This window comes from Acinonyx jubatus, chromosome E1 (genome assembly GCF_027475565.1).
Source record: "Acinonyx jubatus isolate Ajub_Pintada_27869175 chromosome E1, VMU_Ajub_asm_v1.0, whole genome shotgun sequence".
Lineage (NCBI taxonomy): Eukaryota > Metazoa > Chordata > Mammalia > Carnivora > Felidae > Acinonyx > Acinonyx jubatus.
In genome coordinates, this window is record NC_069397.1 from 28936652 (window position 1) to 29007654 (window position 71003).

General features: G+C 48.9%; 1 protein-coding gene and 1 long non-coding RNA gene across 11 annotated transcripts; one reads left to right on the top strand and one right to left on the bottom strand.

The window, feature by feature from the left end:
* Positions 1-9074: 9074 nt before the first annotated feature.
* AKAP1 (A-kinase anchoring protein 1) lies at positions 9075-43786 on the bottom strand. Of its 10 annotated transcripts, none has more exons than XM_027034190.2 (13): positions 31292-31840; positions 29857-29923; positions 24082-24204; positions 21915-23553; positions 19232-19407; positions 17519-17645; positions 16847-16974; positions 14574-14751; positions 13015-13165; positions 12493-12560; positions 11006-11079; positions 10727-10789; positions 9075-10173 (listed from the first exon to the last, which is right to left on the bottom strand). In XM_027034190.2, exons 4-13 carry the CDS (start codon positions 23527-23529, stop codon positions 10099-10101), a joined length of 2655 nt encoding a protein of 884 aa, XP_026889991.1. In that variant the 5' UTR covers positions 23530-23553; positions 24082-24204; positions 29857-29923; positions 31292-31840; the 3' UTR covers positions 9075-10098. The 10 variants fall into 10 exon arrangements, 9 of the variants coding, with proteins under 9 accessions (XP_026889991.1, XP_026889990.1, XP_026889995.1 ...); XM_027034189.2 differs by having other exon boundaries at positions 29857-29926; XM_027034194.2 differs by lacking the exons at positions 24082-24204; positions 29857-29923; positions 31292-31840 and adding exons at positions 32917-33059; positions 43657-43777.
* Positions 31581-34418, top strand: LOC128313554 (uncharacterized). The gene is made up of 3 exons (XR_008294454.1): positions 31581-31802; positions 33310-33555; positions 34222-34418. It is a non-coding gene; the product is annotated as an uncharacterized LOC128313554 (long non-coding RNA).
* Positions 43787-71003: the final 27217 nt, after the last annotated feature.

Consider the following 71003-nt stretch of genomic DNA (forward strand, 5'->3'; position numbering starts at 1 on the left):
CCCCACACACCCCCAGCTTCACGGCTCGAGTAGAGTGTTATCTCTACATTTTTGTTAAGCTTTTTTTTTATTGAAATAAAATTATCTCTTTTCATCCTCTGAACAAACACAGAGCAGCACTGAGGCTGGAGTCTTTTGAGACCAGAAACATCATGGTGCAAACAGACCTTGGTGGGTGTCCTCCAAATACTGCTAACCAAAGCATGACAGTTCTAAACACAGTGGCAGACGACACAACAGCCACTGACGTCACACAACACTTCAACTCTAATTTAACCCAAAACTTGGTCCTGAACACTCCTGGCAGCCAAGTCAAGAAGGTAGGAAATTAGAGTTTCAGCTCTTCCCAATTTGAAGCAAAACAGCATACTTTTAAGAGGAAATTCAGGGACGTCCGCGGCTCAGTCGGTTAAGCGTCCGACTCTCGATTTCGGCTCAGGTCATGATCTCATGCTTCCTGAGTTCAGGCAGGCCCTGCGTTGGACTTCGTGCTGACAGCACAGAGCCTACTTGGGATTTTTGTTCTCTCTCCCTCTCTCTGCCCCTCCCCCTGCTCTCTCTTAAAATAAATAAACTTTAAAAAAACATTTTTTAGAAAAATTTTTAATGTTTATTTTTGAGAGACAGAGAGAGCGAGCAAGAGTGGGGGTGGGGCAGAGAGAGAGGGAGACACAATCTAAAGCAGGCTCCAGGCTCTGACCCGACAGAGCCCAATGCAGAGTTTGAACCCATGAACTGTGAGATCATGACCTGAGCTGAAGTCAGACGCTTAACCCACTGAGCCACCCAGGCGCCCTGCAATATGCGTTTTTAACAAGCACTCCAGGTAAACTCTGAAGCAAATAGCCTGAGCCCCAACTTGAGAAACATTATCTGAAAGAGTGAGACTTCCTCTAACAGCATTCCTCCACCTAGTGCTGTCCCCACAAACGACAGGAGCCACAAGTGATGTGCACATGCCCACCAGCCACCCTTTATAAAGCAGAAACACTGGGGCGCCTGGGTGGCTCAGTGGGTTAAGCGGCTGACTTCAGCTCAGGTCATGATATTACGGTTGGTGAGTTCGAGCCCCCCGTCAGGCTCTGTGCTGACAGCTCAGAGCCTGGAGCCTGCTTCAGATTCTGTGTCTCCCTCTCTCTCTGCCCCTCCCCTGCTCACACTCTGCCTCTCTCTCTCTCAAAAATAAACGTTAAAAAAATTTTTTTAAGCAGAAACATGTGTGACCGATCATATTTAACCCACTGTAACCACAATATTTCATTCTTTTCCTCTAATCATGCTTTTTCTCACAGAGCGTATAGCTAACGTTTACAACATATCTCCATGCTTCAAGTGCTCAAGAGCCACATGTGGCCGTGGCTACCATGTTGGACAGCACAGCTCTGGACGCAAGGAAACTGTGAGCAGAGACGTTCTATTCTCTGCATTCAGGCATCAGCGACTTGAACACTTTCCACCAGGCCCTTGCTAAGTGCTTCCCATGCTCCATGCCAGTTGTCCCATGCCAACCCTCTGTTAGTGCTCTTGAGATCAGAGGGGATGCTGGGGATCGCCCACTACCGCCACCACGGCCATGGGCCCAGAGGGTGCAGAAGGAGGAGTGAGATGAGGGGTCTGGGGAGAGACCCTAGGGCGAGGCTGGAATCCGATCGACAGGAATGAAGCGGATTCTGGGGTGGGGTGAGATTGGCCTGGAACCACACATCTGGTTACATAGGGCTCAAGCAACAGAAACAGATTAGGGATTTCTAGCAAGGCCACTGGGAAAAGCAACAGGAAGCACTTGGAAGGGCAGCTCCACAGTAAGAGCTCAGAGCTATCCCTCTGGAGCAGGATTCTCAGCCCCAGCAGCATACTGGAGTCACCTGGTGAGGTTTTTTTTTTTGTTTGTTTTGTTTTTTAAGATTTTATTTTTTTAATTGCTTATTTATTTTTATTTATTTTTAATTTTTTTTCAACGTTTATTTATTTTTGAGATAGAGAGAGACAGAGCATGAACAGGGGAGGGGCAGAGAGAGAGGGAGACACAGAATCTGAAGCAGGCTGCAGGCTCTGAGCGGTCAGCACAGAGCCCGATGCGGGGCTCGAACTCAGGGGCCGTGAGATCATGACCTGAGCCGAAGTCAGACGCTTAACCGACCAAGCCACCCAGGCGCCCCTTTAATTGCTTATTTAAGTAATCTCTACACCCAACACGGGGCTCGAACTCACGACCCTGAGATGAAGAGTCACATCTCTACTGATGAGCCGGTCAGGTACCCCCTGGTGAGCTTTTGAAAATCTCAATGTGCAAATAACTACTGACTGAAGCTAAACATATTCCGACCCTCACCCCGCTGCTGGTCAGGCCCAAGAGAAATGAATATATACATCCACCAAAACCCTAAGAATGAATCACAGCAGCTTTGTTCATTACAGTCCCAAAGGGAAACCTACATGAACACTAATCAAAGAATGGGTAAAAAAAAGTCATGGTATATTCATGCAGGAGAAGAGACACCCTCTCAGGACTCACAGCGAGTGGAAGCATGATGCAAGATTCATACTAAGTTCCAGAACAGACAAAACCAATCTTACGGTGGTCAAAGAATAATGGTTACCTGGGGAGAGGTCACTGGCCAGAAAAGGGCATGAGGGAACCTCCTAGAATCCTGGAAATGTTCCCCTATCTTCACCTGACTACAGTTACCCAGGTGTGTCTACATAAGAACACATCATGTTCTGCGCTCGAGAACTGTGCACTTTATGTACTTTAATGTACGTGTCGTACTCCCAAAGTAGTAATTAAAAAAAAAAAACAAACCGTATCTCAGGGCCCGGGCTGCGGTCCAAACCAATTAAATCTGCACCTCTGAGAATGGGGTCCCGGGCACTAGCAGTTTTAGAAGCGATTCCAATACGCAGCCAGGGCTGGGTAGTGCCCTGGGTATGCCCTGGAGCAGTGCTTCTCAAACCCGCGTGGGCACAGAAGCCACCTGGGAGTCTTACTACAAGGAAGACGTGGGTTCAGTAGGGTGTGGCTTGAGGCTCTGCTCCCAGGACCTCCCAGGGGCTGCCACACTCAGGGACTGTGGACCACACGTCGCTACCCAGGCAGGGTCTTCCTGATCTATCCTGGGTCCTGTGCTGGATCACCCTACGGGGAACAGGGCTTCTTTCTACCAGGAGAGAGTCTACAAGACACAGAGCTGCCAAACAGAACCTCAGGGATCTGAAGATTCTGTAATTCTCCAAGTCTAAAGAATTCATGGTTGGAAAAGAGGCAGGAAATACTAAGGCTGCATTTAAGTTTGAGTAAATGGGGGAGGAGTGTTTGCAGTGGGGAGGTTGGCAAACTCTTTCTGCGAAGGACTAGGCATTTTTGACCTCATAGGGCACACTGTCTCCACGCAGGTACTCAAGTTCGTGGCTGTTGCACAATAGACAATATGTAAGCAAATGCATGTGGCAGGTGCCAATAAAACTGCACTTATAAACACAGGTCTGGTCTGTGACGTGAAGCTGACACTATGCTACCATTCGTGTGTGTGAGGGATGGACCCGCTGGTAGAAAACATGAGAAATTAAGAATCATCTCCCCTGGAGAGGAAATATGGGTGCCTGGGGAACATGGCAAGAAGACATCCTTTCACTGGTTATCCTTAGCAATCTCTGGAATCGTGTATTGTGTGTCTCACCTATTTAGAAAAAAATGAAAACACAAGAAGATAGGACTTCTACGCATGACATATTTGCAGACAGCCTCCTGTGTAGACGCACTTTCTCTTTTACCACGTCTTTCTCCAAGCATCCATGAGCCAGACCTACAGGACAGCCCCTGTCTCAGCGGGAGGATGGCCTCGCTATGCCACCTCCTGCAAGGAGCCCTCCCAGAAACACGGGAATGTCAGCCTCACTCATCATTCCTTTCACCAGGAAGACAAGCAGAGGCATCGCATGCAGGTACGAGCAGAGTCTGGAAGGTCCGGGTCCCAGTCCTGGCTCTGCTGATTTTAGGCCCATTTCCCACCTCCCTGGAGGCTGCCAGGGTCCCATAAGGAGGTGAGGGAAGGCACCTCCACAAGAAAGCACTGTCTGTGTAGAGGTCGCTGAGCCTACCTTCCCACAGAGACACTTCCTAACGGGTCAGTGTGGGACTCACCCTTGTGGCCCCTAGCAGGAAGCTCAGCATACAGCAGGCACTCAATGGAGGCCCCTAGCAGGATACAGGTATACAGCAGACACTCCATGGAGACCCCTAGCAGGAAGCTCAGCATACAGCAGGCACTCAATGGAGGTCCCTAGCAGGATACAGGTATACAGCAGACACTCCATGGAGACCCCTAGCAGGATGCTTAGCATACAGCAGGCACTCCATGGAGGCCCCTAGCAGGATACTGGGTATACAGCAGACACTCCATGGAGACCCCTAGCAGGATGCTCAGCATACAGCAGGCACTCAATGGAGGCCCCTAGCAGGATACAGGTATACAGCAGACACTCCATGGAGACCCCTAGCAGGATGCTCAGCATACAGCAGACACTCAATGGAGGCCCCTAATAGGATGCAGGGTATACAGCAGACACTCCGTGGAGACAGAGGGATCAGTGAGAGCAGACAGAGCTCCTGCCTGTCACGAAGCCAAGGAAGCTGGAGAAAGGCAAGAAATCCATCCTGGGCCGAGGTAGGGGGTGTCTGCCTTCCGGTGCCTTCCGGTGCCTTCCAGGGCTTCTCAAATGGTGTCTGTCCCACCAGATGTCACCTGGGCCTATTTCTAGCAACCAACAGCCAAGATCTCGCCTAGGTGATTTGCTTTGTAAAAATGCAAAGTAAGCCAGCCTCATTAACAGGAATCTTCAGGAAGGCTCTTATTTACAGAGATCAGTCTAAAGGCAAAGCTGGCAAGTGCCTCTGTGTTCAATCTAATTTACCCCCTCTTTTCACAGATGGGGGGTTTGGGGGCAGAGAGGGCAAGGAGCTTGCCCCCAGTCCCAGGGCCAGAGCTCTGAGTCCTTAGAGGATAGGTCAGGGACCCAGAACGAGGGACCATCAATCAGGACAGGCTGGAACAGACTGAACATACAACCTTGACCTCAGTGACTTATGCCAGGCTTGCTTCACACACCAACATGCACTGGGAGGTCGGCTGCAAGTCTGTTCTACACACCTTCACGCCGGGACCCAGGGACATGGACTAGGCCAGAGGGAGAGAACACGTGAGTCTGCCTTGGGACACACACTGCCTCTACCCACCTTTCCCTGACCACGCCTGAGCTCAGGAGCACTAGGACATACAATCCTACTCCAGGGATGGAGGGTGGAATTTTTGGCAAGAAGACATTCACTCCAACAGGGATGCTCAGTCTAACAACGGCCGGTGTTGTCAGGACAAAAAGATAGAAATGTTCAGATATACAAGGTGTTCTGAAAACAAAACAAAACAAAACAAAAAAAGTCAAAGTACTACTCCAGACAAAAGTGAATCGAAATCAAGAACTCAGGAACAGGTGCATAAGAATGAGTAGTAAAGCTAGTGAAACAAAGTTGGGCCAACATGTTTCCTGATAACGTGACTGAACTTTAAGGTCACCATTTAAAACTCTTGAGACAGAGGCCTATGTGAAATTCTGACCTGGGTTCTAGAGGATTCTAACAAAACCCAGGAGGCAGGGAAAGGGTGTACACGCACACTTGTAGGAAGAAGGGCAGAAATCTCTCTGCTGAGTTTCTTCTTGTCTGAGGAGAAAGGAGGCCTTAACCGTGTGAGAGTCAGAGAAATAGAAGTTCAATGTTACTGGTGAATTACTCCTATCTGCTGATAACATAGGAACAAGGTGTTAAATGCTAATTTTACTACATGAAAAATTCGAGTCAAGCAAGGGAGGAAAGCAAAAACATATATAAATAAAAGTTAGAAAACATAACAGAAAAATGAACGAAATGGCAAGTCATAATGCAACAGTGACCACAATGAAGAAGTCAGATTCACCTAGTGACTTCGTAGATTTTGCTAAAAAAAAAAAAATTCCAGCAGTGTGCTGTTTCCAAGCCATCCACCCACCTGCTTAAATGACAGAAAAATATACAAAATTTAAAACAGAAAGCACCAAACAGAATACCAAAGATATTTTACACTGATGAGAAAATACCACCCATGAGCTTTCTCAAACTAAGTAACGTAATAGCTCCTTTTACAAGTTTCCAGTTAAGAAAAACAGGAAAACGTGACAATACCAGAAGCCTTTAATGTGCTTTTTTTTTCTTGGAAATGGAAAGTATAGACAAAACAAAACAAAACAAAAAAAACGTTGGAAGGAGAAGGTAAGAAAAACAACAGATACGAATAATTTACAAGCTTGATTTAATATATTATCACATAAAATTTTGTAACAAACCGGCAACATGCATTTTTTTCCCAAATGTCAGTAAAACGTTCGCCATGATTGCCCCAAAAAAATCATTCTGAAGTTCATCTGGAACAATAAATGTGCAAAAGAACCTAGAACGTTTTGCAAAGGACGAACATAAGGCTGTTAATAGTGGCGTGATGGTGATCGATGGGATGGTCCAGGACCTGACGCAGCAGCCTCCTGTGGCTACGGAGCACCTGAGTTGTGGTTAGTCCGAAAAGACAGGCCAGAAGTGTAAAATATACACATGGGATTCCAAACACTTAGTATGAAAATACTGTAAAATCGCAATGATATTTCTAATGTGCATTACATGTTGAAATGTGGGGTTAAACAAACTTAAAATTAATTTCACCTGGTTATTCACCCCCCCCCCCACCCCTTTTATCGAGCTCCTGGAAAACTTTAAATTACACGTGTGGCTCCCGTATTTCTTTCGGACACTGCTGGTCTACAAACAATCCAAATTTCCTATTCTCGGTCCATATATGACCTTTTCCAGAGTTCTTTCCTTCTTGGGTCATCAAAGATTCAAAATGTTCATTCCGGCCTAGAACGGCATGTAATTCCTGACTTTATTTATGTTTCTTAAATTTTAATTTCTCATATAAGCCAAATGATTGAGCACCTCCTGTCGTGGTGTTTTCCCATGCTAACTTGCAAAACTCTTCTGCGGGCCAAAGATGTAGCAAGTGCAGCCTTTAGGTGGGGATGTGGAACAAAGCGCGAGCCACCCTCGCGTTGCTTCAGAGGAGCTGTGGCTTGGGGCAACAGCCTGGCTTTGAGTCTCCCACTGCAAACCACTTTCTCAAGTCACCATCTATGTCCGGGCTCCATCCCCGCCTCACTGGGGTGTCACGAGGACCAAGTATTCCCTGCTGAACAGCACGATGTCTGAGCCAGTAAGCTCTCCATCACTCCTGTGGCAGCTAAGCAGGATGCGTGAGGGCGCGCAAGGTGTAGCGGCAACCCCAGAACCCATACTGACCCCCACTGGGACCAGCCACACCTAGCAGGGCCCTGAGGGCCAAAGGGCCAGCAGCTGGAATAAACACCCCTCGTGACAACTAGCCTCCCTCCCCCACACCCCATGGCGGGCTATCCAGTCTCCCTCCAGCACCATGAGCTTTCAAACTCCTACTTAAGCTGTCCCCTGGATAGCTCGGTTAACTCAAAGAACATGTCTAGGGGCCCCTGGGTGGCTCAGTCAGCTGAGCGTCTGACTTCGGCTCAGGTCATGATCTCACGGTTTTTTAGTTCGAGTCCCGCATCAGGCTCGCTGTCAGTGCAGAGCCCGCTTTGGATTATCTGTCTCCCTCTCTCTCTGCCCCTTCCCCGCTTGCACTCACTCTCTCAAAAATGAATCTTTACACAAAAACGGGTCTAAAGACCAAGAATGGGTCTAAAATACTCTGGTCTGGAGGGCCGATGCCCAGAATGAGGGAGCGAGGGCCTCCTTAAATCCTCTCCTCTGTAAGAGCAACAAGATTACCAGCAAAATGGCCAAAGTCACCTTTCTCAGAACTCGAATCTGAGAAGGGTCTATTCGAAGAGTATATACCCTTCCCCACCTTCCAAACGCACTTTTCCTCCCAATAAACCAAAACTTCCTTAAACGGACCCATTCCTGAAGGTTAAGGCTGTAAGACCTGAGCAGCCCACCCCCTCATCCCCGTTGCCCCACCTCCCCCCACCCCCGTCCTGGAGGCCTCGTTCAGGGGATCCTGCCACATCACTCGTCACCCCAACCCGTCCCCCCGGGAGCCCCCGTCTTGTCTGGACCACCCTGGCTTTGGTCTCTGTTCGTCCACCACCCTCTGCCCACCTCCAGGCACCACAACCGTGTGGTTCCCTCCAGTCAAAGCTGAAGGCCACATCTGCACACAGGCTTTGGGACTGTCCCCAAACTAGCTTGAAGGCTCCCCCACACCAGTTGCTGTTCCAGGAATGAAGAACTGCACAGAAAAAGGAAGACTGGGCGTGACCCAAGTTGGCCCACGTCACAGCCAACTACTGCTGGGACTTTGGACTAGCGGCAGCAGAGACCGCATGACAGCTGGCCTTGGGCCAAGCTCGGTACCAGCGGGGGACACTGCCATGATTTTACTTCATTTACTTCCCTGCCTTGAGGTGGGGTCCCAGGAGCTGATCCTCAGAGGAGGGGCGCAGGCCGCCAACCACTCACTACCCCCGGCCGGGGAGAGGGGCCGCAGCCTCTCGCTGGGAGGATCACTTCAGTGTGAAAGAGCTCTGGGCAGCCTCAGCTCTCCAGAGACCCCTGAAGGGCGGGAAAGCCCCGAGCCACGGGCCTGGCCTGGGCCTGCCTTTGCCCTAAGAGGAGGGGCTGGTAGATCAAAGCTCTCCCCACGTAGGGGGATATGGCTCCTACCACTGCAATGCATTAAATAACTGCAAAGATCTACTGAGAACACCCAAAGGCATCTGGAAACCGGTGCTTTAAAGTCAGGCCTGCTATCTGAGACACTCCTGAGGGGAAGCCAGAGGAAGCTTGGCTGCCACCTTGTGGGGCAAGGAGAGGAAAAAGCTGGATGGAAATCTCTGGCTAACCGGTGTCCTAAAAGCCCTAGGTGTCCTTTAGACGGGCCCCTCCAGGCCACCGCACACAATCACCACCTCACTCCCCACGCCAACCCTTCTCAGCACGGAAGAAATGGACTCAAAGCTACAGTGTATACGATTCAAGGTTTATAGAAGTTTAAGTTACTTTCTTAAATCGCACAATGCTAAAGCCAGTCTAAAAAAGAATCAAAACACACCACTGTAAGGTAATTCAATGTTTTTTTTTCTTTCTTTTTTTTTTTTAACAAATTTGTACAGGGAAGAAAAAAAAAAAAGAAAAAAAAAAGCCCCAATCACAATCTATAGCACACAGTCACCCTGTCCAGCCAGCACCCAGGAAGCCACCTGAGGAGCTGGCCCAGACAGGCGGCTGTAGTCCGCAGAAGGAACTTCTGCTCACAGATGATGTGGGTGTGGAAAAATCTTGAGTTCCCTTTGTTCTCCAGTGTATCTTATACAAAATATTACATTTTTTTAAACATATATTTACAGAGTTTGCACAAATAGAAAATGGTTACAAATTACAACCAGGCTTGGCGAGATAACAGCTTCCCTCCCCCAGGGACCAAGGCCAGAGGTATGACTGCTTCGTATTTACATATGCATTAAAAAGTCTGCCTTCTGAGAGACCTAGATGAAGTTTATAAAAACTGGTTAAACATCATAAATTCATTTACGACAGCTGTACAAGTAATCAATGCCGATTAGTGATTTCATGTCTTGCTCCCTGAAGAAAGATTCTGAATGAAGTAAAAGAAACCCTCTGAAGCAAGCAGCACAGCCCTCGGCCGGTGGCTGCGGTGGTTCGGTCTTGCGGGGGGGGGGGGGGGGGGGACGACGGCGGAGTGCAGGTGGTGGAAGACAGCCCGGCTGCCACCCTTTCTACTTCGGCTTTTTGTTTTGTTTGTAAAGGCTTGGAACCAGGTTAAGCCGACTGGCTCGTTCAACACCATCCTATGGCTTTGAAAGAACCCACGGTTCCCTCCTTGTCAACGTGACTACAGTACAAAAAAAAGACAACTTTCCGGGGAAGATAACGTTTGTTATTCTGATGTAAAGTCTTTGCCTTAGCGCCAAGCCCAGCGTCACCAGTGCAAGAGACTCCGACGAGGCCGTGGGGGGTGGGGGTCAGAGGCTTGCGTAGTAGCTGTCTACCCACTGAGCAAGTCCTCGCTCCACCAGCGACCGGTTTATCAACACCGCCTAGAAAACAAAGTTCCCTTGAGAGCTCTGCCCACTGCACCCCGGGGCCATTTCTCAAGCCAGCGTGGGTTCTCCCTCTCACAGTCCCAGACAACCACTGCACGCGACAGGTCCGAGAGAGACAGGGGGCGGGGGCAGGACCCCTCTAGGCCAACAAGGGGCATTTACTTAATGTTCTGTTGGCAGGACGACAGGCTTTTCAATACACTGAAGAAATCTGAGCTTTAATACCAAGAAACGCAATGGAAAACCCAATGGACAGAGGGTTCAGAAAGGTCTGGATAAGATCCAGGAAGGACCGCTGACATTTTGTCGTGGGGCCTGTCTGTGCACGGCAGGAAGCCAAGCAGCAGTCCCTGGCCTCCACCCGCTAGACGACACTGGCATCACCACCCCCAACTGTGGCGACCAAAAACGTCTCCCGCCATCGCTACAGGTGCAGGCTACAGGCCTATAGTTTTCTGATGGTCTCAAGCGGAGACAACAGCAGAACCAGCTCCAAATCAACCCATGACTGCCGGCCAGCAACTTAAAGGAAAAAAACAGAACTTACTTCATTTCCAACCACACTCCATAGCTGAATCAGAGGAAGGCCAGTCGGACTGTAACTTGTCACCTAGAAAAACAACAGAAAAAAAGCAAGCATGTTTAAAAGCTACCCACATGCACCCCTCCTCAGCCCAGGGCCCAAGCCACAAAGGAGAAAGGAATTCAAAGGTCAGTTCCCAGGAATCCAAGATCCTGGATAAGAGAGGCCAGGAGGCTGTGCCCACACCAGGCAGGAAGCTCCTCACACAGCCCCCGTGCGGCCTGGCCGCCCCCACGCACACACCTGAGCCAGCAGTGCCGTGTTTCCCGTCATCTCGCTCATAGCTGCATCGGCCTCAGGTGAGAAGTGGTCATCGTCTTTAGAAGGAAAAAGAAAAGCAGCAGGTAGGCTTTCACCAAGGCAAAGCATTGTCATGACTTACACAGCTTCCAGGGCTTTTCCAAGAAGATGCCTCAGGTGCTGCCAGGCACGTGACAACTTCCTTTGGAAGAGCCGCCTGTGACAGGGACACAGGCCAGGCCTCCACGGGGCTCCAAGTAGACACACTCACAGGGTCTCCGCTACAGGTCACCCACCCACCGCAGGTGGGGCCCAAAGGGACAGAAACCCTGCCTTCAATGGGAACACCGCTGCCACCACGACCACCACCTATTGGCGTGCTGACTGGGCTGAACACGTTGTAGATCTTCTTCCACTGAAGCAGCAACACCCTACGAATGCGATGTTATCCCCACTTTCCAGGTGGGAACAGAGAGACTAAGGTGGTGGCTGAAGTCGACCAGCCCCCAGAGTGGTGAAGGTGGGTTTCGAATCTGAGCAGCAAGCCATGGAGGCAGCCCTCGTTGTCGGATTATAAAGTTATGCACAAGGACACAGCCAAGGCAAGAGGTGGTAAGGATGGGAGAGGCAAGTTCGTGAAGGTCTGGGAGTGCCTGATGAGGGAGGGAGCATGTCAGCTGGGCGGGACTGTGGAGGTGGGACAGAAATGGAGAGGGATGCTGGACAGAGCAATAAGGAAAGGAGACAGGCCTTGCCCAGTGCTCTAGCTGACAGGACTCTGACCAGACTTGTAGTGCCTCTAATAAACTTCACTGCTTTAGACAAGAACAAGATTAAAGAGTGTGGGATGATCAGACTATTTATTACCTACAAATAGAAAACATTCTGGTCATCGACAGCTGCAACTTGACCACCATCCACATATCAGTTCCTAGGTTTATGTAATTTCCTCAGCTGCCCTGAAGGACAGGTACTATCCCATTTTCCACATGGTTTAAAAAAAAACAACAACAAAAAACAATGGCAAGGCTAACCAACTTGCCCAGAACCACTGTTAGTCCCCTACCCTCAGGGGATGCAGTTAGTCTAAGATACCACACGGCTCGGTGCTGGCATGGTCCCCACAGGGCCTAGCTGAGCAGTGCTGTGGCCTCAATGCCTGCCCTCAACCACACATGCCAGGACTCTGGGTCTCAACTATGTTCTGGAAGGTGTCTGTGTTTGCAACCTCTCAAGGTCGGAGGTCTAGGTAAAGTCCACAACGGTGATCCTGAAAGGTGGGTCCAGGGCCAGCAGCACTGGCATCACCGGAGTACTTGTCAGAGAGATGCACATCCTTGGGCCTTGGCCCAGACCTATTCAATCAAGAACTCTGTCAGACGCAGCAATCTGCATTTAGCATAAGCCCTCTGGGTGCAAAGGAAGGCGCTCAAAGAGAAAGACCCACTCTCAACAACTGTTCCCACAAAGCCAGAGGCCTCGACCATTACCTGACAAGGGCATCACGCTGTCCAGAAGGACCTCTGCTCCCTGGAACGGCAGGGTCACAAAGTCGGACCTAGAAAGGTAAGGAAGGAACCCTGTTTATGAACCTGAAGTCTGACTCTACTCCAATACCGATCTTCTGTTTCGGGCTGTGAGCCCCCCACGACCCAGGATGAAGCGAAGCAGGGGCCTCTACGATGGGCAAGGAGGCCGCGGCTCCCTGGATGCAGGCCACCTCCCTGCTGCAGCCTGACCTCAGAGGGACTGCTCACATCCAACTCCCAGAGGAGCTGCTTCACTTGTGCCCTACAATACCCGGGGACCTCCTCCCCAAGACAGGCCTTTCTAGCTCAGTTTGACTGAGGCAAGCAGTGCAGTAGGTTCCTATCAGACCCTGCCAAACCAGAGTAGGCAGCAGGAGAAAGGGTCAACCTACGTCCCAGGCTTGGTAGAACTGTGCCAGCTCTGCAGAGATCGCACAGCCCCAACACGCATGGCACGCGCTCGTCGGAGGAGTGTGGACCCACCGGATCTGCCGGAGCGCGTCCACTTTCACTCTCTTATATCCACCGTAGTCCACGTAGCGGATCTCCACTTCATTGCTTTCCTCATAGGAGGCCACCACTTGGGCTCTCCACCAGGCACCGTCCACGCCGGGGGCAGCACAGATGACCGTGACTGCAGGGCAGGAAGAGAGCGTGTGGACAGTCCTGGCATAGGACAGGGCACCAAGGGTCCCCGGTCAGTGCTACCCACCTCCCCACCTTACTTCTCAGAGTCCTGTGCCTCCACCGGGCAGGGGAATGGCAAGGAGCCCCCACAGCCTCCCTGGAGCCCGAGACTGGCCAAGGGAAGGACCTATATGTGGGAAATTTGGACTCTCACATGCCACCCAAAAAGCTCTGCAGACCAAAAAGCATTCTTCCAGATCCATCTACTCTGAAACCTACTAGAGCCTGAGATAGATAAGGATTGGCCAGAAGAAACCAAGTAAAATCTAAAACTCAGGGAAGGGGGATTTATATTCTTAAGGGAGAGTCCCAGAAAGAATCAAAAACCTCCAAATGTGGCAGATCTCACTGGCCTGGCGTCTAGGGCCTGTTCCGGCCCGTGACAACTCAAAAGTTGATCAGAAGGGGACTTGCAGGCTTAAGCCCGCTTCTTCTAGCCTTTGCTTCAGGAAGTTGCTCAGAGCACAGGTGTCCCTGGCAGCCAGCGGTCACCAACCCCTGCCTGTAGCAGCAGGGCCAGAACAAACAGAACTACAGGCTGAGGGCCTGCACACTCAGTTGACCACACTGTGTCCTGACCTTGACCCTTAAGGGGAACCCCTGGCATAGTCACTCAGACCCCAGTTTGGTCTTCACTGCTGGATTGAGGCAACAACAGAGACTCTGATGAAAATTAAATCCTTATTTCTGTGATCTCAGTAACTTCACAGATTTCTCGAATGCCTTGAAGCCCCCTAGGGTGCTCCAGGTTAGGAGTCCCTGATAGCAATGGGTGAAGAGATGTTCTGACCTTGGATTCTCGCCAACACGGGCAACAAAGAAAATTGTGACAAAGGACAAACTCAACACCACAAGTGAGTTTAGACCCCAGGACCCTGGTTCCTGCTCAAGTGTCACCTAGGCAACTCCCTCGACTTCAGAGGCTCAGTTTTCTCATCTGTCAAACGGAGATGAACCAACCCACCACAAAGGCCTCTTGCCCGTCAGGAGCTTCTACGAGAATCACCATCTGGATCAGGCTCTTTACATAGAATAATCCAACCCTAATTCCTGGAACAAGCTGGCATCAGCCCCATTCCACAGATACATGGCAGAGCTAGAATTCGTGTGTTAAAACTCTACTCCAACCCCACGGGACTCTGTCAGCCAGTGGGAAGACCATTTCCATTGGGCTCGCTGGGTAACCCAGCCCACAATAACTCCATCCTGCTGGCAAGCACTCAGGGATGCTGTTCCCATGAAGGATCCCAGAACAGCCTCCTCCTGGGTCAAGACCAAGGGCAGAACAGGCCACCCCCAAAACCTCTCCCCATGGCCTGGCCAGGGCTCCCCACTGACCCCAGGGCAGCACTTACTTTCCACTGGGGTGGGCAAGGTGGGGATCCCGGGCTGGGAATAGCACAGGTACATCTGCTGGTCCAGGCTCCGCAGTGCATGGAAGGTGGGGTGCGTGTGCTGCTGCACGAACAAGTGCCCAGCGTTGACCTGGTTGACCACGATCACCTCCACAGTGATGCCATCGGGGAGCATGAGCTGCAGAGGAGGAGAAGGGGCAGCAGGCGCTGCAACAATCCTTCTCGGGTTTGAAGTAAGCCCTGAGGCCGCAGGGCAAGTCTCTGAACTGGCACCTCTTTGAAAAGGGCATGACAACCCAATGCAACATGGCACCCAAATGGCAGAAGTTCAAGGAAAACTACTTCAGCCATGGAAAGTGTGACACCTCAGAGGCCCTGTCCTGCAATGCCAACAGTAACTTCCAGAGGTGGCCTCACCTCAGGGCTGGGCAGGGAGCAGGCAGCTGTGGAAACAGTGAGGGGCCCCGGGCAGGGTCCAGGAACCAGAGCCTCCATTCCCCCCACCGCTACTTGAGACTGTAGCACCAGGGAAGGCAAGGGAATGAGGGGCCACTGAGAACAAGCTACCAGGGGATAAGAGGTGGGCAGGCCCTCAGGCCCCCCAGCCAGCATCTGTGGCCCTGCAGCTGATCCCAGGAGCTTCAAGTTTGACAGGCTCTCTCTCCTCCGCTTTCCTGCCAACAAGGACCCAACTGTTAAAGTCCTACTGTCTCTTCCTCTCTACACTCCACAGACACCCTCCCAAGTCCTTCCCACTCTGCAATTCGGAATGTAGATTTGCTCAGTGGCCAGGCCCCACATTACAGGCCCTAGCAGAGGCTAAGCCTGGTCTCAAAACGACTTGTCCCTAGACACTAATTTCCCTTACAGGCAACATCTAGGTGGGCCTGGACACAGAAAGATGTCTAGTCCCCCATCCAGTCAGGTGGCCACACCTCTGGCTAAGAGTTCTGACTTCCCCACCTCCCCCGAGTGCTGCTGGTTGCAAGGTATCTGGGATCTCCTCTCCACACAGAGAACAATGGGAGGAAGCCCTAACAACTGCTCAATTGTGTATAATTTAAGAGTGGGTCTGGTCCAAGCCTGCTGGGAAAAATGCTATGATTCAGAAGTAAAGGACAGAGTGGGGTTCAGCCCACTCCCAAACATCCACAGAAGATAACAGGACCTCCCATCCCCTGCCTTCACCCACGGCACAGAGATCTTTGGAGGGGCAAGATACAGAACCGAGAAGTCAACCATCCCAAACAAAACCTAGGGAGGCAATTTTCTTGAAGGAGCACGTTCAGCCCATGTGTGAAATGCAACAGTCATCTTTGGCCTACAAAACCCTACAATTCCTCTACCAGTGAGATAAAGCTCAAACAGAGCTGGAGGCATGTTGCAGGATCTGAGTGACAGGCCGCAGAAACACCACGGCCCCCAGCACACAGAGGTCCCAAGAGGTCAGCTTTCCCTCCAAAGAGCCTCTGGGTTTCCGCAGCCTGGTGGGGAGAATTTTTTCTCCTTTAATAATCTAGGTATTTCCCATGAGAAGGGAAAGGGAAAGGGAATCTTTCACCAGGGCCACCACTAGGCCCGGCTCAACTAGGAGTAAGGAACACAAGGACCCATCACGAGCCCATCCAAGCCCACAATGGTGGGTCCCGCCCAGGCCTCAGAGGGGCTAGGCTGTGACTCTGCACACAGCACCAGCCTTAAGGAGACCCAAGCCAGCCAAGTGCACCTGGTCTCCTGGATAGACCATAATCCTTCCTAGGCAAATGCCTTAAAAACACAACAGGTGCCGGCCTGAGGAGAACCATCCCTCCAAGTGGGGACAGAGGCACGTCTGGCTTTGTACCAGCACTTCAGCCCTAAAGCCCAGCCCCAGAAAACAAAGACTAGAAGCATAACTGAGGGGCACATGGGTGGCTCATTCGGTTAAGCGTCCGACTTCCGCTCAGGTCGTGATCTCACAGTTAGTGGGTTTGAGCCGCATGATGGGCTCTGTGCTGACAGCTCAGAGCCTGGAGCCTGCTTCGGATTCTGTGTCCCCCTCTCTCTCCGCTCCTTCCCCTCTCTCTCTGCCCCTTCCCCACTTGCACTGTCTCTCTCAAAAATAAAAAAAAATAGAAGCATAATTGAACTGACCAGAGGAGGCCAGAGGTGACAGGTCAGAGATGTCAACGAGCTCTTGGCCTTGTGGGCCCACAGTCTTGGGAGTTTCTTATTTGGGGCAGGCTGGGGTGAAAGGAAGGCAAGAGGATCTGGTCCCCCAGGCGCATGCTCACCCAGGAAGTCATCGGAAGAGAAGGCAGTGCCAGTGACGGCAGTGGGGGAGCGTAGATATTGGTGAGGTTCAGTTCCTTGAACTTCTTTCCAATCAGGTTCAGCGCCTTGTCTACATGATGCTGAGAGCCTAGATGGGGGTAAAAGCAGGAGAGCCACAGTGGGTAGGACAAACCGCAAAACCAAACTCACACACAACCCCCACTCCACCAGACTTTTCCCAGAGCTCAAGTAAATCTTTAGAGTGCCAAACAGCTAAGTTCTGCCTTAAGAAGAAAAGCATCTACAGAGGCTTACACTGACCTTTCAAATGGTACCTCTGCCGCTGTGTCCATGCTTTGAATGCAATAGGAGGCTAGCAGATGGGAAAGGCCCAGCCCTCACCGACCGGAGGGGAATCCCGTTCTGCTCTGCGAGGGAGGCGTGTGAGGCAGCGGGCACTATAAGGCCAGGACCCCCAGCCTGCCTGAGTGCCCATGCCTCTCCTGGCCAGAAGATCTGGGCTCGGAGGGAGCAGAGGCCCCTTCAAGTACCTGAACTGGAGAGGAGGGCTGAAGATCACCTGGGATGATCAGCATTCTCTATTTGTAGACTGAGATCCCAAAAGGGGAAGAACTGGGACTCAAATGCTTTCAGGCAAGAAACCTAAACAAAGGGTGGCAGGTGCCACTGACCTTCTATGTGGCAGATCTGGATGTTCTGGGTATAAGGCAGGGTTGAGATGTAGATCTTGGCACCAGACGTTTGCTTCAAAAAACTCACATACCGCCCCTGCTTGCCAATTAGCCGACCAACTAAGTGCTGAGAGAGACAGAGAGACAATTGGGGGTGTTAATGGGAAACCAACTCCCTGCGTTCCCCAAGACCTACCTTTGTTTTACACAAGGTCAAGCTCAAACATATTAACGGTTAACATGCCAGCACTCATTTGCCAGGCACTGCTGTAAGCACTTACCATGAAACAGATACCTTTATCACTGTTTTACAAATTAACAAGCTCAGAGAGGCTAAGTAACTCACCCAATATCACAAAACTACTAAGTGGCTGAACGACACAGTCTGGCCCCCAGGACTCAGCAGTTCCCATTTCTTCCTCCGACAACCTGGCCTACATCCAGAAAGCTGCAAAGCAGCATATTCTCCTCCCAAATCTACACTAGATGTTTCACCAGCACAGGCACGATTTAGGACTTCTCTGACCTCTTCAAGTCTATCTGGTTTCTGACCTCTTCAAGTCTATCTGGTTTCAAAGATACAGGCTCGTTTGAAAGTAAAAGTCAGAAGAACCCTTGGGCTTCTGCTGCCAATTGATAGCGGGCTGGAGCCTTCAGAGCACGAGGCTTGCAAAAGTGCCCAGCATGCCAAGAGTTCAAGGCAGACAGAAGAAGCCAAACTTAGCCATGATGTAAGACAAGCTCGGAGATGATCCCAAACGACCCCACCCCAGCAGAGCCACAAAGGACACAGTCGCTCTGCACCCAGAGCTGCCTGGGCACGCCCTTTGCAACCACTGAAGGAGAAGCGGGCAGGATTGCTATCAGGGTCACGGCAGGAGAAAACACCAAGGGAGCCAGCACCCTGGGGTCAAAGCAGCCCGCCTGACCCAGAGTTCAAACCAAGCCAAGTCTCCACAGCAGCAGGGAGCTAAGTGCCCAGGAGAATTCAGTTGGCCAATTATTTCTGAGCCCCAGCAATAAACATCAAGATCAAGCTCATAAATTGTAAGTTAGAACAGCAAGAAGCTAGAAACCACTTAAGCACCCTGGATTTGGGGACTGGTGAAGTAAACTGACATTCACACAACGAATAACGCAGTTAAAATTATATTTTCAGAGAATAACACAGGAAAATTAAATTGTTAAATATTTAAAAGCATTAATTAAAGCAACATAATCTCAGTTTTGTTTAAAAACCACAGGGTGCAAGACGAGAAGGAAATAAAAGTCTTCACAGTCACTCTTGGGGGTGAGACTAGAGCAGCTTGTTATTTTCTTCATACATTTCTATACTTTTCAAGCTCTCCGAAATACGGACTTATGCTGTGCTCAATTACCAAATCTACTTTGCGCTGGAGAGCTCAGGCAGAGCGCAGTGAAGGGACTCCTGCCTGGCCCACATCCTCAGTCTGGCTTTTGTGGGCATCTCAGATGACCTGAGCCCCAGAACACACACACAGGGCAGCCCCAGGGGGGAGCGAGCGGCCTGTGAGTCTGAAGCGGACAAGAACAGGCCCCTCCTGAGGGCGGCTGAGGGGATTCCACCTCACAGCAAGCTCTCCGAACGTGGCAGAGTGTAGCGCTCCCTTTTCCCTTCAGCCTCTGGCTCACTCAGGGACTGCTTCGGGTTTACTGTCCCTCCCCCAAGCCCCATGACCCTGCAGCCCTTACCTTTGGCACCTCGATCTCCCAGATGATGAGGTCGACCTTCTTAGGACTGGAGCCCGCTTGGGCGTTCTGGAAACCGTCAGTCTTCCTGGGGCCACAGCAACCATCCACTGAATCCATGCTGTTCCTGTCCGATCCTGCAGGGGAGGAAGCGGCACACACAGACACACAGACACCAGCTAAGAGAAGTCAATAATGCAGAACTTCCGAACTCACATTCCCAGGAGGCCCCCCACCCCACACCCCCTCCTCAAGCTTGGCGGCTGTCAACCCGCAGTCTAAAAGGCTCGGAACGACCCCAATGAAAGGAGAACTGGGGGTGTAGATACACCTAATTTTAGCCTGTCGCTCACAGCCCCACTTGCTGAACTGGCAGCCACGCCCAGCCACAGCTGCCTGAGCAGAGACAAGTGGTGAGCTGGGAAGGGGAGTCCCCGGGGCGGGGGAGCGGGCCAGCAGGTCCACACGGTCCCAGGAGCCGGGTATCAGGTGCTGGCTTCCACGGAGACCGACCAGTCACAACTGGCCCGCGCCCTTCTGACTATGGCAGCCCCTCAAACCAAGAGACTCTAAGGCCCCCAAGGCCCTAGGCCTGGGCTTAAGGGCCATGACCTTCAGCCAGGCAGAGCTAGAAAGAGTCCACCCTTGAAGGCGCCATTCTCATCCCATACCACCTGGGGCCTACTGGAAGTAGACGGAGGAAGGCGGCTCTCCTTTTCCTCCCTTAGGCCTGACCTGTGCAACTCTGAATGCTCTTCTGGGCTCATGGTGGGTCTTTAACCCCCGGTCAAAAGACTGAACTGAAGTTCATGCTCCAGACAACAGAGCAGGAAGCAGGACCCTGAGATCAATGCGGTCTGCTCCACTCTTGCTCAAGAATGTGCCAGGAGGCCATCTCAGAAAAACGGGTCCAGACCAGCTTAAGAGGACTCTAGCTTAAATATGGACGACTCAACTGCCAGAAATAGATCGCTCCTGAGAGTCTACTAATTAGGTTATTATCCACATGGTTTTTCCAAACTCTGGACATAATCCTTTGCCAAGCAATGCATGTACTGTCTGGATGCAGAGCAAGGCTTAAAAGAGATTCCATTCCCAGCTAAGGAAGAATCACCTTGAAAGTGACTTCATCCTTCAACATCAGGGGCTCCAGCCTCTCCCGAACAAAACAGGACTGGCTGATACCGGCCACCCCAAGGACACCCAGAGGTGGCTCAGACCACACAGGACTCTAGCAGGCTGTGCTCACAGGCCAGCTTCCTTAGCTGGTGGTCCCAGCCCCGCTCAGCCTCAACTTCCTCACGCACAGGGAGGGCCGTGCACCAAGGTGCAGATGTGGGGGAGGCGGGAGCCTGTGCTGCGCACAACGGAGTGCTGGGCAAATGGCACCGCCAAGTTCGAATCTGTTGTCCCCACACTTCCCCACCATCACCACGCCCCATCACCGCCTTCTCTTCCAAAAGGCCTAAACACAAGGCCTTCACTGCAGCAGAGTAGCCGCCACAATCAATCTAGAGGTGGCATGACACAGCTGGCAGGCCTGTTAATTTGGCTGAGGGCCAGCAGACAAAGGGAAATTCCTTTATTCTTAAAAAAAAAATTGTTTACCCACTTTAAGATCTTTTTTATTAAACAAACAAGCAAACAAACAAACGATTTTAACATCCCTGACGTTAGGATGCATCTTACAGTCTCTGGCCTTGTACGCTCATGATCACAATGATGAGTTTTTTCCTTTAGAGGTACATAAATCAGCAGTGTCAAAGGTGACAAAATGTGCTATGATGAAAGTACTGCTGCAAGTAGTAAAACTCCCAGCAAAGACCCCCAACCTGCCTGGAGCAGAGAGGGTAGGGAATGGCTCCAGGGCAAGCAGATCAGAGACCCCCACGGGGGAGGGGATCTTCATGGCCTCTTTCTGGGAGATAAATGAAAATACCCCATTGTGGCTGCAAAACCAGGGTCAGGAGCTGCTGACCTGTAAGTTAGCGGTCTGAACTGTCTACGCTGGGGTCAGCACTCGAAAAACCCAGTGGATACTTGGTTACCAAAGTGCCCCTCCTTCCCGGGGTGGAGCTGCGGCCGCACGGAAAGGAAATGGTGGAGGGCTCTGTGCCGAGGAACAGTGGCGACAAGGCAGGAAAGCGAGAGCCTCCCGCAATGTCAAAGCCGTGGCCGCTCCCTGGGCACTTACCCGGTAAGAGCTTCTGGAGAAGGAAGGCAGGTGAAGACATGGGAACAAGCACATGATTAAAAGGAAATCAACCATTCAAAAAAAAAAAAAAAAAGCTCACACCCACTCTTGGTACTTTGGATTAAGCTAAGGAGGCCTCTCCATTACAAAAACCTTTAAGAGGTTGGTTTGAAAGAGAGAAAAGAGGCACGCTGAGGTTAATCAGCGAAACCAACTTTGAGCTGCCTCCTTCAGGAGGACTAGGGAGGGTCCCTGGCTGCCGAACCAAGTTACAGCTCCTGGGGCTTTGGGGGGCTCAGGGCAGCCCAACTTCTCGGTTACCCACCACTGCTGCGCTGTAGTACCCCGACCTTCTGCAGGCCAGCTGGGACACAGAGTCGAAGAGCATTCTTACTGCAGAAGCAGCAGAGAGGCAGACCAGCAGCCTTTGGCCACCGAACAGACACCCCACCACCCCGTCCTCTAGGTGAGGGATGCCCAAGACCCTCCTACCTCCCGAATGATCTGCTTCCGCATCCGCGGTCCATCCATCCTCATTCCCCAAGTCAGATAGCTCCCCCTTCAGCACCCCATTGCTGAAGGGCACAGTACTTTCTGGCAGCAGCGGGGTGATGGCCTTGTCCCTGGGGCTTGAGTTGGTGTCCGTGCACAAGTCTTCAAGCCCTGAAGCGCTGATGGAATCTGAACACTGCTCAGAGACCACTGAAGGGACATTCTGGCTGCTGTCAGAGGTGCAGGTGACACATCCGGTAGCTTCCACCAGGACACGTGCCCCATCTAGCAACTCCCCCTGGGGGACGGCGGGCAGTGGGCAGGGGGCCAGGGAGATGTGGTGTGCAGAGTTCTTTGGCTTCTTGTCCTTGCTGGGGCTGGACAGAGGGCTGCTCAGGCAGCTCGCGTAGGTCTTTGGTGGTGGCAGGTCCTCTGCGGGCGGGCCTGGCAACAGGAGGGCGGCGTCTGACTCTGACACGGACACGTGTGAGGCCGCCTCTGCCTCCATGGCAGCCGGAGACGGCTCCTCAGCCTCTCGCCCTGGGGCGGTTTTCTGGCAGGCTGGGGCGCGGCTCTCCTCCTTCTGCCCGTGCAGCTGCCCAGCCGAGGCCTGATACACCCGACCTGCGATCCTGCCCATGGTGGTGGCCAGCACCTCTTCGGTCGCCTCCAAGATCACTTTGGAGATGATCTGGTAGGCAGCTTGCTCAATCTTCTCATTCTGCTCCGCGGCGCCCCCTGTGCCCGGCTCTCCTGTGCAGTGTGCATCACAGGCTCTGCCACTGGCCCGAGGCCCCGGCGGCTCGCCGTCCTCCGTCAGCTCCACGTGAGCCGACCCCACCAGGCTGCTCAGCAGCTGCCCTGCTGCGTCCTCCTCGGCCTGTGGCGGGCGGCCCTTCCCCTTCTCCCCGGCACCTCCCAAGGGAGCCAGGGTGGGCAAGTTGCTGGTCTGCGATTCAGAGCCACGCTCCTGGCACAACACACTCTCTTCCGGCACATTCTCTGCTGACACCGCGTCGCCAGTGCCTTCCACCCCACCCGTCTCTCTTGGCTTCTCTTGGGGGGCCGCAGCCTGGCCCTGCCCGCCCCGCCCTGCCAGCCCAGTGAACGGGGACTCTTGCTTGCACACCTCGGCCGCTTCGTGGGGGAAAGGAACACCTTTTGGGGTCAGAAGGGGACACTCAGGAGGAATGGACTTGGCTTCTTCATCACCCGTCAGGGCTAGTTCCACCTTTGTACTGTCATCTCTGCGTGTTCCCGGTCGAAATCTCACGTCTGTGCTGTTAGGAAGGTTGCCTGAGGACTCCGACCTGCGACAGGCTGGATGTGCCCGCAGCAAGGCTGGGGGCTCGGCGGGAGGCTTGCTCAAGGTGGACAGCTCTTTTTCTGCGGGCAGCGCAACGCTGGGGGGCGTGGATGCTACTCCAGGACGGGGGTCCTCCATGGGGAGTGGCTCTTTGATGGCGTGGCCAGCCCTCAGCTCCACAGTGCTGGCCTCCACCTGTCTGTCCTGGCTGCTGACATGCTTTTTACGAGAGAAAAACCACCACCAGCCGAGGAGTGCTAACATTCCAGGCAATGCCAAGGGGAAAAGTGAACGGAACTGGATGGCCATCCTGGAGGCCTGAAGAAATGATACCTGGAGAGGAGGAGAGAGAGATGCGATGAGAGCCAGGTAGGGGGATCCTGATACCACTGCACAGGAAAGACAACCAGCTACTCTCTCTCCCTTTCCCTGCCTCTGTAAGCGACATCCCTCCTCCTGCTCGCACCCTATGTGTGATCCACTGGAGGCGGGTGGGTAGGGAGAGATGCCCCCTTCTGCTCCCTCCTCCTGAGCACGCTCCCTTGAAACAAGACAAGCCTTCTCTTGGGCCCAAATCCCTTCCTGCATCACTCCTCAATGCCAAATTCTATGCTCCCCCAAGGGGATAGTGTGTCTAGTGTTTTAGTTCCCTAAACTCCCAGAACACTTATCTATTCAGATGATGTTGGAGTATTTTTAAATGCCTGTTGAAATTCACATGTATGTATGTCCCGCACATGCACCCACAAAATCATGAGTCAATGAAACCGTTACATAGCAAGAGGGAGCTGGAGCAAAGGATGAAGAAGATTTCAAAAGGATGAGGGGGTTGCTCCAGGGTAAGAGACCAGCAAAACATACAGTGGCATGGAGATACAGGTCATGCTTGAAGAATCAAGTTGCTTAGTGGACTCGATGAGGGTTCTGGGGCCTCACTGTGGAGTCTGGATTTTATCCTGTAGGCAACAGAGAACCAGCGGAGGTCTGCAAGGCACATACACCAAACTGTTACCAGGTGATTCTGGGAGTAGGATAAACAGCATATCAAGTGACAGGAACCTGGAGACCTAAGTCAGTTGGATCCAGGCCAGGAGAGATGATAAGGGCCTAGACAGAAGAAGGTGGTAGACGTGTAAAGGAGATAGGAACCTCAGTTTTCTTCATCATAAGATGGGGACACATCTCATAAAGGATGGTTGATATGAAGATTAGCTATGTATTAAGTGCTATGCAAAGCAGGGTTAGCTCTCTTTAGAGGTATGTGACAGACTTATTCCAGAATGCTTGTAACTCAGTACCTCCCATGCCAGTAAATTTTATTCTGTCTGCAAAAATCACAAGACGTCTTAAAACCAAAACTCCTCCACTGATATGGTGAATTATACCTTAATTTGGGTCTGAGCTTTGTTGCAGAGACAAATGTAAAGGCTTTAACAACTCTTCCTGGTTTAATTATGTTAATGGTCTCTGGCAAAACCAGAGCACACGGTTCCCAGGTGGTTCTAAAGTTCAGTGGAGGCTGGGGGCCACTGCTGTAGGACCTTACTTCTTCAAGTGCGGTCTATGGGCCAGAAACACCGAGCATCACCTGGGAACCTGCTACAAAGGCAACCCCAGCCCAGACCTGAATGACTAGCTGCATTTTAACAAGACCCCCGGGGGATTCACAACCACATTACAGTTTGTGAAGGAACACTAGGAAACATCTTCAGCCCCAAAGTGAGGGGGTGGGGAAAGCCATAAACCTTCTTGCTAATATCTGAAGTAAATCCACGGGATTAAAAAACACAAAGCAGAAGCTAAGCAGTGGCCACACTCGGAAGACCCCATGAATCCCTCCAGGCAGAAGCTTCAGTGATGTTCCTTACAGCTTCACATTCAAACACAGAACCTCATTAGATACTCTCCCTTGCATCACTTAATCTTCAACCACCTGGTTTGGAAGGTATTGCCATCATCAAGGTTAAAATAGCTCAATGTGGGGGTACCTGGGTGACTCAGGCGGTTGAGCATCCGTCTTCGGCTCAGGTCATGATCTCACCATTTGTGAGTTCGACCCCATGTCAGGCTCTGTGCTGACAGCTCAGAGCCTGGGGCATGCTTCCGATTCTTTGTCTCCCTCTCTCTGCCCCTCTCCCTCTCTCGCTCAAAAAGAAATAAACGTTAAAAATTAAAAAATAAAGCCACCTGGGTGGCTCAGTCAGTTAAGCTTCTGACTTTGGCTCAGGTCATAATCACACAGCTTGTGAGTTCAAGCCCTGTGCTGACAGCTTGGAGCCTCGGGACTGTTTCGGATTCTGTGTCTCCCTCTTTCTGCTCCTCCCCCACTTGCGCTCTGTCTCTGCCTCTGTCTCTCTCCCTCAAAAATAAACATTAAAAAATTTTTTTTTAATTTAAAAAATTAAAAAATAAATAGCTCCATGCAGGGTCGCCTGGCTAGTTCAATTGGTGGAGCACGGTACTCTTGATCTCAGGGTTGGGAGTTTGAGCCCCACGCTGGGTGTAGAGGCTAAATAAAAACTTAGGGGAACCTGGTGGCTCAGTCAGTTAAGCATCCAACTCTGGTTTTCAGCTCAGGTCATGATCTCACGGTTCCCGAGTTTGAGCCCTACCACAGGTTCTGTGCTGACCGTGCGAAGCCTGCTTGGTATTCTCTCTCCCCCTCTCAAAATAAATAAATAAACTTAAAATTAAAAAAAAAAACTTAAAGGTTCAAAATCATATAACCAAGGACTGGAACTCAGGTTCTACTCCACATTAAGTCTGGAAACCCACTCATGTCTTAAGAGAATGAGGCAATGTATGGGCCATGGAGGGGAAGTTCATACTGCTCTTAAAAGGTTAAGGGGTGCCTAGGTGGCTCAGTCCGTTGAGTGTCTGACTTTGGCTCAGGTTATGACCTCACTATCTCTTGTGAGTTCAAGCCCCACATCAGGCTCTGTACTGACAGTTCAGAGCCTTGAGCCTGCTTCAGATTCTGTCTCTGTCTCCCTCTCTCAAATATAAATGAACATTAAAAAAAAAGTTATGACCATACCTCCTATGACCTAAAAACACCACACCTGAAATCTTTTTTTTTTTTAAAGCTTATTTATTTTGGAGAGAAAGAGAGAGAAAGAGGGAGAGAGAGAGACAGTGTGTGAGCATGCAGGCAGAGAGAGGGGAAGAGAGAATCTCAAGCAGGCTCTGTGCTATCAGCATGGAGCCTGACACGGGGCTCAATCTCACAAACCGTGAGATCATAACCTGAGCCAAAATCAAGAGTTGGGTGCTTAACCAAGACACCCAGGCACCCCCTTGCAATCTTCTCTTAAAAAAAAAAAATAAATAAATAAAGAATAAAAACAGCTCTGCACAGAGGTCTATATAATGGTCACTGGGGCATCGTTTGAAACAATTCTTGGGGAATCACTGCTAAACACACTGCAGAATTCGTGGACATGCCAGTCATAGAGAAGGGGATCTCATGTACAGACATGCAAACACTGCTGTGAGACACAAGGTCAAACCCGGACCACTTGTGTGTGCTGTCTGTGCCCGGACAACCCTATAGGCAAACCAGGAAAGACACACACCAAGCCTCTAGGCTGGAAGGGTGGCGAAGGTTTTGTACATTGACCCTGCATCCTACAACCTTACTGATGTCTTTTATTAGTTCGGTTTTTTAGGTTTTTTTCTTATCTGCCAATATAGTCTTCCTTCCAGGGAGAGAGATTTTGAAATTTCTCTCTCACCAGTTCTCCAACTTAGTGGCACATTAGCATCACTTGGGAAGCTTTTAAATTCCCAAGGCCAAGGTGGCACCCAAATCAATTAAATCCGTATCTCTGAGGGTCAGATCAGGGCACCAGGTGTTTCTTTTTCTTTTAACCCAGATGATTCCAATGTACACTCAAGTCAGAGAACCACTGTTCTGGAACAATGTGCTCGCCCCTGAAAAAGTGGCAAATTACATACAGGCTATTTGCTTTGTATTCAATGTCTTCCACATAAAAATAAATAAAATCTGAGAAGGAATAGAGGTCACGGGGGAAGGATGCTCTCAGGATAAGGCAATATGCCTACCACATGGCCTGCTGTCAGTCCCACCCACCAGGTCACACGCAACGGAAAGTGTGGCTGGGGTCTGAACCCAAGTTCTCTTCTTGGCAGTCAATTTAGGTTCTGATTCCTTATTAACTAGACAATCCCATTTCTACAGGGTTTTATAGTCGTGATTCCCACAGTCTCCTACCAATTCTCTGATCTCAGGAACAAGATTACATGAAATGGGGTAGAGAGGAAGATGAAGAATCCTAAAACTTAACACACAGAGGGCAGTTTCCCTGTTTTACAGATCAAGGGCCCAAAGCCAAACTCAGTATGGGGGGTGTGTGTGTAAGGAGGGAGTTGCTAACCAAGATACAAACTGCCTCTAAAAACAGCTGGGTGGCTCAGTCGATTAGGCGTCTAACTCTTGATTTCAGCTCAGGTCACGGTCTCACAGTTCGTGGGATTGAGCCCGAGTCAGCACAGGGCCTCCTTGGGATTCTCTCTCCTCTCTCTGGCCCTCCCCCTGCTTGTACGCGCCCTCTCTGGGAGATGCCTCCAACCCTTTGGTACTAGAAGTTGATCCCAAGGGTCCAGCAGTTGACCTCTGCCCCGCCTCCAGAGATCCCAGGAACTGGCTAGAAGCAGAGGCCCACACTCAAGCATACACTCTCAGCCTGCTTTGGCCAGGCACCCTAGTTGATCCACACCACAACCCAGACTCTGGCTCCCCCATGTCACTATCCCCTAGTCCCCATTTCGTCCCTTCTGTTCCCAGTCCTAGCTTACACTAAACACAGAGACCTGTCACCTGGGGACACAACACTGCTCTGCAGCTTGCCAGAACACCTCTAACGCTTGTACACCTAACCTTCCCCGTCCTGCTTGTTCCCCACCGACTGGGGCTGAGACCCCAAACCTATCATCCACAGCTCCCCCCAGACAGTCAACTATAGCTACTCAACTAATCACAGCTCAGAAGTCTCTGCACCATTTCCAAGCCAGATGCCTCCTGCTATTGTGTCAGCAGGACTCCCTAGAAGGTGTTTAACATTGGTCCCCTGAGGCTATGTCACCCAACCCATGAATACTGAATGCCCCACCTGGATCCCCAGCGCCCACCAGTTACTGCCCCCCCCCCCCCCCGCCCATGTCTAACCCAGTACCCAGGAAAAGCCCTTGTCTCCATGAAATCTCCAGGACACAGGAACTGCCCAACTGAAATGCTGCAGCAACTTGAGAAAAGAGGTGTGATATCCCCAGACAGGAGAAGGCACGCCTGGTTTATTTTGCCCTGGCCGCCTGGGGACTGTGATTAGAGATATTAATCATCTCCACCAAGAACAGAGCCAAGGGCCCGGGGGATCAGCAGCCACCCCACCCAGAGGAGCCTAGCTGGGACTCACTGAAGGCACCGCTACCGGGAGGAGCCTCACAGGGATCGCCGGGTGACCAAAGCCCCACTTCCCACCGGTCAAGAGAAGTTCCTCATTTCCTCAGCCCTTCACTTCCAAGAGTCCTCCGTGAGCCACTCTCACCCCAAACAGACTTCTTGTGAATCGGTAGGATGCCATTTTCCCTGCTTTACACCGTTGGAGAGGCCTAGACAGGTGCTGGAAGACGCGGCAGCCTTTCCCGAATTCTCAGACAGGGCCGCCCTCACATGTGCATACACACATATGCCCACACGCACAAGTGTGCACACTTCAGCCTTACGAGGCTCTCTGCTACTTTCCTTTTCTGGGAACACACTCTTGAGTTGCTCTCCTTGCCCTGGTTTTGTTTTGTTTTTGTTGTTTTCTGTAAAAAAGCTGAACTTCTCAAGACATAAGTGGCATTTAACACTGCAGGTCTAAAAGCCTTCACACGCACAAACTAACTGAAGGCAGCCTTCTCCCCCACGGTCTCCCTCTCCAGAGGCCCCAGACACTCAGGCAAGCCAAAGGAAAGCCTTGCAGAAAGATGCAGAGCCCTGCCTGAGGGGTGGTGGGGAGGAGAATTGGCTATTTTGAATCTGTTGGAATTAAATAGCTGCCTGCTTATTTTTAGCAGGTCCATTTGCCCGGGAATAGATGCACGCTGGCCGCTTGCCCAGTGGTCACACAGAGCTGAAGGCGCACGTGTCTCGGCCCTACAAGGCCTTAGCATTCACCTGCTCGGTCCAGGTTCTAAACGGATTCCTTTCCTGGGGCGTCTAACCGGCTCAGTTGGTGGAGGATGCAACTCTCAGTCCCAGGGCTGTAAGTTTAAGCCCCATACTGGCTTGTGGAGATCACTTAAAAAAAAATAAAATAAAAATCGGGGCGCCTGGGTGGCACAGGCGGTTAAGCATCCAACTTTGGCTCAGGTCATGATCTCACCGTATTTGAGTTCGAACCCCGCGTCGGGCTCTGTGCTGACAGCTCAGAGCCTGGAGCCTGCTTCCGATTCTGTCTCCCTCTCTCTCTGCCCCTAACCCATTTGCATTCTGTCTCTCTCTCAAAAATAAAATAAAAACATGACAAAAAATTAAAAATAAACAAACATTAAAAATAAAAAATAAAAAATAAAATCCTTAAAATGATTCCTTTCTCCCAGAGGAAACTGCAGCTTCTCAGAAAAGCTTACCTCTGGAGAAGTAATGGCCTCACTCCCAGCACCGATGACCAACTCGGTTACTGCAGTCTAGAGCCTTCTGCTAAACAAGAAAACAAACTTCTGGGAAGAGTACAAACAGTGTTGGTCCCAGTGACTAAACCCATTTGGCTACAGTTATTGTGGAAAAAGGAGCTGTGTGTAATTAATTGATGGGAAAGTTGATCACAAAACAATCACTTAGGAGCCAAGTGGCTATCAAGCCAGAGTGGGCCTGGACCTGGTCAGTGAAGCCACATCCACTCGGCATTCTGAGCAGACTTCTATATACCCCCTAGGTTGAAATCTGAACATTTCCATTATTCCAGGGTTATATGTTCACATTATCAAAGATGGTCCCCCAGGTGTTCAAGACACTCCATCCCTAGAATGCCCAGCACACCAAGTTGTTGCTGAGGGGCTTTTCCCCTTGAAGGAGGGGGGCGGGGGTGGGGGGGAGGGAGTCTTCAAAGGACAAGGAGTAGCTACCTGAACCCTGAACCTGAAGCCCAGCACCTGCTGTCACTGCATTCAGAGCACAACAGCAGGTTGTGGGCACGGTCAAGGTCAGGGCCACCCGCCTCACCCCTCCCCCCAGTTTGCTAGAGGAAGACCACACACAAACAGAGGTCTTTGCAAGACCACCAAGAGGGCCTCTTGATTTCTACAGCATGTGTTTACCTAATTCCTTACAAGGTTGAAGTTATATACTTACATTCACGTAGTAATTCACACATAAATATGTTTAAGTTGCAAGAAAAAGCTTCTGTCCACCAGAAGCTCACCGTGCATACTGAAGAATTTCTCTCTCTCTCTCTCTCTCTCTCTCTCTCTCTCTCTCTCACACACACACACACACACACACACACACACCTGCACACGCTGAGCCCAATTTCAGAAGTGGGCAAACAGAACCCTGAGAAGGCCGTCCCAAAGGTGGCCAGAATTTTCTAAGGTTGCAACACTGCATTAATGACATAAATTAAGATTCTAAACCCAAGATGCCTTTGGGGGTGGAAGGGAACAGCAAGTCCCAGAGAGAGCAGAAGTCCTGGAAGCCAAAGCTGAAGAGCTGGTAGAGGCCAGACAAAAGGAGTCTGACCTTTACTGTCAAGGCAATGGGAACAAGTTGCAGCAGCTGCAACATGGCCAAAGCAGAGCAGGTCACAAAAGGCAAAGGCCTGGGTGATCCCCAAGTGACAACTACAGTCCAGTATTGGCAGCTACTTTGTCACAGGGGGCTGAGCACTCGAAATGCGATCAACATAACAAACTGAATTTTAAATTTTATTTAATATTAATTTAAATTTAAATAGCCACATACAGCGAGCTGGTAGCTACCTACTGGACGCGTAGTCCTAGAGGGTACTCCCAGAAGCCCCAAAGCAAACATGAGAGCTAGAGAAACACTGTGACAGCCAATGCCTACCTTGATGGGCAGTGTCTGGGACTGCTACTGAGGATGGGGGATGGTGGTAGGCTGGGCCACTCGCACTTAGCAGCATGGCTGGGGCCCAGGAATCAGAGTGTCAGAGCCATGCCTCAGGGATGTTGATCTCAGCCCAGTCCTGATGTTCAAGGGGTTGTTGCCTTCATCCGTAGGGGGCCCGTGTGAGCTGTGACTCGTGTTGGCACCCTAAAGATTCCCAATTAGCTCACAGTGGGGCTATGAGGTCCTGCCCCGTACTGTCCCCCACACCCTTCATTGTGATGGTCCCACAGAGCAGCCAGGTGGGCCACTGTGGCCAGACCAGCCCTATTCCCTGTTCTAGGCAGACCAACTGGCCAAAAAGTCAAGGACCCTTCCCCAGCTGCTCTCCAGGAGACTGGAGGCTTGACCTTAACCCAGTACCGTCTGGGTGGGAGTACCTGCTCAGTGAAGCCTTCTCCAGCTGGGTCTCCGGTTGTGGAGACCCAGAGCCAAGTCCCACTAGCTCCAGGTAAGAGCCAGAAGTGAAAAATCCTATCTCCGGACATGGTCTCCAATTAAGAGCTGGTCCTCCTCCAGTTCAGTTACAAATTAAAGGAACCCCCAATTTGGAAAACTTGGTGGAAAAAAGAAAAAAAAAAGGGGGGGGAGGGAGGGAGGGAGGAAGGGAGGGAGAGAGAGAGGGAGAGAGGGAGGGAGGGAGGGAGGGAGAGAGAGAAAGAGAACTCCATACAAAAGTGAAATGCCCAGTCTCCCTCCCTCTGCTGACCAAACACTCCTGACAGGTCCAGTCTCATTAGGCTTCAACTGAAAAAGGGGAGGGGAAAAGTCAGTATTTTCTACAAAGGTCTTCACATTGCTTCATCTGGGAGGCAAGAATGTGGTTTTCAAAAACCTTAATAACGACTATGCTACCTCCATCTTGCCCCTCCTCCCCAGCTCTTGGCAACCAGCACGCTTTGCCAGTAAATTCTGACATATCTGAGGACAGTGATAAAACAGGTGCAGGGAAGTGTTCCCAGGTACGCAGAATTCCCACCCATGACCACAGAACACTACCTGAGACTGCCCAAAAGGTATGAAGTTGTGCTCCGACAACAAGCTTACTCAAAAAAGCTAATAAAGATTCCTTCAAAAGGAATCAGAAAAGGGGTACCTAGAAGGCTCAGTCAGTTGAGTGTCCGACTTCGGCTCAGGTCACGATCTCGCGGTGAGTTCAAGCCCTGCGTCGGGCTCTGCACTGACAGCTGGGAGCCTGGAGCGTGCTTCTGATTCGGTGTCTCCCTCTCTCTCTGCCCTCCCCTGCTCGTGCTCTGTCTCTCTCACTCTCAAAAATGAATAAATGTTAAAAAAAATTTTTTTTTAAAAGAAAAAGTCCTTCACACCACCACCTCAGGTAGGCAGAGCAATGGAAAGACTAGGATTTTCCAAACAGCAGACAGTAGAATATGACCAACTCAGAAATCATATAAAGGCCTAAGGTCACTTCTATTCAACAAGTATTTATGGGCAGCTACAGGGTACACACCATAGTGGGATACAGAAATGAATCAGACAAACGCACTTTTGAGGCATTTTCAAGTCTTTCACAGTTTCTTTTGAGGAAAGGAAAAAAAACCAATAACCTTCTTCTTCAATGGGTCTGTTGCTGCCACCCTCTGCCACTGACCAACTGACGACCTTGGTCCAAGGGTCAAGCAAGTATCCTGGTTGGACAGCAAACAGGAATTAGGCTGCCAGTTTCCACAGATTGGAATGTTCTCATGTCCTGGGGTGGGAGAGGAGAGGTTAGGAGCCTGAATGCCAGCACTGTGAGAGCCAAGGGGGCCTGGCTTGTCCCATTCAATGTGCAAACTTTCATTCAATACCCATTTTCATCATTACGTGATGCTCAAATCCAGATCCCCTCTCGCTTAAACTATTCCACGAAGTGAAGCCAGAGCTTCTGCTGGCATGGTGGAAGGGGTCTGGGCGCCTCGTTGTCTCTGCTGACTTTCTACCAACTGTCCCATCTTCAGCCACACCCCACATCCATGCCTTCAAAGGGACGTGTGCATGAATCAGCTTCCTTCTTGCTGCCTGCCTACCTTCCCCCACTCTTCCTCAGCAAGCTACTGGAAGACCAGGGAGTAAATCAAGAAAGGAGGGGGCACCCACCCACAAATCAACACAACCAAAGGAAAGAATGGATTCCCAGGATGAAGTTCGGGAAGCAGAGCTGGGCAGAGAGGTGCTTCCCGGGAGCAACACAAGCAGAGAACCTGGTATGCTGAAGCACAAAGAGGTGCTCCGACAGCAAGGGCCAAGGCCCAGGGGAGTCAGAGAACTGGGGAGACACAAAAAATGAGGCTCAAGAAACACGGGAAATTAATGAGGGGCGGGGAGGACATAAGAAAGGAAATATGGAACACCAAGAACTGGGCAGCCGTAAACAATATTTATATCACAACGTGCACTCTTAATAGACACTTGACTAGAAGTTGTGCTACCTCTGTACCAAGAAGAGGAGAAAGAAAGTGCAGGAATGAGCCAAGTCCTTGCCTTCCAGAGTAGAAAAACAAGTCAAATAATATTTTTAAAAAGGACGGAAAGAAAGGAAAAGCACACTATTTAGAAATACAGGTGTAAATGCCAGGAAAGACACCTAGAAGAATCGAGGGCAGCTGTCTCTAGACAAGAGGGCAGGTCAGGAAGCACCCAGGGCAAAGGGCTGTTCTTTCAAACCCTGTGTATAGTTAAAAGTCAAATCTTTCTATAAGTAATGCTTTGATAAAACAAACAAAAAATACATTCTTAGCTGTTAGATAGCAAGGGATGCTCTATTACCACAGGGCTTTAGGATTCTTGTGAAGCAGAACAAACGCGTAGTGTCAACTCATCTGTGTACAAACTTGTAATGCTTTGTTTGATTTTCCCATAATTGATTCCAGTTCCGCTTCAGAGACCCCCACCACCCTGATGACATAACAGCAGTAAGCACAAAGAGCAGGGGCCTACTGATGGTAAGACTCTTCAGAACCAAGGTATCGGGTTCCCCCACCCAACTGAGGTCTAGCCAGCATCAGGTAGCAGCACCCCTCGGGGCTATGCATTCATTCATTTTTGAGAGGGAGACAGTGAGAGAGGGAGAGAGGGAGAGAGGGAGGGAAGGAGAGAGAGAGGGAGGGAGGGAGGGAGGGAGGGAGGGAGGGAATGCACAAGCAGAGGGGCAGGGAGAGAGTGAATCACAAGCAGACTCATGCTGTCAGCGCAGAGCCCAACACAAGTCTTGATCTCACCAACCGTGAGATCATGACCTGAGCTGAAATCAAGAGTCTGATGCTTAACCAATGGAGCCACCCAGGTGCCCCAGGGCTAGCCATTTAAAAACATTTTAATTCCCCCCATGAGCCAGGTTCCACAGGAGAGGGGTGTGGGGGAGGTGGTGGCAGCAGTGGTGGAAGGAGGGGTAAGGCGTCACACTTCAGATAAGACACCGCAAAGATGCAGCCACCCAATGGGATAAAACTGCGCGGCCTCTCCCAAGGGCGTTCGGAGAAGGGAACCCCAAGCACCCCTGTACGTAATGAATTAACTTTACTCCTATGCATCTGGAAGGGGACTAGCCGGGACACAGTTGAGAAAGTCATGTTCTGCGTTCTATAGTTTAGATAAGGGACCCAGGTTGAGAAAGGCTGGGTGAAATGTGCCCGAAAGAGAGGGATTTCTACAAGAACGGTCAGGGCACGCCTCTCCCAAGAGATGGCAGGGGTGCTGGAACAGTGAGGGGCAGCCGTGCTGAGATCTGGGAGGACAAAAGGGCAAGGGGGAGAAAGTTCCAGGCAGGGAGAACACGTGCCAGAGTACTAAGGCAGGAACAAACTTGGCTGACTCAGCGACGGCAAAAGGGGAGGTAAAGATGAGGTCGGAGGGCTGCTGCCAGAGAAATCGCTCTCTGCCATCGCTGAGCAGAAGCCGTGCCGAAGGTCACAAACCTGGAGGGAACAGGCTCACTGAACTTTCTGCAGAGAGGGGAACCGGCTTGCCCAAGGAGCCAAGGGGCAGTAATTTCTTTCTTTCTTTTTTTTCTTTTTGACTGATGCAGTTTTGGATTTTATTTTTAAAGGTTTACTTACTGAATAATCTCTACACCCAACATGGGGCTCAAACTCACAACCTCAAGATCCAGAGTCGCACTCTCTTCCAACTGAGCCATCCAGGTAGTTTCTCAATAGAAGCGAATCCTAGAATCCATTTCGGAAACAGGGTGCCTCTGTGGCTCGTAGCACAGCAGGTACATACCGCGTGAGTCCAACAGGGGCCCGCTTTCTACTTGGAGTTCTCGACTAACCCTGAGGAAACCCTGAGGTCACACCACTCATTAGCCTGAGAGCCACTGCTAGGCCCTGACTCTCCCCCCCCCCCCGCCCCCCCTCAGATGAATCTGTTCCAAGAAGGCAGTCCGGCCCCCGGGGAGCAGATGGGAATGGATGCGTGCGCACACCCTTGCCACTTCTGTGAATCAGACTCTGCAAAAACAACCTCGGTCTCCAGCCAACATAAACCATAGGCAACAGAGGGCCTTATACGGCTCGAAGCTTTCTTAATCAGAAAAAGATAGATGGGCTGGAGTTGGGAGCTCCAAGTTAGAGGAAAAGAGAAACAGAAAAATAGGGAGAAAGACAGGATGGTGGTGGGGAGCAGAACTTCATCAAACTCCTTTTTCCTATCTCTTCGACGTCAGTGGCTCCCCACTGAGAATTCCTAGTGAGGGCCATAGCTCTGCTGCCTCTCATGTTTTGCTTTGGTTTGGTTTTTAAGACAGAGGATACCAGTAATCAGGCTGCCAGCAGAGCCACAGTTTTACAAAGTTTTAGTGTCTGCATGGAGGTCTGTTCTTGGGTCTGGTGACTTCCCATGAAAATGGCATAATGTCATTTCCAGAGAAATTGGCCACTGGGGCAACGAGGGGTCCTAAAACTAGGGAGTTCTTTGGCTCCGGAGATGTGTCACAGGCCCGCCTGGCCCAGGATCGGCCACAGATCCAGAACAGAAAAGGCAGCCCCAGAGACTCCTTAGGCAGCCACTGCCCCAAGCACACCCATGACAGTTTCTAGGGTGACTTTATTCTCCTTCCTCCCCTGACTGGGAGACAGCAGCAGCGTCCGCACCAGGACCTGCCTGTTTGCTGAAGCCAAAACCACATGCACTTGGCCCTCCCAAAGGATGCCACCTGCTAAAAATAGCATGACAGCACAAGCTTGGCTGGGTGGGCCTCACCAAAGTCAAAGGACAAAGCAAAGAGGTTATTCTCAGCACAGCCTTTTCTCACCGGAGCCCAAGGCACATCAGGGTGTGGCAAAAGTCACTCCAGCTCCTTCCCCTTGGGAGGGACATGAGGAAGGGATGAGAAGGAGGTCCGTGGAAGACTGAACTGGCCTTCAGATCCACTGTCCCAGGCCGAGGCTGGAGGAAAAGGGGTGGGCATGCTGAGGACTGGGCTCCAGCAGATATGTGGCCTCCTCCAACAGAGACAGACCATGCTACACCCAGGCGACAGCCTGTTGAGGGCCAGGGAATGGGTCTCATGACCTCCATGTGAGGTCTGACAGGCCACATTATTATTAGCCAAGGAATGAGTGACTTCAAGGTTGTCTTTTCAAGCAGGTGACTGAGCTACACCGTGGCCTTCAGAGCAGCTTTCCAGGCCCTCAGGCACAGCAGCCTAGCCTACGAGGCTGTCTTAGTCATTATTCGTGCAGCTCTAAGGCACCGGACGGTTGCATAATTCGGAGCTAAAACATGATTTTGGAAAGACAACGTAGGATCCTGAACTTGTTTCCCATAAAACGAAAATATCCTGTGAAATGGATTACAAATACCTCCCTCATAGGGCTGTAATGAGGCAGACAGGACTCAAAACACCGAACAGCCTGACTCCATTTGTGAGATGAAGTATTTTAATCTCCTAAAAACTCAGCTTCATTTTCTGGATGAGGATGGAAGGATATCACAGGGCAGTAAATAAGAAATGTCCTCTAAGCATGGAGCTGGAGAGAGAACCCTGATCTGAGTCCAAACCAGCCTGGGTCCAGGGATCAGCTTAGCTTTCTCAGGGCCTCAGTTTCCTCCCACACAAACTAGAAGTACTTCACCTCATAGGGTTGAGATAAAATAAGAAGGGAATACACCTGATCTTGAACAACACAGCTTTAAACAGCATGCATCCACTTGTATGCAGATTTCTGGATATAGTACAGCCCTGTGTTTTCTCTCTTACTATTTTCTTAATAACATTTTCTCTTTTCTGGCTTACTTTATTGTAAAAATACAGTATACAATACATATTACAAAACATGTGTTCACTAACTATCTATGTTCCCATAAGGGTTCCAGTAGACAGTAGGTTCTTAGTAGTTCCGTTTCTGGGGAGCCAGAAATTATACATGGAGTTTTTAAAAAAAATTTTTAATGTTTATTTATTTTTATAAGAGAGAGAGTGTGAGCAGGGGAGGGTCAGAGAGAGAAGGAGACCCAGAATCTGAAGCAGGTTCCAGGCTCTGAGCTGTCAGCACAGAGCCTGACGTGGGGCTCGAACTCACCAGCCGGGAGATCATGACCTGAACCAAAGTTGGACACTTAACTGACTGAGCCACCCAGGCCACCCATACATGGATTTTTTCACTGCCCATTGGTCCCCCTAATCCCCATGTTGTTCAAGGGCCAACTATAGTTTGAAAAAAACCCTCCTAAGATGCCAGGTATACAGTAGGGGCTCAGTAAGTACCCGTTATACACCCTATGCTTTCTGGCTGGCTCCAAGAAAAGAGAGCTCTCACATCATATGCCAAAGGTCAGTCTAGCAGGGTTCAAACTAAGCATGCCCAGAATTAGATGAGAGGGTATCTGGAAATAAAACTGAATCCCCAGAGCTAGCCCCAGGCCAACACTTCAGAACCCCCCCAGTGTCCCAACTCTCCCCAATGCCCTCTGTAAAAACAGGTCTCCTAACCCCCAGACAGATTGGAGGGGCAGAATGAAAAGGATGTTTGTTTGTGCCTGCAAATCTGGTTTAGCACTGGTCACACAGCAGAATCCTCAGGTCATCAGGTGGGTGAAGGACTAAGTAGCAAATCTGCTGACATCTGAAGAACAAGGACAGTGAGCACAGGCCTTAGACAACCAGCAGGGACCTTCATGATAATAATATAAGTTCTCAAACCAAAAGGGCTTTCTGCCCCTCCTGCTTCATGCTTCCATCCCCAGACTCCTAAGCTCCTCTCTAGAGCTGTTTCATAATTGATCACTGCCCTCCAAACTGGCAGACAAGACTTGCTTCTTTTTTATTCATTTTTGAGAGACAGACAGACAGAGACACAGCATGAGCTGGAGAGGGGCAGAGAGAGAGGGAGACACAGAATCCGAAGCAGGCTCCAGGCTCCGAGCTGTCAGCACAGAGTCAGACGTAGGGCTTGAACTCACGGACTATGAGATCATGACCTGAGCCGAAGTCGGACAATTAACCGACTGAGCCACCCAGGCGCCCCCAGAACTTGCTTCGTAACATGCCGTGGAGAGAACTGACAAATAATTTGTCACCAAAGCTGTTGGATTTGTGGACTACAGAGGACTAAGCCCAAACACATGATGCTTTATAAGGTGAGGCAATTAAGCACTAAGACCAGTGTTGTCCAACAGAAACTTCTGTGATGGTGAAAATGTTCTAGACCTACACTATTGTCCAGTATTGGCCACATGAGGCTACTGAGGACTTGAAATGAGACTAACATCACATTTTTAATGATTTAGATTTTTAAATTTTATTTAATGCTTAAAAGTTTAAATTGAGCCAGGCACACATGACTAGTAGCTGCTGCACAGGACAAGGCAGCTCTAGACCCTCTCTCCTAAGGATAAGTTTAGGAGATAAGAATAGAGATATAATAAAAAAAATAAGGGGCACCTGGCTGGCTCAGATGCCAGTGACTCCAGATGTTGGGGTCGTGAATTCGAGCAGGGTGTAGCAATTACTTAATAAACAAAAACTTAAAAAAAATATTTAGCACAGTAGCACCTTAGATCTAAAAAGTACTCGCGATGCACTTAAACAATGGACTGTGGCATTTTTTTTAGTCTTTGACTCATACTATCCATGGAGCCATGCATCCTACCCCAAACACAGCCCTCCCCATACACAATCCTGCAGACACCTCCACCTTGCAGCAGCCCAGAGGCACTCTAGACTAACTCCAGGGCTCCCAGGAGAAGAATCTGAACACCTCTTATTGATGTTGACCAACCCTCCTTTTACCAGCGGAAGAAACGGAGACCCCAGAAAGGTCTAGAACCACTGCTGGGTTTCAGCCCTGAAAGCTGCACCCAGTCCTCACCCCCCAATCCAGGGCTCTTGTCAGCTAAAACCAGTGGTGAAACAAGCCTTGTGAGCCCTCAGCACTAGACATTTTTACTTCCAGAACTCACCTGGGGCTCTGCTTTGTTCCTAAATGCACGGGCTTCAGTAAGTCCCAGCTAAGTGAAGGCAGCCAGCCAGTACTACCAGATGGGTACAGAATGTTTACTATCAACTTGTGCAAACTACCAAACCGAGCTGTAGAAATAGCCAAACGGCCAGGACTCGGACAGAACCATTTAGTAGGAGGAAAAGAAAGTTAAGGAAAAGAACTCCTTGAAAGCTACTTATCACTGAAAGCCAGTCTTCAAAATGCTACATGATAACATACACTCCTTCACAATGCAACAATCTGCTTAGAAAGCAACAGAAAGATTAGGAGAAAAGCCCACGGATTTGACTATTCCTTGGTTCTTCTCACAAAAGTCCTCCAGAGAACCTAATTTAAGTGCAAACCCACACTTGTCAGTGTCTCTACCCCTCAATTTGTATTTTGATTAGCCATTGAAACAATCCCGACTGACCTCCAGCTTCACCCTCCTCAATTGTACTCAGAGGTGTGAGGATTAAAGGATTAGGGAAGTGTTTTCCTGTAACTCTACCAGCACAGACAGTAACTGTCAAGGAAAAGGCATCCTCTCAGTTTTAGTTCCCACATCCCCACTAGCTACCTCTCCAACCAGATTCTGTCACTACTCAAAATATTGTCATTGATCATGTTTTCCACAGCCCAAGTTTAAAATCAGTATTGGAGCAGCAGGTCGGCTCTGTGGAGTGCCACATACAATGGGTACTTAATGTTAAATGATCATAAAGGTGAAACCTGCATGAGGCATTACACAGAAAGGGCTGTGGAGAAAAGAACTTGCTTCAGAAAGCAAAGTTAAATATTAAAATACATCCCACGGAGATCGGCAACTCCAGTAGCAGGACATGATTTCAGTGGGACAAGGGGCTCAGAGGCACCCTGCCTCCCCAGAGCAGAGGAAAACAGAATGGCAAACAGAAGGTATTAAGTCGTACGCTAAACTGTTGACTTCCTCACAACAGCACAACAGACCAAGCTACAGAGAGGTCCTCTCTTCTAGACTCACAGGGAAGATTAGGAAGGAGTGGCCTGGGGAGAATGGGCTAGAAGGTGCCAGCTGGCCAGGCACAAGGAGTGCCTGCTCCTCAAAACCCTGAAACCTGCACTCGACCAAGTCATGATGTGGCAGGCTAGAGCCAGGAGGCGGGCAGCACAGTATCGGAAAACCAATTTGTTTTCCTTCCAACCAAGTTTTTAGGTCAGAGACTGGGGGGGGGGGGGGGGGGGGGGGGCGTACTTTTAATAAAATCCAAATCACCCAAGTGATTCAAAAGAAATTTAACATTAATCTCACAGATTCTTTTGGAGGGGAAAAAACAACGCTTGAACAGCCATCATGAACCAGGCACAGTGCCCAGTCTCAAATAGTATCTCAATCTGTCTTTAGGAGGAGAGGGAACACTGTAAGGACTAAAACTAGCCTTCACCCACAAACGATGGCCATGGCCAAGGCCTGGGTCCGATGCCCAAGAATAATTTGGATCACCAGATAAAGCAAAACAAACTGCTTTAAAATACTGATGCTCAGCAACCTTACACTGGAGATCTATCCACTTGGCACCTGAGCAGGCCACTTTGAAGGCAGACACCTACACAGTCACCCTGCAGTGGCCAAGTGTGAAAGTACTTCCTAGAAATAGTTGGGAGGAGGAACTGATATTCATACAAAAGGCTCCAGAGACTCGGAGATGGCTCACTCAAGGGCTTAGATGGGGATCAGTTCACAGCAAATTTTGGGCCATCACCTAGCAATGTGCATGACAATTGAGCCAATTTAATTCAGGTAGGCACTGAAGCTTCAGAGATTTGTACATCTGTAGGATCAAAAGACCTGCACTACCTAGACCCATACTTCTGAGAATATACCTAGGAACCCACAAAACTAGTTAAAAGGTGGAAGAGGTTAAAGTTCAACACAAGTCAAAAGCCTCCACCAAGATAACTTCACTTGTTTCCAGTGCCCAGAAAGTCTTTTTTTTTTTTTTTTTTTTTTTTTTTGTAATCTCAACACCCAATGTGGGGCTGGAACTCACCACCCCGAGATCAAGAGTCGCATGCTCTGTGGACTGAACCAGCCAGACACCCCTCAGAAAGTTTTAAATAATCAGCAGGTGAACCACTGGAATGCCAGGAACAGAGAAGTCTTACTCATGCTATACCCTCTACTCAACTCAAAGCTGCTCTGTGCCTTTAAGAGCAAAGGGGATGGGTGGTGCTTACTAAGAGTCCAAGATTTGCTTTCTGAATAGAGTTTAAAAAAAGAAAAACTAATTTGGGAAGGACTTGGTTACAAGAGCACAGTAAGGTTACTAGTTGCCAGAATTAATAGCTTTTTGTGAATGGTATTCCTTGATCAGTAATTGCCACAAAGGGGTTGGGGGTGGGGAAGTGGATAGCAAGCCAACAGATATGACAATACTAGGTGTCCAGCAGCCCAGATTTCCCCGCAAGAGATAAATTTAAACACCAAGTACCCTGCCCTTCAGTAGGAGGAGGACAGCCAGTTTAACCTAATTGCTCTGCCCGTACCCTCTACCCGGCTCCAGCGGCCTCCACTCACACCTGGAGAGAAGAGCACCGGGTTTGTGTTAGCGGCGGCGGTGCGGCAGAAAGGCGCCCGCCAACCTGGGCATCTCAGCCAGAGAGGAAGATCTCGAAACGCCCAGAGCTTCCAGCACTCCCGGTTCGGTTCGGCACCGCCCACTACCAACAGCGCCTTTCCTTCCATAAGCCTCACTAGGAGGGGCATAGGGACGGACTGTACCCTCGGGCACAGAACTGTGGAACTGGTGAGAGCCCGCCCCAGAGGCGTTCAGACCAGTCTCCCCCAGCACATTCTGACCCGTAACCCCGAAACTAGCTTGGTCCCTCCAAACCTGGCCTAGCGGGGAGGGGTGCCGGCGGAGTGGGACACGTGACCCACGCGCCCCCCGGGCATGAAGTCAGCGGGCACACAGCGCCGGACAGCCTCCCCCTCTCCGGACACCCTTTGAAGGGGCAGCAAACGCTAATCCTCTCGAGAGACGCCAAGCCTTTGACTTCGGGGGCCCTAACTCGGTTTGAACGGTCCCTCCCCCCGAAACAAGGTTCCAATCACCACCGGTGTCCTAGCCCATCCTCCCGATTCCACAAACCAAGCCTCTTCCCCAGGTTCCCCGCACTGAACTCTCAGGGGCTAGATTACCAGCACGGGTTTGCTGCCTCCCGGCCTACATGGGGAGCACCCCAGCGCGAGCTAAGGGGGCCCAGAAGTTGGGGAAGGTTCCTGAAGTGACTCCAGCCCTTCAGGAGGAAGAAAGGGGTGCCCGCGGGCCTCGGGGCACCCCCTCGCCCTTATGAGCACCTGGCCCTGCCCACGACCCGCCCCGCCGCCGCCTCTCCCGGCTCAGACTTGGGTACACACGACCTTTGAAAAGTAAACGCGTGTGGGGCTGGGCGACCTTGGGTGGGACGCACTCGGGTCTGTCTCACGGGAGGGTGTGCGCGCTCCGGGAAAGTTAAGCCGCAGAGGGGTGCCCCGCGCGCCGGGTCCGAGACCACCGACCCAGAGGACGGTGACGCGTGTGGGGGGCACCACGCGGCCGCAGAGCACGGCCCCAGCCGCGCACACGCGATCTGTCAGCAGGAGCCCGCGGGCAGACAACCGTGGCGGGGGAGGACGAGGGGACGCGCAGGCGACGGCAGGGAAAGAAGGGCCTGCTTGACAGCAGGCGGCGGGCCGGAGCCCCTCCGCACACGCTCCGCGTCCGCAGCCCCGGGCCTCCGGGACACCTGGAGCGCGCGTCGCACACCGCACCTGCACCCTAGACTCTCCTTCACCCGACGGCGCCGCCCTCGGGGCCCTGGCAGGTGGTCCCCTGTCCAGCCGCCCCGGCGACCCCAACTCACCAAGTCCTCCGCGACAGTCGGGAGGCAGAGTCCTCGCCCGCCGCCGCCGCCGCCCCCCCACCCCCGGGCCCAGACGCCCAGCCCCGCTGCGCCGCGGCCGCTCCCCCACGTGCTTGCCCAGGCCGGAGGAACACAGAGACATTAAATACTGAGGACGCGCAGCTACGTGCCCGCTGCGCGACGCAGGCCCCGCCCCCCGCCCTCGTGCCCCCGCGCCGCCTCACTCACCTGCGCGTGCGCGCCGCCTGCCGCTCCCGCCCGCGCGTCTCCCAGCTGCGCCAGAGAGGGCGCGGTCTTAAAGCGCTCCACCAACATCCCGCAGCCGCCGCCCGCAGCCCGGCCTCGCTCGGGCTCTCGCGAGAGGAGCTGTAATCTCGGCGGGGCTGGGAAAAGAGCCCTGGCTGGCTCTCGGGCGGCGCCGCGGAGCCTCCGCGGTCTACCCCGCGAGGGCAACGCGGGGTCCCCTGCGTCGGCTCTGGGCCGTCTCGAGGCGTCGGTTAGACCATCTGCCTGCCGGGTCTTGGAGAGCCCGCTGGCAAAGCGGGGCAAGGCGCCCCTTGTTCCCGTAACCGCCAGTACTTTGTAATGCATAATCAGGTGGCCATTAATAATGGCTCAGGAATAACTGCATAACGGGGAGTACCTGGCACTACTCAAATGCAACTTTTTTGCCCATTTTTCACAACTTGGTGATGTTGCACTGAAACCCTTTCCTCTAAATGGGTTTGGTTTTTGGAAGAATTACTACGAAGCGATGGTCACTATGAGTCACTAACTGCCAGGAAACTTGGGAAAACAAATTGCCACCAGGCAAGTGGACAGCATGGGGTCGCAGCTGGCCAGGCCTGCTCTCAGTCTTAAGACATGGGGACTTTAAGTAAACATTTGGGCAAAATTTAGAAAGGAGATCATATTAAGAACCAACCAGTGAAATTACTTGGGAAAGGCTTCATCTTCATTGGTGATCAAAATGTAAATTTAAATAACAATGAGGTACCACTTACCTATTGAATTTTAAGTATATATATACATATATATATTTAAGTATATACATATAGATAGATAGATATACACATATATATGAATCCCAATTGTATGCGGCCATCAGTATTGTGAAGGAAACAAAGAGGAAGTTGAAATAGGAAAGAAACAGCAAAGTTTTATGGTTCCAGAAGGCCTAAGGTAACATTTAAACTGAAACCTACCAGATAAGAAGGAGCCAGCCTTGCAAATAGTATTTGGGAATAAGAATTGGGAAGTGTTCCCAGCAGAGGCAACAACACAGGCAAAAGTAGGAAACAGCTTTTGGTGAACGGAGAAGATCAGTATGGATGGAATATAGTGGGGGCTAGGGTCAGTGCAGACATAGAGGGAGGAGGGTTTTTTGTGGGGAGAAGGTAAGAAAACTAGACCAGCTTATAAATTATAGTAAAGCATGAGTTCTCTTCTACTCTGCTCAGCCCCAAAGCCAAGCATGCTGCCACCTCAGCACTTGCTGTTCCCTGCGACTGAATGTTCTGCAGCACTCTGCAGAGCTCACTGCCTCACCTCTCACAAGTCCTTTGCTCCATGGTCATCTACTCAGTCTCAGTGAAACCTTCCTGGTCTCCCTATTTAAAATTGTAATCACACACACACACACACACACACACTTCTCTGTCCCTCACCCCTTATTTTTCTTCATAGCACTTATCACTGTCAACATACTATATACTTCATTTATTCACAAGAGGAGACATTACTGAGAGCATGGCACATGGAGGGCATTCAATAAAAAGGCATTTAGTGAATGGATGGGGAAGCCATTAAAAAAGGTTAAGTAGAGAGTGATACAATGGTCATTTCTGTTTTTAAAAAGGAACTGAAGGGGCGCCTGGGTAGCTCGTTGGTTAAGCGTCAAAATTCAGCTCAGGTCATGATCTCACGGTTCATGAGTTCAAGCGTCGGGCTCTGTGCTGACAGCCGGGAGCCTGCCCCGGATTCTGTCTCCCTCTCTCTCTCTACCCCTCCCCCACTCATGGTCACACGTGTGCCTCCTCTCTCTCTCTCTTTCTCTCTCAAACATACATAAACATTAAAAAAAATTTTTTTTATGGGAGCTAAAGGGGCACTGGGGTGACTCAGTTGAGCGTTCTCATGGTTCCGTGGGTTCAAGCCCCTCCACTGGCCCTCTGCTGACAATGTGGAGCCTGCTGGGATTCTCTCTCTGCCCCTCCCCCCCTTGCGCTTTAGCACCCTCTCTCAAAATAATATTTAAATACATACATACATACTGCTGTTAAGGGATTGGAAGACCAGTACAGACTCAGGGACACCAGTAGGGAGGCTGGTGTCCGTCTCAGTGGGCCAGTTGAGAAATGGTACTGGCCTGAGCTAAGAATCATGGCAGTGGGTATATAGAGGCTGCGTTGGATGCGGTGTATCTTCTGGAAGTAGTAGCAAGAGGATTACTTCACTCATGTTGTTGGGGGTAAGGAAAAGGGAATGATGGATGATGCTTCCTCGGGCTTGAGTCACCGTGTTCAATGGGGTACAGCTTACTGAGATGAGGAAGATGAGGGCAGTGAAGCACTGTTTTCACTTTGGACCCACTGAGTTTATACTGCTTTTGCGACATTCAAGTGGAAATAAGTAGTTAAGTTGTATGTGCAAACCTGGAGCTCAGAGAAGTGGTCCAGGTGGGAAAACCAAAATGTATTGAAAATCACGTCAAAAGTGGATATTCTAAAGAAAGACAATGAATGCCCTGGTGGTGGTGGAGGGATGGAATGTGTACAGGAAAGAAACTAAGAGAATGGTGTCCAGGCAGTTATGTCCTGAAAGCGTTGGTAGGAATAAAAGGGGAAGAGGGAGATGAGACTGAATGTGTCTATGAGGAGGGACAGAAAAGCAGCGGTGAATGAGATCAACGTGTTAGTCCTATCCTGTGTGTGGGCACATGAGCAAAGCCTTCCAGAACAGGAGGAATGAAGGAAGAAATGGAGAGTAACTGGAATACTAGGGAAAGTGCAAGATACAAGCCACAGCGAGAAATCTGAAAACACAGGATTAACTATAATCACAGCCACAGATCAACCCAGCAGCTGGGGCTGAGAAGGAGGCAGCCACAAGGTCAGGGCAGTGCACGGGTCACAAGGTGGCCCTAGTATGAAATTAGAAGGTGGGAGGAATGAGAAGGGAGGTAATCCTAAAAACTTAGTCCTGAGGAGAAGAGGATGACTGGATCAGGCTGAAATTTTAGCCTCAGCTCAAAATGGACAGTCTGCTTTAGGCAGGGATTTAAAGCTAGGATGCACAAAACAGCTTCAAGGATGTCTGTGAACTCCCTGAAATTGCTCACATGGTTTTGTAAGGATGAGGTTTTTTTTCTGTGTAAATAGTTATGGATAGCTTCTACCAGATTCTCTAATCCTGATGTTAAAAAATAATCATAGAGGGGCACCTGCGTGGTTCAGTCAGTTGAGCATCCAACCTTAGCTCAGGTCATGATCTCTCAGTTCGTGGGTTCGAGCCCCGCGTCGGGCTCTCTGCTGGCAGCTCGGAGCCTGGAGCCTGCTTCGGATTCTGTACCTCCCTCTCTCTCTGCCCCTCCCTTGCTCATGCTCTGTCTCTCAAAAATAAATAAAATGTTAAAATGATGATGATAAGAATAAGAATCTGGTAATGGAGCAAGACAGAAGGTAACACTGTATCTTTAAAAAAAAAAAAAGGAATATGTCAGTCAGAAGGAGGAAGTGACAAAACACCCCAAGGAGGCCCCCCCCCCCAAAAAGCAGGGAGTAGGTAGTATCCACTGAAGAGAAAAGGTACCCAATCCAATATAATCAACACTGCCCTCTCTGGGAAATGGAAATGGTCAGATCAGAGCCCAATACTATTATTCATTTAAATCCTGTAACTCTAATCCTAATTCTGAATCCAAACCCACCAAGCAACCTTATGATAATTCTCTCCAAGGAGACATGGCTGGACCTGTGGCAGGCACTCGTCCACCTTACCGGTAGCTTTTGGTCATTGCAGATTACACAAGTGGCTCTCGTGTTTTTTTACCTCTCATGCGCCTTTGTGAAGGTTTGTTGTTTGAGTTAGCTTTCAGTTCTGGGATGCGAACACGGTGGAGTTTCTGAGTCTGTCGTAAGGCTGAGTAAGGGCCATGACAACTTTCATCAAAACATCATCAATACGTCATCTTGTGAGGCTCTTTTTTTTTTTTAAGTAGGCTCCACACCCAACATGGGACTTGAACCCACGACCCTGAAATCAAGAGTCGTGTGCTCTACTGACTGAGCCAGCCAGGGGCCCCTGTGGGGCTCTTAAAAAGTCAAGCAGTTGTCTTGTCCTGGCAGCACATCCACCACCTCCAGGGGGCACATGTTTCAGGAATGCCCTGCCTTTCCTACAGGAAGCATCTACAGAAGGAACTTTCTCAGCGCCAACATGTGTGAACTGTCTCCTTCATGGGCGGTCCGGTGAAGGAGTGTCCTCACACCTTCACTTTCACTGGATAAACGAGTGGAACTAAACCCCTCCCATTCTCCACCCGTTTTGCCCCAAGCCCAGGTGTGTCTACAGAGAAGAGTAAAGGATCTACTCCTATAGAAGTCAATAGAAAGAGTCAGGGAATAATAGTGCTCATAGCTAATACTTAATGAGCATTTCAATGCCCAGCACCGTGTAAAGTACTTTCTCCTTCGCACAGCCCCAAATACCAGATGCTCTTGTTACCGCGTTCCCATTCTACAGCCCTTACCCATAAAAGCCCCACTGGCAAGGTTTTAGCCCCAGAAATCTGACTCGGAGCCCGTGGGTTAACCAACTCACTTCCGTGCTGCCAGAGGCCGACGAACAGAACCAGCCAGCAGTTTTATGTAAGACCGTGTCCACTTCATGTTTGAATTGTGCCCCCTTAAAAAAGATGTGCTGAAGTCCCAACCCCAGCACCTCAGAATGTGCCTTTATTTGGAAATAGGGCTGCTGGGGATTTAAGTTACGTTGAGGTCATGCCAGAGTAGATTTGACCCCTCGTTGCAATATGACTAGTGTCCTCAAAGAAGACAGCCATGGGGAAATGGAAAACGCAGGGCGAACACCATGTGACAACAGAGGATCGGAGTTCATCCATCTGGAGGCCAAGGAATGCCAAAGATTGCCAGCGCACCACCAGAAGTGAAGAAGAGACAACACTTCTCCAACACCTGCATTTTTTTGCTTCTTCCCTCCGGAACTGTGAGACAGCAACGTTCTGTTGTTTTGAGCCACCCAGTCTGTGGTACTTTGTCCCAGCAGCCCTAAGAAACTGATACAGTACCTTTCTTCCTTCACCCCTTGGAAGCACACATGGTAAAAGGGAATGTGAAGTCGCTCAGCAGGTGACGAAAGGGGGCTGTCCCCTTACTCCCCTCTGGACCCAAGGTGTCCTGGCTTCCCAGGGCGCAGGCTCCATCCAGGCGGCTATCGGGAAGTGCCCAGGCTCTGGCACCATTGCCACCACATATTTCTTGGGGATTTTTCAGCTACGTATTTAAGATCTTGATTCTGGGGACGCCTGGGTGGCTCAGTCAGTTAAGCATCTGACTTCCGCTCAGGTCATGATCTCACGGTTCGTGGGTTCGAGCCCCGCATTGGACTCTGTGCTGACAGCTCGGAGCCTGGAGCCTGCTTCGGATTCTGGGTCTCCCTCTCCCTCTGCCCCTCCCCTGCTCGTGCTCTGTCTCTCTCAAAAACAAACATTAAAAAATTTCTTTTGTTAAGATCTTGATTCTGGCTCTGTTCGGTGGGCCCCCTGCAGGGGTATGGCTGGCCATTATTCAGAGCCCCCTCCACTCTTCCCAGCTTCTTCCAATGGCAGTTCCATTCGGAGATAGAGCCCAAGAAACTCTGTAAACCGCTTCGAACAGAGGGAAGTTGTACCCAACACCAATTTAGGTCCTCCGACTGTAGCCAAGCTCATGCATATAGAGAAGCAATTAACTATCAGAGACTGTTACCTACTTCATTTTATTCCATGGGAGGTATTTCCTTCTGGGTATTTCCTTCCCTCTGGGATCCTCCCAGGAGCCCCCCTGGCCATGCTGCATGCCTGCGTAGGGATGTTTGAATTGCTTGGACCCTAAAAGAGAAGTGCAGTGAGCCCTCTCTGGTAAGGTTTAGAATCTGTTGTGCGGTGTTTCTTTTGTTAATTTGCATACCTTTTTGTACATTGCAGCTGGGATTGTCTGAAAACAGCAAGATCTGGAAGTCTCAAATAACTGCGGGGGGTAGGAACTTCAGTGGGAATGAGAGCTGTTGCCAAGGGGACCCACCTCTAGGAGCGACGGGGTAGAGCACCTAACAATATGCGAGCTCAGACACTGCGCCCAAATTTTCCATTGTACCTAACCTCTACACACCCTCTGCAACTTCTCTGGAACCATTTTCTTGCTCTATCGATACTGAAGCCTGGCAAGTTTCTGTCTTCTGTGCAATCAGGCACTCCAGTTTCCTACAAAGTGACGTGCTCTACCCAGGACTGTCACTAGCCCCACAGTGGCATTGTGCAAATTAGGTAACGAGTGTCCTTTCCCCCCAGACAGGCACAGCTCTGTGCCAGGCTCCATGGTGAGCAGAATGCACTTAGCACAGCCTGGATTTCAGGCTCCACTTGCCCTTGGGCTAGATACCCTTGTGCCGGACACAACCTGCATAACCTTCCATGACACCCTTGCAGTTGGGAGTGACTCCTAACAGAACTAGTGCTGTCTACTAGGTCACAATCAGCCAATCAGACCTCCGGGGGTTTTGTGCACCACACTGTAATTGCTTTATTCACTTAACCACTGCCAAAGCCTAAGCTATTGCCTTGTTCAGCACAGGGGTTTTCTGCTTGTTTATTTTTCTTTGGGATTTTTTGTTGGGGGGGGGGCATGTTTGGTGTTTTGGTTTTGTTTTGGGGTTTCTATTTAAGATTTTATTTTTAAGTAATCTCTACACCCAACATGGGGCTCCAACTTACATCCCCGAGATCAAGAGTCACATGCTCCACTGACTGAGGCATCCAGGCGCCCCTCAGCACAGGTATTTAAAAACCAGTGGCAGACATCTCCTTTGCTGTCCTGCCTGCTGCTCGCCTGCAGTGTACTCAGTAAACTTCTACGTCCTTGGTTCTGCCCTGGGTGGATGCTTTCGCTGCTGCACCACGAGCCTCCACCCGATCAGGTTGTCCCGCAGTCAGTGGCCCTCGTGGGGACCCCTGCCGGGACTGTCCCTGGATTCTCCGTGAATTACTCAGGACTTTTTCTCGGTGGACCGACTCTAGCCCTCCTTGGGGGAACTGACAACCTCTGGCTGAATTTACTCCTCAGTGAGGATCCGAAGACCCAGGGGAACCAGCCGCACCACCCTGTACCCTCTTGCCCTTCCAAGGGATCCTTCCCTCCCTCTCCTTTCTCTTTCCAGCCCTTCGGCAGCCTAACCCGAGTACTCCTCAGACAACTGAAAGTCTGCGGGTGAACAGGTAAGGCTGTCCTCTCCTCTCCCACTCCGTCCCCCTGAGGCCTCCGTTGCCGGTGTGCCGTGCGATCGGCAGCAGCAGCTGGTCCAGGGCGAATCCGCACATGTTACAGACTCGGATGGGACACTTGCCTGAAACCACTGACTCCGGGCCACCTCGCTTCTTTCAGCCCCCACTTTTATCCTTTGTTCCCGCGGGTCGGGCTGCCATCTTGATCTACAGGCAAAATACGTTGCCGTGGGCCCGAGTGAACCCAACATGTCTGTATACAAATGATGACTCCACAGGGGTTCTAGCCCATGCCATCAGAGGTCCCCTCCCCCTAATCCCCATGGACCTGGCCACCAGGGAATTTCCCTCAAATCGCCCATCAGCATGTTAATCTCATACCATGCTCTGGTCTCTAACTCCCCAGAACCCCTGATCGACCCACCAGTTTGGGTGGGGACAGGCCCACCTCCCACCCCACCCTGCTCAGGGCCAGCATGAAGCATCTACTGAAGATGAGACCTCCACCCACATGTCAAGGATCTGCCATGCTCAAGAGATGTAGAGAATGCAGAGGCCACTTTTAGGCAACAGGCCTGAGCAGCGGAAACCTGAGGAAGGCAGAAGGCCTGCAGTGACCACGGGGCTGAGTGCAAACAGGATCATTAGGCCACCCGCCTCAAAATAGCCACAGGCCCTGGCTGGCCAGTGGGCTACTTAACTGGGTGCAGGTACCAAAAAAGAGAATTTCCATATGTTCCTATACCTTCTCACTCACCCCCATCACTATAGCACGCCCCGCCCCCCCGACCTCCTGGCAGACAGTCTCTCCTTTGCTGCCCTGCCTATTGCCCCTTTACTGTGTATTCTATAAACTTCTATCTCCTTTTAAATAAGTACATAAATTGACAAATAAAATAAAAAACACTTGTAACCTCAAGTAACTTGACCTAGCCTCTCAGTTTCCCCATCTGTAAAATGAGGGTAATAACAGGACCTACTTCATGTGATTTATGTGAAGATCGAGATAATCCATATAAAATACTTTGCATAGTGCTGAGCCCAAGAAATAAAAGCTAGTATTCCGTTTCAAGTGCTTTTATTGAGAGATCAAGAGCAAGTCAAGATTCAGTCAATACACATGTATTAGCGATTATTCTGTGCCAGGCCACGTGTGAGGTGTTGTGGTTCGCCAAGGTGAATCTCCCCAATCTGGTGGAGGAGGTAAAGGCCACGGGCAGTGGGGTCGGTGCTGTGACAGAGGTAAGTACAGAGGTGGGATGAAAGGTGGTAAATGTCAGTGAGTTTCATTCTTCTTCAACATGGTAGGTAAGATAGTTGAGCAGGGGCAGAATACTGTCGTTACTTGTTTTCTTGTAAGGTAAGGTAATGTCACTAGTAGATTTGGAGATATTTCTTCCACCTGTTATGGGAACACCCAACAACAGACCTCTAGTATTGCCTGCCCCTCCCTGAAAACCTCAGCAATTATGCCAGGGAGTTGGGGAATGGCTTTGCGAATTCGTTCAACCTTTTGGGAAGCAATTTAGTAATCATTAACAGACTCACATAAAAAAAACGTTCATACACTTTGACCCAATAGCTAGATTTTCAGAAAATTATCTCAAGGGAATTCATTTAAAAGAAAAGCAACATACCCATCAAGTTCTTCATTGCCATTTTCTCTGGAGGACTGTAAATAGAGAAACAGGGGTGCCTGGATGGCTCAGTCAGCGGAGTGGCCAGCCCTTGATCTTGAGGTGGTGAGCTTGAGCCCCACATTGGGTGTAGAGATCACTTAAAAAAGATAGAGAATCCGCTTAAGTGTCCAATAGTAAGGGAATGGTTAGTTAGATTATGATACAAATAAATACCTTCTGGAATATTATAGAATTCCCCAAAACAACAATTCGTATCACTATACGATAGCATGGAAAATTTTAGAAATAAAATGCTCAGTGACAAATTCAGAATTCAAAAATGTCTCTATGTGAACAAGGACTAGAGCCAGACGTGGAAAAAATTTTTTTCATATGTTTGGGAAGTGAGTTTGGAATGAATTTATTTTCTTTAAAAATATTTTTTATGAGGGGCACCTGGGTGGCTCCATCGGTTAAGCGTTTGACTTTGGCTCAGATGGTGATCTTGTGATCCGTGAGTCCAAGCCCTGTGTTGGGCTCTGTGCTGACAGCTCGGAGCCTGCTTCAGATTCTGTGTGTCTCTCTCTCTGCCCCTCCCACCACCTCTCTCTCTCTCTCTTTCTTTTTCTCAAAAATAAATAGACATTAAAAATATTTTTTATTAGTTAAAATCAACATCAGGGGGAACATTTAGGCAAGGCCATAGGGGAAGATGGCTTATTAAAAAGAAATGCCGTAAGTAGACGCTAGAGAATAAATTGTAGTGACTTTATTTTTTTTAATATATGAAATTTATTGTCAAATTGGTTTCCTTGAGAATAAATTGTAGTGACTTTAAAAGAACAAGTGCTTGGGGCGCCTGGGTGGCGCAGTCGGTTAAGCGTCCGACTTCAGCCAGGTCACAATCTCGCGGTCCGTGAGTTCAAGCCCCGCGTCAGGCTCTGGGCTGATGGCTCGGAGCCTGGAGCCTGTTTCCGATTCTGTGTCTCCCTCTCTCTCTCTGCCCCTCCCCCGTTCATGCTCTGTCTCTCTCTGTCCCAAAAATAAATAAAAAACGTTGAAAAAAAATTAAAAAAAAAATAAAAGAACAAGTGCTTAATCTTCTCCCTGCAGATCCTAATTCAGAGGGGCTCAGGTAGGGCTCAGCTATTTATATTTTTTCAGAGCTCCACACATGATTTTGATGCACACCAGGGTGAGATCCACTGAGACAGAGACTTACATTATCCTTTCAAATGATCTAATAAACACTCTGATCAGAAATAGTAATACAAGGGGCTCCTGGCTGGCTCAGCACTAGAGCACGTGACTCTTGACCTTGGGATCATGAGTTTGAGCCCCACATTAGGCGTAAAGTTTACTTAAAAAATAGTAACACAAGGAAGATTTACATAATTAAAACTTTCCCCCCCTAATAAAATATGTTCCTACTTGTGGGCCTTTTCTATGCCCATTTATTTAGTTGTACTCTGATAAATTTGTAGTCTTTGTACATAATCCAGAACACAGAAAAGACAGCTTTTGAAAAACACACAGAGTTCTGTTCAATGTAAGGGAAAAAAACATGGCCTAAGAGCTGACGACCTGGGGTTCAGCGGGAAGAGTAATAGAAGCAGAAAAAGATCTCATCTCCACATCAGTCAAAACGTATTGACAGGATTTAGGACAACCTCCCACTGTGACCAGCTGTGGACCTTTCTTGAGGAACAGAAGTAGTGGGTAGTCTCATGAGATTTAATGAGCATGTTTTTCTTTTATAATGCTGGCATTAGCCTATATTGAGTGATTATTAAAGACTGAAAAGTAGAAACCGAAAAAGCCAAATAGAGCCTTGTTCTCCCCAGCTTAACTTCCAGAGAATATAGTGAAAATGACAGTAGATTATTTGAGAAAATCCTGGAATTAAGCAATTTTCATGATGACTGGGTTTCCTAAGACCATTATTTCCCACAGTGTAGTCTGTAAAAAGTAATTCCTCAGGAGACCGGAAGATATTGCTTGAAAGGGGGTTTCATGATGAAATAAATTTGAAATACATGATTTAACCAAGTTAGAAAGATTTCTTTGCAGGACTTCTCAGAGCCTTTGTGAACTTCCAAGACAAGAATATAGTATGAAATAGAAAAACCTTATACTGGTGGATGAGCACACTTTGCAAAACGCTTCCATAGACCAGATTTCCAGTAAGAGTTAAATAAACGTTAGTTGTTAAAGCAAAGAAAGTTAATACAGGGTATTATGGTCCTAGGTTTATATTATTTCATTTGGATTTTCACCTAAAGAAAATTAACTTTCATGTGAAAATTAGGAGGTAATACATAGAAAATTCAAGAACAAACTGAGGGTTGCTGGAAGGGAGGTGGGCAGGGGGATGGGCTAGATGGGTATTGAGGAGGGCACTTGTTGTGATGAGCACTGGCTGTTGTGTGTAAGTAATAACCACTAAATTCTACTCCTGAAACCAATATTACACTACCTATTAACTAACTAGAATTTAAATAAAAATTTGGAGAAAAAAATATATAGGAAATTGAAGAGCCTCTCCAGATAAACTCTTAGAACTGATGAGAAAGTTCACTAAAGTTTCCAGTCGTAAGATCTTTATGCCCACCCCAAAATTGCTTTCCTATATACCAGTAGCAAATAATTAGAACATTTAACTTTAAAAATGCCACTTACAGGGGTGCCTGGGTGGCTCGGTGGGTTGAGCATCCGACTTCTGCTCAGGTCACAATCTCATGGTTTGTAGTTCGAGCCCCGCATCGGGCTCTGTGCTGACAGCTCAGAGCCTGGAGCCTGCTTCGGATCTGTGTCTCCCCCTCTCTCTCACACTGTCTTTCTCTGTCTCTTAAAAAAATGAATAAACATTTAAAAAAAATTTTTTTAATGCCATTTATAATAGGACCAAAATCTATACACTATCTAGGAATAGGTCTAACAAAATAGGATCAAAACTACTATGGAGAAAACTTAAACGTCTTTATTCAAAGACATAAACGAATTCCTAAACAAATGGCGAGATTATACGCCACGTTTGTGGCTGGCGAGACTCCAGCTTTCACTTCCTTTGATTCCTACTTAAAACTTCTATCTCTCTTCTACCCTTCATTCTTTTTCTTGTAATATGGAAGAACGAAGAAGGTCTCCACTCTTTCATTGTCAGAATGTCTTCCACCCTCTCATGAGACGTGTTTTAGAGCTCCATCTAAAGATGCCCAAGTAATACCCTGGGGACGTACAGGACCAGTAGAAAGGTCCGGGCTCAGAGAAGAGGTCACTGTTTGGTCCACCCAGGAAGCTAAACACATCCAGCACCGACATGGGATGGCAAATGCAAGCTCGCCGGAGATCAGCGGGAGGCCGTGTGGTTAGTTACTTTGTGGGTTGCTGTCAAGCATCTGGCAGTGAGTCTGGGGCCACACTATCAGTCTGTAGGGTCAGGGGGTGGTAAGAAGAGGCAGATCGGGAGCAGAGGAGAGTGAGAACAAGCATCTATCTGCAACTATTCCCAACCATGATAGCCTTCAGAGGGTAACGGCTGCTGCTTCACTCCCACCTTCCAAATCTTATGCAACTTCCTCTCATGGCCAGCGCCTACCTGGAACCCCACACAGAAGAGGATTCTGGGAAACAGAGATCCCGCCTTCTTCAAACCGACACAGCACACATTGCCCTAACCTTTCTCCAGGCAGCCGCACATGGAGAATTCCGTGTAAACGTCCTCGTAAAGAAAGAGAATCAGACGCTAGGGCGCTTGATTTGTCGAGGGGTTCTGCAGCAGTCGGACCCTGAGACACCAGCTGCTCTTCTCGCCGGGCAATTTTTCTCACACCCTTCCAGGTTCCAGCTCGGCGGCCCTCTCTTCTACACCTGAGAGCCCTCAATCCTCCTTTCGAATCCTCAGGCTCAGCCCCGTCACATTTTTTAGGACCCATCCTAACTTGGGAAGAGGAAGATGATGGTTGTGACGTCCGCTGCCTGGGGACACAACACAAAGTTAAATTTGCTCTGAGAGCACCTCTGGCTTCCTGCTCCTGTCCTGGTCTCTGTCGGCTGGCTTCTGCCTGGCTCCTGGAGCCAAAAATGCCCTTTTGATGATCTGCTGAGCGTTCTCTCCAGGCCTCCCAGGACTAAGTCCCTGAGTCGCTTTTGCCCCACCAACCCCACCGCAGTCCTCTGAACGCCAGCGGGAGCAGAGGCCACTGCCGGCCAACGTGCTTTCCTGGTAGCAGCTCCCTCGAGTTTGATTTCCGATCGCAGCGAACCCATGACAGGCTCAAGCGATGCTCCTCCCAGCCATTTCAAACCGTTACATTGTTTGTACACGGGGCTCTTGTTCTCCAGATGCAAAGAGCCGCCTGCTTGTTGTACAGAGCCTCGTTTACCTTTCCATCTCCTTTCCAACTTTCTCTAGAATGTAACTTTCCCTTGATGACCAGCTTTCATGGCATATTCGAACAACTTCTTCGTTGTTGGTTTTGTTTTGTTTTGTTTTGTTTTGCATCGTGTCCAATTGGACTGTTCATCCCTTCAAGCCTAGCACAACCGAGTTCAACGTTCACTTATATTTCATTTTCTGACCAAATTTCTCTTTACTTCCGTACCGGCATCAGCAGCTGACTTTCTTTTCCAAAGGAAAAAAATTGGAGTTATTGTTATCACCTAAGGAAAGTTTCCGCGTGCCAAATCATGAGCAAAGAACCAGAGTTATGGTGAGGTGGGACACCGGTCATTCATTCAACTAGTTCCCAGGTGTCATGTGTTTACGATGTTTGTCCTGGCAAAGTGACAAATGGCTGCATGCCACAGACCTTTGGGGTCACTCAAAAGCATTTTATGGGGCGACTGTGGCATCCAAGAGTACCAAGCCAAGGGTGTTAATTTATTACCTGTTCTGTCACTACCTTCTACCAACCTCTTTTCCTGTCAGATGACCCAGACACCTTCTGCCTTATTAAACAATTGCTTATCATCGATTGTCCTGGTCTCCAGATTCCATGTTCTGCCTGCAAACTGGACAGCTTCCCAGAACCCACACCTGTGGACTGCCTTCCCTGGGTACATCCTGAGTGGTTGGTTTTTGTTTGTCTGTTTGTTTGTTTGTTTGTTTGTTTCTGAGAGAGAGAGAGAGAGAGAGCAGGGGAGAAGCAGAGGGAGAGAGAGAATCCCAAGCAGGCTCCACACCCAGTGTGTAGCCCAACACGGGATTCGATCTCACAACTGTGAGATCATGACCTGAGCTGAAATCAAGAGTCAGATGCTTAACCAACTGAGCCATCCAGGTACCCCGTGTGTGTGTGTGTGTGTGTGTGTGTGTGTGTGTGTGTGTGTGTTTAAAGTAATCTCTATACCCATTGTGGGGCCCAAACTCGTGACCTTGAGGCCAAGAGTCACATGCTCTACTGACTGAGCCAGGCACCGCTGAGCAGGTGCATGAAGTGCCAGGCCCCCACCCCTTCCCATGTGCCTTCCTTCTTCAGTGCTCTGGTGCAGGTTGGCTAGGATGACCACCATTACCCATAATGCATTGGGCACTTGAGCACTGGATGTACTGACTCCTGGGAATAGTTTAAAATATCTCTGCTGGCTCCAGGGAAACATACCAAGAAAAAATAAAGGCATCTATGAGATATTCTGGATCATTAAATCATCTCATATGAGCCATCCTAAACTCTAACAAGTTGAACAAGATTTTCACTGACCATATTATGGCCATCAAATTAGGCTCCAGTTCAAATATATGATCCAATGTGACTTTTATGTACTTCACAGCTCATTGGACTCCCGTATAATCATTTCATAGAGTACATTTAAGTCCGTTTTATAGAAATTGTGAAGTCACACACTTTTATTGTTCTAGGTGATTACAGATTTTATAATCTGTTCTCTTCAGGTGTATTTTTGGCCATATCTCTGACTCGTTCAGTGCCAAGTCCTTGGTGAAACCCACTGTCCCATTGTGATAGTATTCTATGAGAACATGAAATACATATATTCATTTTTATACTCAATGGATATTTTAATTTTTTTGAAGTAGATTCCTTGCCTAATGTGGGGCTTGAACTCACAACCCTGAGATCAGGAGTCGCATGCTCCAGCAACTGAGCCAGCCAAGCACACCAAATATTTTAATTTTTGAATGATCCATTCTGCCACTGAGCATATGATGAGAGTTTTGCCTGATTCGTGCACTGAGTGTGTGTGTGTGTGTGTGTGTGTGTGTGTGTGTGTATAGCAGACAAGGAGGAAGGGAGCAGTGTGTAATAGATATGATCCTTGAAGGACAAGCTCTGTTCTAGTACTGATAACTGTGGCAAATTTCTAAATAGGAAAGGAAGGGAGGAAGAAATAGAGAAGGGAAGGAAGGAAGGAAGGAAGGAAGGAAGGAAGGAAGAAGAAATAGAGAAGGGAGGGAGGAAAGGAAAGGAAGGAAGGAAGGGAAAGGAAGGAAGAAAGAGAAAGAAATAGAGAAGGGAAGGAAGGAAGGAAGGAAGGAAGGAAGGAAGGAAGGAAGGAAAGAAGGAAGGAAAATGGAGGAAGGAAAGGAAGAAAGAAAGAAAGAGAGAAAGGAAGGAAAGGAAGGAAGGAAGAAAGAAATAGAGAAGGCAAGGAAGGAAGGGAGAAAGGGAGGATGGAAGGAAGGATGAAAGGAAGAAAGAAAGAAAGAAAGAGAAAAGGGAAGGAAGGAAAGGAAAGGAAGAAAGAAAGAAATAGAGAAGACAAGGAAGGAAGGGAGAGAGGGAGGATGGAAGGAAGGAAGGATGAAAGGAAGGAAAGAAGGAAGAAAGAAAGAGTGGAAGGAAGGAGGGAAGGGAGAAAAGAAAATGAGCTTGCTGGTTAGGACAACCTGAGCCAGGTTTTACCCCAAAGACTCAACATCATCATCTTCCTCTATTTTTCTCCTATGGAATTTCAGCCTATTCTTGCTCTTGCTCTGGACAAAATGGAGCCATTCTTTCTTTCCCTGACCCTACTTTGACTGAAGACCCTGGCACCTTTCCCCTGAAGCCTCAGCCTCTCAAGCACCTGTGGTAGGCAGAGACTGCCTCAAGAAGATGTCCTATCTTAATCTCCAGAACGTGTGAATACGCTACCTTACATGGTAAAGGAGACTTCACAGATGTCATTAAGTTACAGATCTTGAGACAGGGAGATTATCCTGGATAATCTGTGTGGGCTCGGCACAATCACAAGGGTCCTTATGAGAGGAATGTGGGAGGGTTAGAGTCAGAGAAGATGCGGCTATGGAAGCAGAGGTCGGAGTGATGGGGCCATGAGTCAAGGAATATAGACAGCCTTCTAGAAGCTCAAAAAGGCAAGGTAACAGTTTCTCCAGAGAGCAGGCGGCCTGACAACTATCTTGGCCCAGTAAGACCCATTTTGGACTTCTGTCCTCCAGAAGAAAAAGAAAATCAATCTGTATCGTCTTATTCCGTGAAATTTGGGGTGATGTGCTACAGCATCAGCAGGAAACTAATACAGTGTCCCAGCCAGCATGGACTGGAAGGCACTCGGAGGGGTTATTGAGAGCTTTCCTGCTACTCGGTGTGGCGCCCCCTAGCCATATGTCACTAAACATGGCGGGTCTGAATTGAAAAGGACTGCAAGATCATATACCATATCCTAAGGACTTCATTAATATTTTGAATCCATCAGGTTAAATCAAACATATCATTAGAAATATTTTCACTTGGGGCGCCCGGGTGGCTCAGTCGGTTAAGCGTCCGACTTCGGCTCAGGTCATGATCTCGAGGTCCATGGGTTCGAGCCCCGCGTCCAGCTCTGTGCTGACCGCTCAGAGCCTGGAGCCTGCTTTGGATTCTGTGTCTCCCTCTCTCTCTGACCCTCCCCCGTTCATGCTGTCTCTCCCTGTCTCAAAAAAAAATAAATAAATAAACGTTAAAAAAATTTTTTTAAAAAGAAATTTTCACTTGTTTATTTTTACTTGTTTTTTTAATGTTTATTTTTGAGAGAGAGAGTGTATGCATACACGCGCGCGCACACACACACGCACACACACACGAGTGGGGGAGGGGCAGAGAGAGAAGGAGACCCAGAATCCGACGTGGGCTCCAGGCTCTGAGCTGTCAGCACAGAGCCCTACACAGGGCTCGAACCCACAAGCTGTGAGATCATGACCTGAGCTGAAGTTGGATGCTCAACCGACTGAGCCACCCAGGCACCCCTCCTAGTTTCCTTTTTTTTTAAGTATATTTATTTTTTTGGTAATCCCTAATCTCTATGCCCAACAGGGGGGGTCGAACTCATGCCCCCGAGATCAAAGAGTCACACGCTCCTCTGACTGAGCCAGCCAGGTGCCCCCCTCCTAGCTTCTAGTCTGCCAGGGATCCCATTTTCCATAGATCTCTCACTTGTTCCTAAGACAACATCCAAAGTGGCCACTGCTGCCTTTAACCCAGGCCTTGAGCTTTGGAGGACCCCATATACCAGGAACACAACAGATGCGCGTGTTAAGGAACATAAGGGTGCCTACCTGTTGGGGTTTGGCACTCAGTGCTGGCACAGCACAATCCATAAACCCTAAACATTTGTTCTCATGACTAACGCTATTCGGGTCCCCAGAAATTGCTTCATTACATTTCCAGCCCCTGAAACAAGAAGGGACTAAGACCAAATGCCACGAAGATTTGTCAGTCGTGCTGCTGGTAACATGGAGCTAGACAGGGCTCCAGAGTACAAGGAGGGGAAAGCACTTAAGGAAAAAGAAAAAAAAAAGAAATCGATGAACTTGTCAAACCCTTCCTCCCAGCTGGCCTGACCGCCATCAGTTCTTACATAACAAGGTATCATTTCCCAGGGGCATGTGATTCTGGCATTTGCAACAGTTGCCAGTGACAGCTAAGGAATATTTTGTAACATTAAATCATTCCTATTACTCTTGGATTTGTATCTAGGCAGTTCATGAAACGCTACATGAACTGGCAATTAGATAGACAAATACGGTGGCAACTAAATGCACACTGAATGCTGGAACTATGAGTTTTTAGTCAAAAATTTTAACAAGAATGTAAAATTTCCAAAAATTTGGATATGAATTTCAGCTTTATGGAAATAATTTTGAAAGTGACTTCAAATGAAGACCATCTTAAACACAGAAAGCGCAGAAGTGGAGCTCAGAGAAGAAAAAGGCTGAAGGAAGTGGAACTAGAAAGGCGTCTGTTTAAATTTTTAAAAACTGGACACAATGAACGTAAAACAGACCTCTGCCAAGCATGACCCATATAAGAATTGCAGACAGGACTTTATACCTCTTTTTTTTTAGTCCATTTTAATGTCATCGAGATTAAGAGATCCCTATGGTGTTTGTTTGCTTATTTTTGAAAGACAGAGAGCGAGCAGGGGAGGGGCAGAGAGAGAGAGAGAGAGAGACAAAGAACTGAGAGGAAGACAAAGGATCTGAAGCAGGCTCTGCCTAGAGCAGGGAGCCTGACTCAGGGCTTGAACTCATGAACCAACCGCGAGATCGTGCCCTGAGCCGAAGTCGGACGCTTAACCAACTGAGCCACCCAGGTGCCCCACAAATCTTTTATTTAATAAGGATTTCCTTACTAACCAAATGAAAACAAACAAAAAAATCTCCCAACCCACAATCTGAAAAGATCAGATGAAATCCCTCAACTTCTCATTCTGCCCTAAACAGAAGACTTAATTATCGATTAAAACAGTGAGGAAAAAAAATTATTTGTAACAAAGTGATGATTCAGAAAGCCAAATGCAGTTCTGGGCACCCGTTTGCACGTGAAGAGAACCGCATTTGCAAATCTGCAATTGAACGGCAAAACCAGAAATCTCTGGAGCTTTACTATGCTTTTTGGATAGCGATCCCGAAAAATGCCTGTCACATCCTTCTGACGGTGCAAATGCGCCCCTTGCAGAGTGCAATGCAATTCAAATTAATGATTACAATTTTCTATTGCATGAACATGGCAGAAATGTTAGTATTTAACTTTACAGCGGAGTTATTGTAGATGGAGAAAGAAATTGTAGAAGTAGCTTTATATGTTTCTATATCCTAGGTCCCAAAATGGTTTTCTACTGCTGTGACAGAGTTTTACCACTGATCCTGAAGATCAGCTTTGGCCAAATAAGGTGTTTCTGTCTGGAAACACACAGGTTCTTGGCTAATGTGAAACAGGGGCACCTGGGTGGTTCAGTTGGTTAAGCATCTGACTTCAGCTCAGGTCATGATCTTGCCGGGTGGTCCACGAGTTCGAGCCCTGTGGTGGGCTCTGGGCTGACAGCTTGGAGCCCAGGGTACAGAGCCTGCTTTGGATTCTGTGTCTCCCTCTCTTTCTGGCCCTCCCCCACTCACTCTGTCTCTCAAAAATAAATAAATGTTAAAACAAATTTTTTAAGTGAAACATAATGTAAACACACAAAATACATATTGCAACTACTAGAATTAATTTTTAAGAGACCGAATAAACAGCAAAACAAAAGTAGCATTCAACATAGACAGATGGTGTTCTAATGTGATGTATGATGTTCTTATAAAATTATGTGCATCCAGCATTTGAGGATGATGATGCTTTTTGTGGCCATGACAGCTCAACATGTATAGAGAGCGATGGAAAGTTTCCAGGTTTCACAGAAATTATTTCAAAATGTGACACAAAAATGTTCAACATGTAATATAAGTTTTTTAATGCACTAAATGAGCACTGTATAGAATGGAGAACTAGAAATGAGATTATTAAGGTGCACCTGGGTGGCTCAGTCGGTTAAGCCTCTGACTCTTGGTTTTGGCTCAGGTCATGATATTTCGGTTCATGGGTTCGAGCTCTGTGCTGACAGTGCAGAGCCTGCTTGGATTCTCTCTCTGCCCCTCCCTGTTCGTGTGCTCACGCTCTCTCACTCTCAAAATAAAGAAAAACTTTTTTAAAAGGTAGATATTTGTTACTCAATTTACCTAGATTATATGACGAAATAGAATAAAACTATTATATTTCTTTTTCTTTATTATTATAAAAGTAGTATATTTCAAAAGCCATGGGAAACAATTTATGTATGTCATATATATTGCGAATCACCAAAAGGGAAAAAAAACAAGGAAATTAATATTCAGTGGTTTTATTTTGCCAAGTTTCAGTCACATAAACACTTTTTTTTTTTTTTTGAGAGAGAGAGAGTGCACTTTGGGGAGAGACAGAGGGGAGAGGGAGAGAGAATCTTAAACAGACTCCACACCTACCACCAAGCCCCATGTGGGGATCATTCTCACAACTGTGAGATCATGACCTGAGCCGAAATCAAGACTGCGAAACCCAGGAGCCCTGGATTTTTTCTTGTTAAGATTTACTTTTAAGTAATCTCTACCCCCAACATGGGCCTCGAATTGATCAAGAGTTGCAGGCTCAAAGGAAGCCAGGTGCCCCTTACGGATGCTTTTTGATTCTCTTGCCATGAAAGTATGTTTTGTTGTGAGGAAGCTGTACTTGTTAAAGTGGAAAGTTAGGATACATTTTATTTAACCATGTGTTTGTTTGATTTTGAACTTTTACATATTTAAGACATGCTACAAGCGTCTCTATTTGTATTCTTACCTGGGCCCACCAAACGCTGGGAGTAGGCCAGTTGTTACCCACCAACCTGACTTTCTCAGATAAGGGGCCCCGGAGCCTCCAGGAGCCCACTCTGAAGCCGTTTCAGTTGCCAAGTCATGGTCACTCCAATTCCCACCTTCTTCCTCAACCTGCCTAGCCAGTTGTGGACATACCAACAGGTGTCGGGATCAAGTACATCAGTCAGTTTGAATTTAACTTCTTTTTTTTTAATATTTATTTATTTTTGAGAGAGAGAGGGAGAGAGGCAGAGAGGAGGGGGGACAGAGGATCCGAAGCGGTCCCTGTGCTCAGAGCAGAGCGCTGGACGTGGGGTCCGAACTCACAAACCATGAGATCATGACCTGAGCCAAAGTCAGATGCTTAACCGACTGAGCCACCCATGCACTTCCAAATTTAATTTCCATCATTTGCAACTGAAAGAGACTTGTAGTGCTCATTCCCAGGGCTCTCCACAAATTTTCTGTTTCCCTCTTTCCAGACACCTGACGGGAGTACACGTCCCAGCCTCTCTGAAGTTCAGTGTGCTTATGGCACCTGCTTTGACCAATTGCACGTGTGCAGACATTTTAAGAGCCAGCGCGAGATCTGCGGCTGCTTTCTTTCTGCCATAGCAACCGGCAACACCACGGATGGTATTTCTCCCATCAGCCTGGCTCCCAAAACGAGAATAATGTGAGACGGAGCCCCCAGCGACCCTCAATGGACATGTAGCATAAGCAAGAAACATACCTTTATGGGGCGCCTGGGGGGCTCAGTCGGTTAAGCGTCCGACGTCAGCTCAGGTCATGATCTCACAGTTGGTGGGTTCAAGCCCCGTGTCAGGCTCTGGGCCGACAGCTTGGAACCTGGAGCCTGCTTCGGATTCTGGGTCTCCCTCTCTCTGCCCCTCCCCCTCAGAAATGAATAAACATTAAAAATATATATCTTTTAAAAAAGAAACAAGACTTTACTTTTAAAAAAATTTTTTTAACATTTTTATTTATTTTTGAGACAGAGAGAGACAGAGCATGAATGGGGGAGGGGCAGAGAGAGAAGGAGACACAGAATCGGAAGCAGGCTCCAGGCTCTGAGCCATCAGCCCAGAGCCTGACGCGGGGCTCGAACTCACGGACCGTGAGATCGTGACCTGAGCTGAAGTCAGATGTTTAACCGACTGAGCTACCCAGGTGCCCCTACTTTTTTTTTTTTTTTTAAGTAAGCTATATGCTCAACGTGGGGCTTGACCTCGTAACCCTGACATCAGGGCACCTGGATGGCTCAGACGGTTAAGTGTCTGACTCTTGGTTTCAGCCCAAGTTGTGAGATAGAGCCCCACGTTGGGCTCCATACTCCGTGCTGAGCCTGCTTAGGATTCTCCCTCTCTCCCTCTCTCTCTGCCCCTCCCCCCCTCAAAAATAAACATTTTTTTTTTTTTTAAAGGTGGTAGATATCTGGATCCAGTGTTGACTTGGGTCCATGATTAAAAAAAAAAAAAAGTCACATGCTCTACCAACTGAGTCAGCCAGGCATCCCCTAAACCTTTACTTTTTCAAGCTACTGAGATTTTGGAGCTTTTTGCTACCACAGCACAACTGGGACATCCCGAACCAATACGAATGCTGACTAGTTTAAGGAGGAAAGGCATTGCTGCTTTCTTAACTTGTGTATCATTTAAAAATTATCAGCATGCATACGTCCTTAATGCCACCGAACTGCATCCTTAAAAATTAACACGAGGGGCGCCTAGGTGGCTCAGTCAGTTAAGTGTCCGACTTCGGCTCAGGTCATGATCTTGTGGTTCGTGAGTTCAAGCCCCACGTCGGGCTCTGTGCTGACAGCTCAGAGCCTGGAGCCTGTTTTGGATTCTGTGTCTCCCTCTCTCTCTCTGACCCTCCCCCGTTCATGTTCTGTCTCTCTCTGTCTCAAAAATAAATAAACGTTAAAAATATATTAAAAAAAATTAACACGATAGGAGTGCCTGGGTGGCTCAGTCAGTTAAGCATCTGACTTTGGTTCAGGTCATGATCTTGTGGTTCATGAGTTTGAGCCCCGCACCGGGCTCTGACAGCTCAGAGCTTGGAGCCTGCTTTGGATTCTGTGTGTCTCTCTCTCTGCCCCTCCCCAACTTGGGCTCTCTCTCTTTCTGTCTCTCAAAAATAAACAAACACTAAAAATTTTTGATTAGTAAAATGGTCAATTTCATGCTATCTACATTTTACCACAATAATAAAGAAAAAAGGTGTCATCAGCAGGCAGTTGGGTATTAACCGGGCCCCGGGGGTGATGCCATCCATGTAAATGGCTGTGGTGGCCAAAAAAACACCAGATCTTTCCCGCACTCAGCTGGCAAATTTTGATTGAGCACCTACGATGTGCCCATCACTATGCCAGGCACTGAGGGTACTGAGACTGTACTTCTGACCTTGAAAAGCTTTCTGCCTGGAACAGAGCCCTCGTCACCATCACAGCTGTAGCCCGCTCCCACCCCCACCCCCTCTTAGGTTCTTGTTTTCTCAGTAGACCCAACTGTACCCGATATCGAGCAGTAACGGCTAAAGGCCACAGTAGCCACTTAAGGAACATTTTCTCTCCCTAATCTCTCTGCTCTCTTTTCCACTAGTGTGTGTAAAAGGAGGAGGTCTCAGGGCCAGCGAACCGGACTCAATTCCCAGCCATACCACATCATAGTTTGGTGACCTGGGCAAGGGACTGAATTTCTCTGTGCTTCATCCCTTCCTCTATCAGGCGGAGTTACGAGTAGTGCCTGCCTCATACGACTGTTGTGAAGATTACGTGAGATGTTTCACAGAAGCATTTTAGCCCAGTGCCTGGTCCAGATGAAGTGCTGAATAAGTACTAGTTATTGATTAGTTGTTCTAAGCTCCTGGTTTACCCTGTGGTGCTGGCATATCCAGCCCACTATTGGAAGTCACAGTCAGGGATTCTGCACCCCGGGCTTCTCCGGTTCCCCATCTACTCGTACTTTTATGCTTATAGGTTGGCTCCCAAATCTTGCCTCTCTCTGCAGGCGATTGTTGCTGGTCCACAACCACTTGGGAGCACCCTCGAGTTAAGTGCAACCCGGTTTCCCTCCTGACAGGTGGCTCAGTTCCCAGCCACCGAGTTCAGTGTAAACTTTTCACTTTCACTTCTAGCCAGAGCTGGGGAACTGGGTGTGCCCTCCCAGACACCTGGCGGGAAGCTGGCTGTCGACAGTTAAGAAGCAATGAAACCGGGGGCGTCTGGCTGGCTCAGTGGGTAGAGCCTGCGATGCTTGATCTCAGGGTCGTGAGTTCAAGCCCCATGTTGGGCATGGAGCCTACTTTAAAAAAAAAAAAAAAGCCATAAAACCAAGGCCACTTCTGCTGGGGAAGGCTTCTAACAGCACAGTATCCCAACCTCTGGAGGCAATTCCCAGCCATCTCAGCAGTGTTTGCAAAACTGGCTGGAATTAATATTTCAAAGTTCTCCCTCACTCTCCTCAAATTTCTGGAAGGCCTCCCTGCACACCTCACCCTTTGTGAATATGAGTCACCCTCCCCCGGGACCAGAAAACAAAGGCAGCAAATACAGGATTGTTACATGAAATAACACTGCCGGGCTAAAACAAAGAGAGAGATTGGAGGATACATTTGCAGAGAGAAGAATGCATATTTCTGGGGGCACCTGGGTGGCTCAACTGGTTAAGGATCCGACTTTGGCTCAGGTCATGATCTTGTGGCTCATGGGGTCCTGATCTCATGGCTTGTGGGTTCGAGCCCCATGCCGGCTCTGTGGTGACAGCTCAGAGCCTGGAGCCTGCTTCAGATTCTGTCTCTCTCTCTCTCTTCCCCCCCCCTCCCCCACTCATGCTCTATCTCTGTCTCTCAAAAATAAATAAACACTTAAAAAAAAGAAAGTTAGGGGCGCCTGGGTGGCTCAGTCAGTTAAGCGTCCGACTTCGGCTCAGGTCACAATCTTGCGGTCTGTGAGTTCAAGCCCCGCGTAGGGCTCTGGGCTGATGGCTCAGGGCCTGGAGCCTGCTTCCGATTCTGTGTCTCCCTCTCTCTCTGACCCTCCCCCGTTCATTCTCTGTCTCTCTCTGTCTCAAAAATAAGTAAACGTTTAAAAAAAATTAAAAAAAAAGAAATTTTAAAAAAGTGCATATTTCGGTCTTTTAATTTTTTTTAGGATTTCCATTTTTCTTATTAATGTACAACAAGAACTTGGAGTCACTTAGAGGAAACCTGAATGTAAAGTCCTTCTAGGTGGTAATAATTTTCTTCCCATCATTCTTAGTTATGTCAACCAAATCTAAGTTCAAAGATTTTTTTTAATTTTTATTTATTTATTTTTTAATGTTTATTTATTTTTGAGACAGAAAGAGACAGAGCATGAATGGGGGAGGGTCAGAGAGAGAGGGAGACACAGAATCTGTAGCAGGCTCCAGGCTCTGAGCTGTCAGCACAGAGCCCGACACGGGGCTCGAACTCACAGACCGTGAGATCATGACCTGAGCCGAAGTCAGACACTCAACTGACTGAGCCACCCAGGCGCCCCAAAAGATTTTTTTTAAGCAACCCTCCCTTATTGAGAAATTCTAAAACATGTACTTTGGATTTTTACTTCTACTTCACTTATTTTGTTAAAAATTAGCAGACTCAGGTATCTAGGTGCCTCAGTTGGTTGAGCATCCAACCCTTGATTTCAGCTCAGGTCACGATCCCAGGGGTGCAGAATCAAGCCCCACATTGGGCTCTGTGCTGAGCGTGGAGCCTGCTTAAGATTCATGCTCTCTCTCTCTCCCTCCCTCTCTCCCTCTGCCCCTCCCCCCCCCGCCCCTCTCCCCTGCTCATGATCTCTCTCTCTCTCAATTAAAGAAAAAATGAGCAGGCTTGACTTTTTTAGAGCAGTTTTAGGTTTATAGAAAACTTGGGCAGAATGTACAGAGAGGTCCCATATACCCCCTTCTCCCAATTACACACGTTTCCCTGTTATTAACATCTTGTATGGGTATGGTACATTTGTCACAATTAAGGAATCAATATCGATTCATTTGATACATTGTATCGATACACTGTTTTGAACTAGTTTACATCCAGCCTCCTTCTTTTTGTTCTATAGTTCTATAGGTTCTGACAAATGCATAATGTCATGTACAGTATCAGAACAGTTTCATTGCTCTAAAATCCTCTGTTTCAACTATTCAGTCCTGTCTTCCATTCCTCCTCTTTAACTACTGGCAACCACTGATATTTTCACTGTCTGTGTAGTTTTGCCTTTTCCAGAATGTGATACAGTTAAAATCACAAGAGTGTGTAGCCTTTTCAGACTGGCTTCTTTCATTTAAGTAGTAATATGCATTTAAATTTCCTGCATGTCTTTTCCTGGCTTGGTGGCTCATTTCTCACCCCCATTACCCACCCAGCTTTATTAAGAAATAATCGACACATATGATGCACCTGGGCGGTTCAGTTGGTTAAGCGTCCAGCTTTGGCTCAGGTCATGACCTCGCGGCCAGTGAGTTCGAGCCCCGCATCGGGCTCTATACTGTCAGCTCAGAGCCTGGAGCCTGCTTCAGATTCTGTCTACCTTTCGCTCTGCCCCTCCCCCACTAGTGCTCTGTCTCTGTCTTCCTCTGTCTCTCTCTCTCTCTGTCTCAAAAATAAACATTTTAAAAAATGAAAAAAAAAAAAGAAATAATCGACACATAACATTGTGTAAATTTAAGGTATACAATGTATTGATTGTATGCATTTATAAATTGCAAAATGATTACACCGGAGTGTTAACAACCACCTCGATCCTGTCACTTAATTACCTTTTTTTTTTTTTTTTTTTTTGTAGTGAGAACATTTAAGATCTACTTTCTTAGCAACATTCAAGAATATGTGTTGCGATATTGTTGAGAGTGCGGGTCAAGAAAGTGCAGCTTGGTTTATGTAGCCCGCGGACGGATCCGTGGGCAGAAAGAGCTACACTTTTGCTGTATGAAGCTCACGGTTATATGCTTAGTTCCAAGGACATGCAGGGACTATTAGATCATAAATGTCTTCAAATTTCTACACATTAAAATACTTTTGCAAGATTTCTCTGGTGCTTATTATTCAGTTTGATATTAACTATCAGTAAGAAGTACAGGCAGTCATGAGACCCTTTAAGAATGCAGCAACCGGCACGTATGTGATCTTTATCGAAACTATGCAGGCTTTAGGTCAGCCTTCTGGGCTAAAGGTGAACACTTTTCTCCTCCCATTACTCATCATTTCCCCCCTGACCAATTTTCAGTCCTTAAATCTTTAAGATTGTTGAAGGGCAAAGGGTTCATCTTCTAGAATTTCTTCGAGCTGACAGAGGTGGGAGAGATGTCTCTACTTATGGACGGCAATTGGTCACTATCTGTCCTTACAAGTAACTATAATGGAAAGCCATTGCTGTGGAGTCCAGAGTGGACATCGGGGTGAATTTACTTTGAGTAGTTAGGACCATCTGTTGTCTGGGCAAAGGAGTCAAGAACTCCTTGCATGTATCTAGACAATAGGAGAGAACACAGCCAAAGAAACAACATATTAGGATTATTATAATGAAAATAAGAAAAGCAGTGAGAAACTTGGTCCTTTAGTGTGGACCATTTCCACCGGGAATGCAACCAGTCATTAAGTAGCAATGTAGGGTCTCCATGAGCAC

Bases quoted from the DNA above. Each gene is read 5' to 3' on its own strand.
- AKAP1 (XM_027034191.2), bottom strand. From the start codon at position 23,529: ATGGCCATCCAGTTCCGTTCACTTTTCCCCTTGGCATTGCCTGGAATG. The intron at 13,166-14,573 runs GTAAGTGCTGCC...CCTGCCCTGCAG, and splicing joins CTTGCCCACCCCAGTGGAAA to TCACGGTCATCTGTGCTGCC. The intron at 10,790-11,005 runs GTGTGTGCGTGG...TTGTTTTTCTAG, and splicing joins ACACGGCACTGCTGGCTCAG to GTGACAAGTTACAGTCCGAC.